Consider the following 66722-nt stretch of genomic DNA (forward strand, 5'->3'; position numbering starts at 1 on the left):
CTGATAATTAAAATAACATGACAAAAAAAAAAGGCATAACTCTAATAAGGTTTCAATGGTGGGTGTTCAATCTCCTACAAGGAATTGGGAGGACCCAGGGACCGTTGAGCTATCTAGAGATCTTAAACTGTGGAGCCCACTGTAATGTATTTGTTTTGTTTCCACGTCAACCTTGTTTGTTTTTGCAAATCATTTTACAGTACGAGTCCAAAATCAAAATATCTTAGGTCATCCACAATACACTATTAAAAACTTCCTGGGCCACAAAAGTAGCTGATATTGGAATGTAGGACCAAAATCGATATTGATTCAAATCTTGGTGGACCACAATACAACATTAAATACTTTCTAGGGCGATAGAAGTAACTGATGTCGGAGTTTTTCACTCATTCATGTCTGTGTGACTGGGGGTGGCTAACAGCGGAGTCGGGATCCTCTGTTATCAGGTGAACAGAGAATTCCTGTTACCCGAATGGTTTGGCATCCGAAGCTGTTTTTTATTTTTATTTTTATTTTTTGAGTGAGTGGTGACATAGACCAATGAGAATTTGGGTATCAGGAATTCTCTGTTGACCTGATAACAGAGGATCCGGACTCCTAACAGCGAAGTGTGAACTGACTATAGGGTGTACTAACAAGCTAACCAAAAATAATAATAGTCCGTGTGACCTTATAAATGCTATGGTGGACCGTAAGAAGTTTTTAATAGTGGGCATTAAATTGCCACTGCTTCCTGACATGTAGTCCACCTCAAATGCCTAATTTTTTGGATCATGCCCTATACGGGGCGGCAAAAACGGATAGATAGCGTGGATATAAAACACATACATCAATGGAGCCCCATAGTTCCGGATCCACCGAAGCCGTGTGGACTGGCACACTGGTACTAACATGGCATGTGACGCGGAAGGGAAAATCAGAAACTGGGCCTAGCTGGTGCCCGGTCGACATCTACTCCATACCGAGCAGAGATGCATCACGTGGCAACTCAGTAGGTTTGGTCAAGATGGGAGTAATGAGGTGGAGCATTGAATGATGCCGAGGGAAGTGCATTTATGTCACGCGTTTGGGCAGATGGCTAATTCCGAGGCATTTGATGCGACTTGAGAGGATGAAAATGCTTTTAACAGCTCCTTCCAATGGAGGGCGGACGCAAGTCAGCGATTAATATGGACGTGGGAACATCATACGGTGTTATTTACGGAAGTGGATTGGCTGGTGTGGTTACGTGTAATGTACGAACGGTTCAAAGGAGATCAAAGTTACACGGACAACACAATGATATATTTATTATATCCACTTAGTTCATCCAGTTGGAAAGATCATTTTAAGTTATTAGCCCAAAAATAAGTCATATCGAGAGATTATGTAGACCACACCACAAATAACAGTGAACATAATGATTGTCACCATTAAAGCGTTTGTAGGCCCAATTTTTATTTTTCATCCAATCTGTTCACAAGGTCACGCATACTTGGATAATAGAGGAAAAACAAATATCATATTGATCCAAAACTTCTGTGACCCAACATGGTTTCAATGGTAGGCTTTCAATCCCCTACTACGTTTTTCAGTGTGGTGCACTTGATATTTGGATCTGTATTATTTTTTGGCTCAAGCCTTACGACTAGCTCAACAAATGGACAGACGGTTTGGATATAACACATTTCTCATGGTGAGACCCAACTGACTTGGTGACGTCAACAGACCAGCCATATTGGTGGTGCGTGCGCTTCCGTAATTAAGCTTTCCGCGGCTAAGGATTGCATGTGGGGCCAGTCTCTGTGATCCAGACCGTTGATGCGATTGATCACTAAGGAGATTCCCTTGAAATATCACAAACTGAAAGACCCAAAACCGTCAGTGTGGATTTGATAATGATGGGTTGAACTAGAGCTGTTGATCTAGCGGGCCACTATGAGCTTATTAGTGAACTGTAAATGGATAGTTGAGAAAAAAAAAAATTGAGCATAAATGAGCGACGGTCCACATTCAATCGACAGAAATTGCGAAATCGGATTGCGGACTGAGTTACTCAGTACGCTCTTAACGTACTGAGTAAACTCTGTTTGGGCCACCGTGAATGAATGTACGTGGTTTACCCACGCTGTCCATCCGTTTTCCTCATTTAAGGGGTTGTGACAAAAATTGAAGCGTGCCAAAGCTTAAGTCGACCGTACAATGGAAAAAAAATGGGAATAATGATTTACAACCGTTGAAACGTTGTTAGGCCTCACAGCCATGTTTATTTGTCATCCATGGGATCACAAAAACAAGGATGAAAGGGAAAACACAAATATAACCTTGATTCAAAACTTATGTTACCCTTAAGAATTTTCCAACGGTAGGTAGATGTTCAATTCACATAGTTTCCTGTGGTGTGGTCCATTTGAGCTTTGGATATGCTTTATTTTTGGGCTCAGACCTTAAAATTCTATGGAAAAATGGATGGAAGGAGTGGATAAAATATAATCATGGTGGACCCCACTGAGTTACTCCGTACGCAATTGGCTTCCAAAAATTGCACCGTTTGATTGACGGTTGTTAAATCACTGAATCTTGGGTGGGTTATGGCCCATCCACATGATGGACCAGTGGACCAACGGTTTGGATACCAAGACATGAGATGGGCTTTATCTGGGCCTCGACTCTAAGCTATTAGATGATGGACTCTGGCAAACCTCCTTTCAGTTGGTAGCCTGCAAATGGCTACAGGAAACGGATTGGCTACTCCCCCTGACACCAGGCCCGTGGCTGATGGTCGGTGCTCTGTGATCCCCACAATGATGTAGGTGTATCATCCATTGCGTTCATCCATTTTAAAGATCATTTTAGATTTTTATCCCAAAAATGAGAGGGATATAAATCTCATTTGGACCACACCACAGGAAAACAATAGTGATTGGATATCCATCATTTAAATCCTCCTAAGGCTCACTGTACTGTTTATTTGACATCCAATATATTGATTAGGTCATAAAGACCCAGATTAAGGATAAAAACAAAGATCAGCTTGATCCAATAGTGTTATGGCCCCCAAAAAGTTTTTAATGGTCGACGTTCATTCAACACTGTTTCCTGTAATGTGGTCCACTTGAGATTGTTATATACCTCATTTTTTATTTAATACCATAAAATGATCTTGAAAAATTAGATGGACGGAATGGATGAAACACATACATCATGGTGGGTCCCACAGAGCACTGACCACCAGCCATTGGCTGGTGGCAGGGGGAATAGCCAATCCGTTTCCATGGCTACAGGCCACGAACATGTTCCACTGATCCAGACCGTTTTTGTGATGGACCCGTCATTGATCGGATCATCTAGCCACGTGGTTGATTGCTAGAAAATGGATGGGTCCATATTGATTGTAGAAAAATGAATCTAATAATCATCTGCAGCGTCAATCATGCAGGCCGTACTTTTAATTGAATGTATTTTGCAAGAATCGATTTGATCGGACCATCTTAACCATCTGATCGGAACATTTTTCTACCATCAAGAAATGACTTCTACCACAGTTAAATGTATTGGGTTTGGTCGAGCTCGGGCCTGATAACTTTTTAAGTATGTTGGATTTGTGATATATGATTGCGGGTCAGGTTCTGGCCATAACTCCTGGCCCATTTAGCAAAGGGACTAGGGTCGGGCTAACCCCGAACCTACCGAGACCGGACCCATCGCCTCCCCCACTTTTTAGTAATCCAAACAGCTGAATCTATCTCATTCGATTCTAGATAGACCATGCACAACTAATTACCTTTGGAACCAAGACAAATGGACGGCTGACAATGACAAAAAAGGAAACTTCACATGCAACCAAGACAAAGGCTGGGATCTTCCAATGTTGGGAATTTTTTGTGCAAATCGGAAGCGGATTTCGTCATGCACCGCACGATTCCATAAAGGGGCTCTGTGGCGCCCACCCAGATGTGTAAGTTTTATCCACGCTGTCCATTCTTATTTTTCTGAATCATTTTAGGGAATGAGCCAATAATGAGGTAGATCCAAGGTTCAAGTGGACCACACGGTGGGAATTGAACACCCTCCATCAAAGACTTCTTGAGAGCAGAAGAAGTTTTAATCAAGTTCAATAGTTGATGTTTGATTTTTTCCTTTCATCCGGCTCTATGAGACCTTATGAACAGGTTGTACAGCAAATAAACATCAGGGTGGGCCCAAGAAGGTTTTAATGATGGGCGCATTATCACCGCTGCTTCCTGTTGTGTGGTCTACTTGACCCTTGGATCTGCCTTATTGTTATTTTTTATATTCTAAAATAATCTTGGAAAAATGATGGACGGCATGGATGAAACACATACATCACGGTGAGCCCCACAGAGACAATGCCTGGACACAGTCCATCCAGGCAAGGGCGGGACCCAATCCGCTTCCGTGCCAATCACGTCCAATCGTCGAGATGACTGACTGCTGAGTCACTGAGGACTTAATTTCGGGCCAAGCATCACTAAAGTGGACCCCACCTGATAAACTCCCCCCGAATCACCGTCCAGATCTCTCATCAAGTACATAGCCTTTGTAGTTTTGTAATGGGAAGAGGCCCGGACAGAAGCCGGTGACTGATCTCGGGGCCCATCTGCACGAGGCCTTCGGCTCAGTCACTTCTTTGCGGGCCCGGTGTGTGGGCGAACCAGATTGCAGTGCGAGGTGCACCTCATGACTGAAATGATAAATGCGAATCAAGTCCCACATCGGATGAGAGAAAGAATCTCTACCTATCTAGCCCATACAAGAATCTCATGGAGACAAGAGGAATAACCACGCAGCCGTGTGGTGAGCACATAGCGAACTATTCTTTCGCCTTTTACTAAAGAATACCGTGTGCTCGCCACTCACAGCGGCATACGCCTATTTTTGGAGGATCTTTTTCTCTTTGAGAAAGGTCCCTACCAAATGATGAAGTAATGATTTATGTGTACCTATTTATCTGTTCCCTCAAATTATTCAAGTAGGCCTACCGTATTTGTTCTAGTGAGTATCAACTCTAGTTAAGAATGAAGTACGGTCCGAAGCTAGCAACAGCCCTTCCCGATGCTCACTTTGAGACGTTTAATGGGCTGGTTCTGTTAGCAGGCCCGGGTAGCTACCAATGTATTTTCAGTGCTCAGGCGAGGCAGTAACTGGCCCCGGTCTCTATTAAGCTCATTTATTCGGTTGTTGGGACTGAAATTCAACTTGCGAACAATCTTTATAAGAGCCCACCGTGGCTTATTTGAAAATCCAGTCCCTACATCAGATTGTGCCAATTCATGTTAGGACATGAACTTAAAATAAGGAAAGCAGATTGGGTGGTGACTGTAACACAGCTAGGTGGTGTTAGGCGTTGTGGGGCCCACAATGGTGTATAAAACGGCGTTGTGGGGCCCACAATGGTGTATGTGTTTTATATCAAATGAAGTGAATCTGCTAATAAGCTAATTTTAGGAGATGAGCCCAAGGTGTTGTGGGTAGGTGGTGTTAGGCGTTGTAGGGCCCACAATGGTGTATGTGTTTTATATCAAATTGTGTATGTGTTTTATATCAAATGAAGCGAATCTGCTAATAAGCTAATTTTAGGATATGAGCCCAAGGTGTTGTGGGGCCCACAATGGTGTATGTGTTTTATATGGTGTATGTGTTTTATATCAAATGAAGCAAACCTGCTATATGTGTTTTATATGGTGAATGTTTTTTTATATCAAATGAAGCAAACAAATGAAAAGTGGACCAAGTTTTAGAGAAGCAGATTGAAGCAAATTGACCAGAAAATAAGATATTGAAAAATCAAATGGACCATTCGGCAAAAGGCAGTGGAGGATTGAACATCTACCATTGAAGCCCTTTTGGATGTCATAGAAGTTTTAGATCAATATGATATTTGTTTTTCCTCTTCATCCATGTATGAGAGGAGGATTGGACGCCTACCATTGAAGCCCACTTTGGATGTCATGGAAGTTTTGGATTAATATGATATTTGTTTTTCTTCTTCATCTAGGTCTATGTGACATTGTGAACAAATTAGATGAAAAATAAACGTCATGGTGGGCCCTATGAATGTTTTAACGATGACAATCATTGTTCACACTTCTATTTTTGGTGTGGACAACTTGAGCTTTGGATATGACTCATTTTTGGGCTCATGATCTAAAATGATATCTCTAAATAGATGAATAGTGTGGATATAATTAATACATTGTGGGGCCAATGTAACTTTGATCTCATTTGAACCCGGAGCTTGAGGAGCGTCAAAGATAGTATTCTAGTGACATGTACCGACACTAGCCAGGTCGGTGGTGTGTGATACACCAGCCAAACCATTTCCAAATTTAGGGGATGACCCTAAACATTAAGCAAATCTCATAGCTAATTTTAAGGGATGAGTCCAAAAATGAATCAAATCCAAAGCTCAAGTGGACCAAACTGCACCATTGAAGCAATCCCAAAACTTTTGTGCCCTTAAAAAGTTTTTAATGATAGTTGTTCAATCTATTGTCTCCAGTGTCATGGTCCACATGAGCTTTTCATCTACTTCAGATTTGGGCACATGCCCTAAAATAAGATGACAAAAATAGATGAATGACATGTATAAAAACACATACATCACAATGAGGCCCACAACGGATGGTATTGGGATCACCACCAAATCTGTTTTTGAAAATAAAAGCTGACCTAAAAACTTAAGTTCACCACACCATAACAAAGCAAGGAAAAGTGTGGATGGGGGCTAAAATTACATGTAGATGGCTCATGAGCATTGCATGGAAGCTTGACAGAGTTAAGGAATGATGGTTATATTCTTAAGGATGGGTGATTAGGACCAAATAAAATTTTAGTCAATTAAATCATACAATTACTTAAAACTAATATACAATTAAATTAAGGCAATGTAATATTAAGGCTTTCAAACCAATAATGGGCCAATCACATAGACTATAAATGATACAACTAGTCTATAAATGATATTGTACATGTGTGTAGGATGTTGTCCTACTTAATAACTCATGGTATTCATCCAATCATGCATACATACAATCATCATATAGGCCTAATTAAACAAGTACTCAAAAAAAATCACAAACATAAATATGTATAATAGTTTGGTTTACGTACCTCACTCCCAGTAAATGCACTCAACCCATGATTGTACTAGATTTCACTGTCAGATGTTTTAAATCGGGTTCACCTCTAACCTTTATAATCCTACACAATAACCAGCTCTCTCAGAGACTTACATGGTTTTCTATAGGCTCGTTACAAACTTCCGTTCTACACAAGAACCTACCAAGTGCACACTCCCACTAGAGGCTTCCACAATATACTTTAATTGATTTTCTATTCGCTAACTAACAACTTCGGTTTTAGTCAAAGGATCTACATTTACTCTTGTCAAAGGCTCTCTCGGACACTAATGCATACACATCTGTGTTCGATGACCTAAACAAGGCCTTTGATTTAGGTCCTACATAAGAACTTAATCAAATTTGACAATTCAAACTCTACACTCAATCATATATAAGGAATGAGAGTACGTTGACTCTTACAAATGACAACTTACTTATCGTATTGAGCTCCTTTTATAACGCATTTTTTAGGTTGCTTGATTAATTCTCTCCCTTGCTTCAATCGATTCTCCGATCACAATGCCGATGCGTCAACAATGCTTCACCTCCAAAAGCAACCATCTTACTTGTGATGCTCCTTTCGGTGATTAAAGTGATGAGAGGTTGATGAATTTTACTACAATTAGTATAATAGTTGTAATCCTAGGAGATTCACCTAAATGAGTCTTCTAGAGGATTTAGATAATGATATATCCTATAGAGGTTAGGTCCAAACTCTAAAAAATAGTGGAGTTCAAGCACATATTAAAGGTGGAAGTTGTAATCCTTATTTGAATGTTAATTTTAAGGAAAATGACTTAAAACTTATTGATTTAGAAGTATACGATGAGAAATATGATAATGGAATTACTTAAGCTTTTATTACATAAAAAATCATTTAAATGCTCAAAAACTGAATGCTCTATATATAAAGTTCAAGCTTCAACAGTAAAAAATTGGGCAGAAAAAGGATCTGTCAATAGCATTGAGTAAGCCTTTGATGGCATCGAGAAAATCAAATTTTCAAATGAAATATTGCTGGACAATTTACACTCTTCTACTCGATGCCAATGAGTGGTCTTGGATGGCATCGAGATGACCCTTCGATGAGTCCTCGATGCCATCGAGGAATTCAGATAAAAAATCACTATCTACTGTACAAATCTGAGTTACCTACTTGATACCATTGAGGAGATCCTCGATGCCATCGAAGACCTCTCGAGGACTGTTCGATGAAATCGAGTACCACTCGAAAAATTATTGTTTCAGGCATATGGTTTCATAACAGCTTTGCATGTTTTCTAACCTAAATTTTTATATTCTAATTACGCTTATAAGACTAAGGAATACTCGATAAGGTTTACCTATAAGATTAAGGATCATCTAAAGGTTCAAAGGTAGTTTTGAGTTAAAAGTTAGGTTCATCAAGGTACTTCATTTGCATGTTCTTTGTTCCTTGATGCTTATATCATCATGTGTCTTCGGTCTTTAACTTATAAGGGCTCAACCAACTATATGACACATGAATTTACTTGATTGACAAACAAGATGCACAAATTAGTACACTAACAAGGATACCCACCCCTAAGATCTTATTGGGGCTACTAGGTTGATATCGAGTATTTCCATTTCATCCTGGTGGGACTCAACTTATGAATGGGTTGGATGGCATATAAACATCATGGTGTGCCCCTAAAAAGTTTCAGTGGTGGGCGTCCCATCCCATATTTTCCTTTTGTGTGGCTTACTTAGGTCTTCTGTCAGCACTTTTTTTTAGCTCAGTGCCTCAACATAAAGTTGTCACAAATGATGAATGGATTGGATGTGCGTGTACTAAATCAACATAGCATTTTGTTGTTAGAGTTGTCGATGGGTACCTACAAGTGCTCAATGGACCTAACCCAACTTTAATGGATCTTAGTCCCATTTATCACACCTGAAAAAAAAAAAAACAGAAGTTATAGCCAAGTTCAGGTTAGATCCAACTAAATCGGTCAGGTAGGATCTACTCAAGTCTAAGTTAGGTCCAATTAAGTAGAGAGAAGAATGCTCACCTGCGCACCCATTCTCATGAGATGTCGTGAGAACTTTTTTAGAACTCATGTCCCGTGATATGAGTGCAAAATATGAATCATCCATGTGATGTAGTACCCCATGAAACCCCACAGTTTTGAATCAGGGTAAAAGTTAGGCCTCGGGGTTTCATGGGGTGTTGCACCACGTTGACCGTTTAGATTATGGGCTCATATCACAGGAGATGAGTTCTCAAAAAGTTCTCACGAGTTCTCATGAGAATTGGTGTGCAAGTGAGCATTCCTCTCTCTCTCTCCCTCTCCCTATATATATATATATATATATATATATATATATATATATATATATATATATATATATATATATATGTTGGAGTCCTAGATTGGGTGTATTATATGCGTTAATCCCACATATTTAGGCATCTTCCGGCCTTTCTCCTTTTCTGTTATATTTCAAATTCAAAATTGAATTTGATTTATGATAGGAGATAGGGATAAGACCGGATGATATGGTCTCATCCAAACTCCCTTTCTTTCCTATAAAAAGCCATGCGCTCTCTCTCGCATAATGAGATATACAAAATACTGAGAGTATGCGGAGAGAGAAACATTGTGCACGAGAGTCTGTCCATCTTAGCTTGTCCTTGGGACGATCTGATCCATAGATCGCAATCCGGGACCACTATATACCGTAGGATCAGAGGTGTGAATAGTTCCATCTGCTCCAGTAGTAAATAGGTGGGCCGTTGGAGCACCGTTCTTCTGCTTTGTAAAGGTTCTAAACATCGTGTAAACCGTCAGATCTTGAGGGCTCTTGAGGTTCCAAACATCGTGTAGACCGTCAGCTCTGATACCACTGTTGGGAAGCGCGGAAGGTGAGCCCTCAAGATCTGACGGTCTACACGATGTTTGGAACCTTTACAAGCCATCAAACGTATATTCCACTATCTCAGAGGAACAAAAGACCTAATGTTGTGTTATGAAGGAACAAGCCTCGAGCTCAAAGGATATTCAGATGCTGCTTGGGGTAATGACGCCGACGAGGGAAAGTCTACTTCAGGATATGTATTTTTACTCGGAGGAGGAGCTATCTCATGGTCGAGTAAGAAACAGACATCCACAGCTCTTTCATCTATGGAGGCCGAGTACATTGCATGTTGTGCTGCAGTTCAGGAGTGTGTATGGGTTTGCAGATTTCTATTGAGTCTGGGTGTTGTACCGAGTGTTCGTCAGCCTATATCGCTGAAGATAGACAATATTTCTGCTATTGACTTGGCAAAGGACCCTAAACACCACCAGAAATCTAAGCACATAGAGATCAAGTATCATTACGTCCGTGATCAAGTGAGAGATAAGAAGGTCGCCCTCAGCTACATTCCTACTAAGGAAATGATGACTGATCCCATGACGAAACCTATAGCTAGAGATCTATTTCAGGTTCACGTCAAGCAGATGGGATTAAAGAAAACTTGACTGATGTACTTGTTTTGTAATACCTTTGATCTTTCATTAATGAATATTATATTCCTTTTTATTCAGTATTGAACACTAATATAACTAGGTATGAAGATTATTAGCATTTACCTTAAAATCATGTAGGATTTCTATTTTTTGTCAGCAGGCCGGTCACCCACTCGCACGGGTTAACCAACCTTAAATGTACAAGAGAGATACATTTAGGGCTATGTTTATACATTGAGGTATGAACCTCCCTTTATTGTGAATAATAAAGGATGAGGATATGAGTGAGTCGTATCCGCCTACAATCTTATAAAGATTAAAGATGAGACTGATAAAGTCGAATAACATAATCGCACCATTCCGTTACATGCGATCAATATTATGGCCTGAAATTAAAGCCAGGTTATGAGGTTATGAGATGAGTCGTACCTTATGTAGAATGACCTGCGTATTGTAGACCCAACATTCACCTAATATTGTCTACTTTACGACGTGGATTGTAGCCACGTGCTGGGACCTATTACCTACAGATTGCTTTGATTCGATCTAATCATTGCAACGTGCGAGTAGCCAGTCCCGTAGGTGACTCTTTGTCTCCTTAGCTACCCTCCTCTTATGTATATGAGGATGAGATTGAGTGTTGCTACTTTAGTGTACTATGACGAAAGGTCCTTGATTGGCCAGTCTCAGTTACGCTAGGAAAGCAGCTTGATTAATTCCAAATTACACATCTGCGTGGGGAAGATCCCGTGACAGCTACACCAAGTTTCTAGAACTATAAATCGCACTTGAAGACTTTTCCGCCGGCAGTATCGAGTTATTTTTATTAGACTTTTGCAAACAGTATTTTTCTTAAAAAGCATATATATATATAAGTATTGCTTTGAATTGGTTTTATTCGAAGTTTGTGAAAAATCAAGTTTTCATAATAACTCGATAAGTTGGATAAGTGCGTATGTTGGCCGATTACTCCAGGTCGGGAGTTAACTCCATCCGGTGTGGTCATGCAGACTAGGACAGGCATTGCAAAGCTTGAGTTATTGAGTACTAGTCAAGTGGTCACTTAGTACTTAAGCGCCTGTGAGAAGATTATGGTGATCCACCTGGTCCCACGCCTCTTATTCTTTTGATTGCGATCTTTGATCTTTGATTGTTATTAGGCGAGTTAAATGGACAAATTTATGTGCCTATCCCACAATGTGATTGAGTGGGAGATGTTGAATGTAGGCCGGTGGGGCCCACTGGTGAGCAATCACTAGTGGGTGGGTCCCACATATTTAGGCATCTTCCGGCCTTTCTCCTTTTCTGTTATATTTCAAATTCAAAATTGAATTTGATTTATGATAGGAGATAGGGATAAGACCGGATGATATGGTCTCATCCAAACTCCCTTCCTTTCCTATAAAAAGCCATGCGCTCTCTCTTGCATAATGAGATATACAAAATACTGAGAGTATACGGAGAGAGAAACATTGTGCACGAGAGTCTGTCCATCTTAGCTTGTCCTTGGGACGATCTGATCCATAGATCGCAATCCGGGACCACTATATACCGTAGGATCAGAGGTGTGAATAGTTCCATCTGCTCCAGTAGTAGATAGGCGGGCCGTTGGAGCACCGTTCTTCTGCTTTGTAAAGGTTCCAAACATCGTGTAGACCGTCAGATCTTGAGAGCTCACCTTCTGCGCTTCCCAACATATATATTCTAGAGAAAGAAATGAAATTTCTGAAACCATATACACATACAAGATAACTCGTTCATACACCATGAACATTTAAAAAATCTCAAATGTGTGTGAGATAACCTATCTATTGAGTGGGCCCAACTCTATAATACTTTTATTTGTTCAGGACCTAACTCGAAACCTCCACCCAGTGGGTATCTGAAACTGATTGCATCTTAGTCTAGGTATTTAAAATGTAGACTTGGACCTTGGAAGACCAAATACTATTAGCCTATTAAGTATGAATGACTTGACCCAAACAATAGCTATCTTATAGTTTTAATAACAATATTAGCAATAGGAGTTCCCATCAAGGGATTTTTTTTCCTTTTTATAAGGAAGAAAATGAATGTTTCTACGGGCATCATGTGCCAAGGTTTTCATAAGCGCTAGCAAGCGTGTGTGAAGCAAAGAGAGAGATGATATTCATCTATTTTACTAAGGGAGAAGAGAAAAGTTTAGTCCCACATTGGACAAATAATAGCATATGCATATCCACCCATCCCTTAGAAAATAAGATGAACATAGACAAAAAGATTCACGCAGCCGTGTGGTGAGCACAGAGCGAACTATTATTTCGCCTTTTACTAAAGAATACCGTGTGCTCGCCACTCATAGCGGCATACGCCTATTTTTGCAGGATCTTTCTCTCTTTGAGAAAGGTCCCTACCAAATCATAACTAAATAATTTCTATGGGCCCCACTTCTCATTTATCTCAACATCTTTATTTACACCATCGTAGATGGGCCCATCGTCTTATAAATAGTCCCATTGACAATCAAAAAATGCAAGTGGAGATTTCTAGCCATTTGATGGTACCCTAGAAATGTTGGTGAATATGCGAAATTACCATCCATTAGTTCATCTCTATCTCATTGTACCCCAAAGACCCCCATGCGCATTGAAAGCATAACATCATGTCATGTTTATGCAATATCTAAGCAGTTGAAATTGTATGCCCATGTTTACACAACATCCAAGCTGCTGAAATTGTAGGCCCACCATTGAAGATAATATGGTAGATATATTCATCAGGTGCATGGCATTGATGGCCAATGGATTATCCCGATGCAGAACTGTGGGCCTTTTTCTTTTTTTTTTTGAGCTCAATGATTTAGAAGGCATGATACAAAAATTCCAGCGGCTTAGATCTCATATCCTTGTGATGCATGGTCCATATCCACTGAGATCGCTGTGAACATTCCTCGTCCATGCACAAACATAAACCACTAGTCCTCCTTCCGTCTCGCCCGTTCAGGACTAAAAGTAAATTACACCTTGCGCGTGTGCCTCGTTTTCTGGCGATTCGCAGGACGTGTACCGAGTTTCAACACCTGTTGCAGATAGGCCCTATGCGGACGTTGGATATGAACCGTTGGTCATCTTTTCCACGAGGATCATTCTCATTGGCATCCGAGTGGCTATCCTTACGAGTGGGTGAACCCTCCTCATTAGGCGCTAGAGCTCGTTGATGGTGTGACATACCTGATCAATGGCCTGGATACTTGGCTCGCCCTCCACTTATGTACGTTTCCCGCGATTCTCACGTTCAATTTCTACTCGCGCGATTCGATTTGTAGTTTAGTTGCCTTAGAGCCGTTCCACCAATTACGGTCGTTGAAAGCGCATATGACGCAGAGACCGATCTGCCGGCTAAATTGCCGCATCGCCACCACGTCTTCCAAGAGTACATCTCCTTGGCCCCACATATCTCTGGGCACACAAAGATATCTATGTCACCGGGCAATTTGCTCTCATAGAGAGCTGATTAGGTGCTGCTTGACCATGAGGTTGAGCTGTGTGGGCCCACCATGATGTGCGTCGAACATCTATCCCATCAGTCAAATGCACCATTCCATGGTGGGCCACGGGCTTAAAAATGTAGTCAATTCATGACTTGGGTGGGCCACACCACGTACAACAGCTGAGAGGGGTTACCCTCCCATTAAAACATTTATAATCATCTATTGGGCCCACGGAGACGTAGTTCACAAATCCAGCCCATCCATTGTGTGTGTCCCACTTGGATGAGGCCAGACCAAGTTTCAGCTGCATTCAAAATTCAAGTGGACCCCACCAAGTGCTTTTATATATTGTAGGCTTGTCTTCACATGGTTTTAGATGGTATGACCCACCTAAGTTCCATGTACGGCTGATTTTTGGGATATCTTATAACCTAAGGGGGACCCATCAAGTGTAAAATGTAGATGTTCAACACACATCACGGTGGGACCAACACAGCTCAACTTAGTGAGAAGTTCGCATGAGGTGACCTCATCATACTCTGTATATATATATATATATATATATATATATATATATAATTTTTAAGGCCAATGTTAATATTTGATAATATTTATTTGCCATCCTACCCATTTATATGGTCAAATAAACCTAGATAAAAGGAAAAACAAATATCAGCTTATCCAAAAATTTAGTAGCACATTAACGGACGATCACAACTATTTCCAATGGTACAATACACTTGAGAATTGAAGTTACTTAAGCTCATACCGTATGAAAAAAATGGATGGACAATGTGGATATATGATACATGCATCAAGGTGGGCCTCACTGCAAGGGCTACAAATAATCCACTCCCACAAAATATTCATTTAATTCCGATAAATATACCGTGTAAATTCTGTGGAGTTTACTGTGGATGTACATGTCTTATTCACGCTGTCCATCCGTTTTTTCCATTCCAGAGTAAAAAAGCAAACCCAAAGCTAAAATGGATCACATTAAAGGATACAAACAGAACCTCATTTGTTTTCTCTTCATCCGTGTCCATCCATGTGATCATGTAAACAGGTTGGATGCCTTAAGAAGTTTTTAACGGTCGATGTCATTATCTACATTATTTAGTGGTGTGGTCCACTTAAACTTCGGATATCTTTCGAATTTAGGCTGATGCCATTAAATAATCTGGCAAAACGGGTGGACGGCGTGGATAAGACACATACATCCATGTTGAGCCCCAGAGAGTTTACTAAGTACGCTATAGCGTAGCGTACTGAGTAACTCGGTTCGTCATCCGCTTCCGGACCGGAGTCGACGGTCGTAAGAAACGCTCATGGCGCAAGTTAGCAGGCGTCCTAATCCGGGAGGAAAATTTCCAGGAGAGGAATAGTTGACGGAGTCTCCAAGGCGATGGAAGACATGTGATGCCATCACGAATAACCCGCTTCTTTCGGCGCTTCTTTTAGGGTCCCATTTTTCTAGGATTAGGATTAGGGTTAGGGTTAGGGTCGGCAGTTGACGAGCGCTGATGTCGACCATTTTCTTCGTTAGAAAATTCCACAAGGCAACAAAACACCAACCCCCCCACGCGTTTTTTAGCGATGAGTTCTTCAAACCCGTCCATCGACATGAAAATCGTTGATTTTACAAGATCCACCAAACGAGGAACACATGATTTTCAGATCTGAGATGCAGAACCAGTGTTGACAGAGATCGAGGTCGAGATCTGAAGAGCAGAGCTCCAGATCTGCCAACGGAAGTTAAGAACAGGAAATCGGTTGATCGACTGAGAAACGGAGAAAAAAGAGTGGAGAGATTTTGCTTCTGATTGGAGAAAAAATAGAGATTGGAGCGTCGTTGATTGACGATCTTGCAGATCGAGCAGTTGGATGGAGAATTTTGGTAATTAGAAGGAAAAGGTCTCAGAAGAGAGCGTTTTTCTGAGAAAAGGGTGAAGAAAAGGTGGAAAATCGAGCAGGATTTCTTAGATCCGGCCAAGGAAGGTAGATCGAAGCAGAGGATTGGAGGTCGAAGAAATCGAAGACCGGATCCTTGAAAAGTCTACTGGAGGACACGGATCGAAAGGGGAGAAGGAGATCTGACCATTGAAATGAGCGAGGGTGACGAACCTGTGAAGCTTGACGATGAGCAGATCGCCGAACTGCGCGACATCTTCCGCACGTTCGACCGGAACAACGATGGGAGCCTGACGCAGCTCGAGCTCGGGTCGCTCCTCCGGTCGCTCGGCCTGAAACCGAGCACGGACCAGCTTGACGCCCTGATCCAGAAGGCCGATAAGAACAGCAACGGCCTGGTTGAATTCTCTGAGTTCGTAGCCCTGGTCGCGCCGGAGCTGCTCCCGGCGAAATCTCCCTACACAGAAGAGCAGCTCAAGCAGCTTTTCCGGCTGTTTGACCGCGATGGGAACGGTTACATTACAGCCGCGGAGCTGGCGCACTCCATGGCCAAGCTTGGGCACGCCCTTACCGTGGAGGAGCTGACTGGGATGATCAAGGAGGCGGACACCGATGGTGATGGCCGGATCAGCTTCTCTGAATTCGCACAGGCGATCACGTCCGCAGCCTTTGACAATTCCTGGCTCTGAAGTTGGGTTCTCGTTTTGTTTTCTTCGGTGCGTACGCTTTCTTTGCTATTGTTTTCATTTCTGCATCTCTGTTTTTGTATTCGAATGATCAGGCGGATGGTGTTCGGAAATTCCGTGGAACTAGCTGAGGATTGATCGGTGGTAGCATGGAAAGCCGGCTGCATGATCATCGAGTGTTTGAGCTATGATGTTTGCTTTTGGGTTTTTGTGTATATATGTAGAGGAAAGTCTTGCTGTGAAATCCAAAACCAGACATTTTCAAGTTCAATCTGAAAAATTGCATGTCCTGTACATGGATTTTCTTTGGAAGGGGAAGAATCTAAGGGCATGTTTGTTTCTGTTGAAAACCTTTTTGTGGTATGGAAAAAGGGTTATAGAATCCACGGGAAATGGAAACATATTTCTTTTAGAATGAAATCCATCTAAGGGCATGTTTGTTTCTATTGAAAACCTTTTGTGGTGTGGAAAAAGGGACATAGAATCCACGGAAATGGAAACATGTTTCTTTTAGATTGAAATCCATCCATGTTTTTGGTTTGTGGTGCATTTTTTTCATGGATTCACGTGGAAATGTGAAAACCTCAATGGTTAGATTGTCTTGTCATTTTCTTTCCATAGATAATTTCATGTACCTTTTTTCTGGGGTGACATTGGTTCACCAATGTTTTTGTGGATTAGGTTGGAAATGAAAATTAGATTCTATGCTATTTGGCATCAAATAAGGATTTGATATTCGGTGTCATTTTGAAAGCATTGCACGAAAACAAATACATCCATATGGGTCTTTTTAGGTTGTGGAAAAAGAAAAGAAAGGTGTAATGACTTTCTGATAAGCACCATTCAAACAAGGATTTTCATGGATTCCATTTTTAGATTTAGATGTTTTGTCTGGATGACAAGTGAAAATCTCATACTCTCACATTTGACTCTGAAAAAAGTTAGGAATTGCTATTTTAAATATTATTATGTCTTTTCTCATCCAAACTATTTCTTTTTTTTCTTTTCCCCCAATCTGAAGGGCTACCCTAAGAACATAACTGAAAACTGACCAGCATAGTGTGAACATCTCCCTAATGGCTTGTTTGGATAGTGAGAAAAGAAAAGAAAACTCTAATGATTCTCTAATAATGATCTCTTAAGATATCACATGAGCATGGATTTTTTCATGAATTCGATTTTGGAGTCTTGTTTGGATAGCAAGTGGAGAGCTCTCGTAAAAGTCACCTCATATTTTTTTGCGAGGATTTGACTATGATGTTAAGTAATGATTGCATTTTCCCACCTAGTGTTTCCTTTACTGTCCAAACAAATGATGAAACATCTTATTATGAGAAAAGCTATCATCTTCTTTTCTTTTCCCACCAACCAAACAAGCCCTAAAAGTTCTGTTTTCTTTTCTTTTCCCACCATCCAAACAAGCTGGAAAAGTTTTATTTTCTTTTCATTTCTTTTCCCACCATCCAAACAAGCCTGAAAAGTCCTGTTTTCTTTCCTTTTCCTTTCCTACCATCCATACAAGCGCTTAAAAGTTCTTTCTCAAGCCCTCCCATGAGCTTTCCATATTCTACCTCATTTGTCGTGTGGTTTTGGATTAGGTTTGTGCCCGTACATTCCATTTGGTTCTGCAAGCATAGTTGTGTAGAATCCATATCTGTACTCCCAAGTCCCATGTGCATTGATGATCTCTTCTGAGAGGGAGCAGCTGCGAATTTCGTAGGACATCTTGCCCCATTTGCCAAAAGTTCTTGTGAAACTCCTACATTTGCTTCGTCTTGAAGATCTATTCCCTAGTTTTCATATTCCGTGAATAATCAGTGGCCAGTTGGCCCGCCCCACACCAAGTTTGCTCTAATGGTGTGACCTGCCATGATCTGCAAAACTGATATTGCTCAACTGACATAGGCTATTCTTCTCTTGATTATACTGAAAAATATAGCGAATGGGAAGCAGAAGCTGCCCAATTTGTTCCAATATTTCAAGAATGGTTTGTACATCACTTCTCTGCCGTCGATCACATCTGCCATGGCATATTTTATGCGGTGAAAATCTGTCTTATGGGATTTAAGATTCAGATGTTTCTTATTCTCCTATTCGAGTTAAACAATCTTAGTGGTCAATGGCCCACACAAAGATGAACAAGCGCCCAACAACGGGGCCATGTTGCATGTGGGGAATTGATCGACACCTGCAAGATTGGAAGAGAAGTAATGCTGTGGTGATGGTGCAAATTTACTTCCCCGCTGGGCACAGCATTGTTCATTGAAAAAGGACATAAATGATAATCATGACCTACTTCAGATGAGAAATGACCACCTACATGTGCATGTACCACTTTTGTGATACAGGCCATTTTCAGCTGTTGGATGGGTTTTGCTAATGTCCCCACCTTCATGGGTCGTTAGCAACATCCCCAAGGCTGGAATGGAATGCCCAATCATCAATCCGAATTTCCATTCTTTAATACTATTAGGGATAAGCCATGGTGCAAAAATCATGCAAATAGGATAATTGTAAGCATTTTCGTCAATAGCATGGAAAATGGACAGTCAAGATTGAGTGGAGAGACAAAATAGGTCCGATCATTCTCCTCTTGAGCCATCTATTTGATAGATCCCTGTTTGTATTGCTTATAATTCCAAGGCGTCACTTTGGTTTGATGATTCCAACCGTGCAATCTATGGCTCATAAAAAAACAAATGATTAGAATAAATTGGTTTCATTCATAGGGTTAAAATCATTCTATCAGTGTAATTCTTGCACCATGACTTTATCTCAATGGGACTGTTTAATGAACTGTCCCGGTTGATGGTTGAGCATCACACGGTTAAATTAAATGAACTGTCTGGGTTGATAGTTGAACATCCCACCTATAAATTGATGGTTGAGCATCCCACCTATAAATTAAAAGCTTTGGGATATTGCTAACTTCTCCGTGAAGGTAGTAACATTAGCAAAATCCTTTATTTATTATTCCGGACTGGTGCACATACCTCTATGTGATCAGTACATCCATTGCTAAAGACCCATCGCCGCCATTTATTGAAAATGTTCTTGTTAGGAAAGTGCAAAAATGAATGAAACAGAGAAATTCTGTAGAAGTGAATTCAAATTGGAAGTGTTCCCTATTTTAGAAAATAGTAGAGGGTAATAGCATTTTGCAGAGTGACATATATCACTAGATTTTGAAAGTATCGTGATATATGTCACTAGATTTTGAAAGTATCGTGATAAATACACTAAACGATGTTACCACGATATTATTGCAAGATCAGATAGATTTGTAAATATTAAATAGACTAAATGATATTACTGTGAGATCTTCAAAGTCTAGCTACCTCTTAAAATATCACATTTTTTATAGATAGTAAAAACATTATGGGATCATTATATACAAATTAAAATTTATTTATGTTGTGTTTGGTTGCACTAAATATCATGAGATTCCATCATCATTTGTCCAATAGGCAAAATATCATGATATTTGGTGCAACCAAATCACGCCCCTTGTGTAATAATAAATATCGAAAAACCTCAAATTTAAAAATCTCTCAGTAAATTTTCATAAGACTGAGAAATTAGCAAGGAATGAGAATTGTCATTATGCCATTCAGCTCAATGCAAATAAAATATATTAACACCAATGCATACACCTAAAATTGGCATGCCTGGGAATAAATTGGTATAACCTCAAGGCTCAATGTGACTTTGAAATGGTGCTGTAAGCTAAGCTGGCCGTGTGGTGGAAAGCGAGTGGATGGTTGAAATTAAAAATAGCCAATGGTCCAAATTCAACTAATCAACATCCCGGATTGTTCAACCAATTTGATTTTGGGGTCATGTCCTATCCACCTTTTGTCTCATGATTTAGACGTCAAACGGGTCCACTTGTTTAAATCGCATGGGCCCTCAACTTCAGCCAAGATATCAGTCTTAAGATCTCTTATGGCTGACAATGGCTCTGTTATACCAAGGGAAGCAGATTTCATTGTGCCTGAATCATAGGAATATTTCTTACTGACCCAACATCGCAGGATTTGATTTTACAAAATATGTTTGATAGTTGTTGATCTGAGTATATACTCAGATCTAATAGCCGCATATGACCCAATCAAATCCCATCAGTCACAAAGGGAGCCTTTAGACTAAATTACTTGAGATAAGCTACTTATGCTTTAAGTAGCTTATCTTGATTTCTATTTAGATTAAGTAACTTTAACAATCGTTCTTAAACCAAACTTACTTATCTCAAATAAGTGGTTTATATACTGTTGTAGGTAGAAAAAGTAACTTATTTGATTTGGACATCCTGCCTAACTTTTCTATGTCTACCTTAGTCATTAGATTGGCCTGATTTTTGGGCCAATGGCCAAGCATGGGAAGGCGTCCATATGGTCGGAGTCCCAGAATCAAATGTCATTCTCGGCAATCAAATCAAATCACAGGAGATATTAAGATTTTGACTTCTTTTTTTCTTTTTTTATTTTTTGCAATATTATCAGACAAATATTGCCGAAAATAACATGGTAAAAATAATTAATTACAAATTTTAAAATAGGGATAAGAATGAATTAATTTAAACTTTTGAATATTAATCCGTTAAAATTGTGATAGTTTCACAGTGAAATTGTGAAAAATGAAAACTGCCGAAAATATCATGATACTCTCGCCATAATATTATTTGATGAATTTTCAGGGAAGACAACGAGATTTTCAAGAACTGGGTGACATTCGTCACAGTGGTTGGAGTGGATAACAACACATCACATGGGTCCATTTTCAACCGCTCGTACCATAACTTTTATGAAAATCGTTTGCATTACAGATTTTTCCACACACACACAGAGAGAGAGAGAGAGAGAGAGAGAGAGAGAGAGAGAGAGTACTCAGCGCGAGGTTCCACCGGCCTTTATGTGCATCCACCTTCTATCATCTCACGCACAAGACTAAAGAACAGAAGAGAACCTTGTTACTCTGGAAAAGTGTGTTGTTGATAAGCAGATACTAAGAAACTGTTGTAAACAGATGTCCTCAATCTACTTTACATGGTTCGATGACATCGAACCAGCGAAGCCGGTTGATGCCATCGAATATTTTCGAAAATTTTCACCCTTGGTCGCTAGACAGTTTTGGTTGTTCTTCGATATCATTGAATGACCTTCAATGACATCTAAGGTTTACGCAAGATTCATTTGCGGAAACGCAGATTTTGTGATTTTTGTTTTCTATTCCAATTCTACTTTTTTCTAAACCTATATAAAGAGGTGTACATGGGATTGAGAGGTATTGCAAGGTGTTTTAAGAAGTTCTAAATATTTCTAAAAAAGGTATCAGGGTTTTTAAAAGGGTTATAGGGTTTTAAGAGGCGGAAAGAATGTGAGGTTTGAGGATTGCTCAAGCTAGATAAGTTCTCCATCTTTGTAATCCGTGCTTTCATAGTGGAATTTTCTGTCACTTTGTGTCGTGGTTTTCCCGCAAGGGTTTTCCACATTAAATCTCTGTTCTTTTGTGTTTGCTTGATGCTCTTGGATTGCTATCCTAGATCTATATCTATGTGATTCGGCAACACAAATCCCAACAAAAACTACATACGTGGCATGCATACAATTTAAATTAAGCTATTTAAATCATGGCCCTAATTCAGATGCCTTGTGATCCGAAAATTATACTGATTTCATTTCTTGGTGGACATTGAATGGAAGAACTGAAAGGCAATCAACGGTCCAATTTATATATATATTTTTTAAAGCCCATTAATCAAATGCTAGGATTAAGATATCAGCATGGCAGGATGGTAACCCATATACAGTGGTATACCTACAATTCTGGCAGTCAAATTTGAGTTAACCTATGCCCCATGCATAGTTTTTGAGTGTCAGTGTATCAACCATCATGCTCAGCCAGAGTATCCAATAACCCTCCTTGGATCCTCTTTTTGAAGAAATCAGGATTCTCTCAGCCCGGCTGTATTTTTAATGTTCTGAAATTCTTTATAGCCTTAGCCGACTTATTGATACTCTGGTACAGTACGATGCTTGACATGCAGTCCTCAGAAGTTGTACATGTGTCAAACATTAACTCAAACTAAATAAACTGTGGACCCCTGATGTAAATGCGCAGACAGCTTCAAGGATAAGATGGACCAGAAAAGGCCCGATGAGGAAGGACCATCAGAACTTAAAATGGACATATCTCACAGACTGGAATGAGTTACTTGACATACCATGTATGATTTGATTTTGGGCTTGGATTGTAACTCTTCATCCGTTGGGCTCTAGGAGTCGTGTCCAACATAACAAGTGTTTAGAAAACTTAGGAGAATAATGTGGTTAAGCCACAAAACACACTTAGTTGTAGTTTAATTCTGAAACTTATTTCAAGCTTTAGTGTCCCTATTTAAAGGGTTGTAGCCTCGTTTATTTCAATCATCAATTAATTTATGAATATTTATGAATATCATTTATATTTTCTTAATTTTTCCTTGCGGATTCAAGAAGAAGCTTCATGGATTCAAAGTAGTTATCCTTGAGGAAGATGGTGATTGACCTGATCACATTCATCCTTGCATCAACTCCACTACTGTTAAGTCAGAGGCCAGGCTCAGATTTGGTTTAATCAACCTTACCTCTGATTTGAAGACACTTGTTCGGTGAAATAGGACCATTGGATGGTTTCTTCCTTTTTAATTGTCTAATAAACGTCCACCAATCTTATGGTCAGATTATCAAATAAGAACAATTCATGATTCATCACATGTCCATGATTTAGACAGTTTAATCTGCATTTACATGCATGCCATGGATACAATTTCTGTGTAATTTCTAAGTTCCTGCATATCATTGACGAAGGGGAGGACGTGAGGTCGAGCACCGTCTTCCTCAAGAGGATAACTATTCCGGATCCACGGAACTTCTCTGGACTCCTCACAGAGACTTCTCGAATCCACGAGGAAAGAAAGCATAAATTAGAAATAAATTCCAATAAATTCGAAATTGATTAATGAATGCATAAAAACGAGTTCATAACCCTTTAAATAGGGGTACCAAGCAATGGGAAAGAAATCAGAATTAAACTACAACTCAAACTCCTAGAATCCACGACTTACTGTAAATAGTAAACTTACAATTTATAGACGGTCGTGATGTCTACTAGTGCACAAGGTTTTCGGCCAAAAATAGTAAGTGTCATATTTGGCTTCACCAAACCATTCTCCTAATTATTCTAAGCTCTTTTCACGTTGGGCACAACTTTTAAAGCCCGACGGATGAAGAGTTATAATCAAACTAAAACTTACTGTTTATAATAAAAATGAAATTAAAGCGGAGAAATGACCATCGATCAAGGGCTTTTTTGCAATTCCAGGCTGCGCAACCCGGCGTAGCGGGTTGGTTGGCTAAAGTAGCTCATTCTACCCCAAAATCATATATTTTACGTCAAATAACTCATTTCGGATTGCAGGATACACCCGATCTAAGGTCCGATGGTCTGGACAACTACCCTCTTCAGAGTATCACGGAGGAAAAATCATTAAATAGGCTGTTCTGTTAAGTGAAGGAAGGATCCACTCAGCAGCACGACAGTCGACTAGGAATAAGATAAAATAAAATAAAGCCACCCTCTATCCAATCCAATTATTTGATGAGAGGAAGGCTCTGTAGTCACAAACAGCTGTCTGATGTGTGATGCTGGCCTGGGCCACCAAGATCGAAAATTTTAACAGGGCTGGCCCGACAGGATCGCTAGAGGGGTTAGACCAAGCCAGACCCATTTACTCTCATTATATGCAGCAGTCATGTACCGTTATCTACACCATTCAAATAGTGGGACACATGGTAGGTGGACTTTACATTCTCAGATAGCCATTTGGACGGTATGGATTTCATCATACCTACTATATGTGTATAGTTGAAGAGTCACCACCATTCTAGGCTTTGTAGGAGGGCAGCGAGACGAAAAACGCTGTGAGGCGTTCATCCACACCGTCCATCATTTATGCCAGCACATGTTAGGACATGACCACAAAAATAAGGCCGATCCCAAATTCAAAGTGGGCCATACCACAGGCCCAGACGGATAAGTGGAGATGGAAATGGACGCCTACTAATCCAAACCTTCTTGAATCCAACCCCTTAATCCCCGTGAGAACCAATTTATAAACGGTTTGGATGGTAAATAAAAATCATGGTGGGCCCAGGAAAGATTCAATGATCAGAGTCCTATGCCCATGATTCAATATGGTCCAAAATCCAAACCTTTGTTCCGAGGTGTCCCGACATAGTAGATGAGCCATGTTCCACAAATCCCATATGTCGGAAATTCCTATCCATTTTTTCAATTGGATGTGGACTATTTCTGTATTTATCATTTAACCATCTATTGTTTGTGGACCTCAAATCAAAAGGTTGTGACTCTGCTGTAAGGAGACTTGTAGGGCATGGTCCATCCACGGTGGCCTGCAACAAACGCATGTTCTGGGTTACTTAATCATGGCTATGACTTTAGATTTATTCTAGAGTAAAAATCAAAACGTACACTACTCAGAGCTTCAAAGTGTCGGGACATAATCTAAAGGTTGCCCTGGATTTTCATCTTATGTAGGGGGCTTAGCCCGCCAGCCCACCAATCAAAGAGGCCGAGAGTGAGCGTAAGCTCACCTGAAAGCTCGAAGAGCTTTCTCTGCTGGAGAGAGTGGAGAAGGAGAGAATCGACTCGTTGTAGAAGCTTCGCTTTCAAGATGAAGCCAAGCCTAAAAGATCGAATTAGCACAGGAGGCCAAACATTATAGGGTGGAAGTAGGCAAGCAAATGAAGGGAGGCATTGCGTTACGGGCTGACTATCCTGATCAGACTTTATTGAAGGGTCATCATCAGCCAGTGTTATTTTTGGTCTGTGAAATGGGCCTGGGGCACTAAAATAGACCCGATGCCTGGGCCTAGGCTGGTGAAATGGGCCTCGGCGGTTCTGAGCCAAGGCAATCCTCTTGGCAGGTCTAATCATCAAGTAGGCCTTGTAATGGTCGATTTAAAGACACTCGTGAGCAGTTCCCATTCACCGCTACAAGTACAGTTTAAAGACAGTCGTTGGATGGGGGATACGCCGTATATTGGATTAATTTAAACCTTTCATCATTTAATTCTCTTCCCTACAAGGCCTGGCCTGGCCCATTCATGTACTGGACAGGGCCTTTTTGGCCTGATAAGAGCTATGGCCAGGTATCAAGGAAGTCCCATAGAACATCTCCGTGATGAAAGATGTCTATTTTAACTGACCATTTACTTTTAATGTTGTGGATCACTTGAAGAGTGAAATTGTCTAAGTACTATTTCTTTAGCTTGTGCCAATTCATTTTAGAGGCTACCTTACCTACTTGAATTTACTTCATATATCCGTCTACATGTTATTCTTAAAACCGTAACATTCTAATTCTTAGAGGTTGTTTGGATCATAGTAAATAGTAAATAGAAGGAATTGAGAATAAATGGAATAAGAAGTGCGTTTGGATGGGAGTAAATGGGTCTGATTTGAAATCTTGAAGAAGAAGAAAGATATGAGAATAAATTGGGTGAAATGCCTTTTTGGGGTCCCTTGGATAGTCACAATAGTAAACAAAAGTGTCACTACACAGGCGCGTCTGTCATACACTTCTCATGCTGATGATACTCCAAAACAAAGCAATCATCACTACATCACTAAAATGACATCAATTGAATGATCCAAACTGTCAAACCTAGGCCATCTAAATGAATGGTTAAAAAAGTTTGGCATGTTGTTTTTTTGTGATCCTTTAGTTTGTGGCCGACCCGAGGTTTAGAATTTCCTCATTAATTTTACTTAAAGTATATATTTCAATGGGCTTATTACAATCATTCTGTCAAATATCAAATATATAAATTAATTTGCGATATCACATATGTTCTTGTGAATATCCATTCCAACTCCTCCCATTTAGTCCTAAAATGTTTAAATTTCAATGCATTTCATTTACCCCTATCCAAACACAATTGACATTTACATTTGAATAGAAGTAAATGTGAAATTGATTTCATTTAGCTCTATTTACAAATGACCTCTTAAGTAAAGCATGCATCTTGTAAGGTTTCATTCCTTCAAATGTGTGTTTCTACTTATCAATGGATGGATTAGGAACATTTAAGTGAAAGTAATGATTATACCAATTTTTGCACTGGACCAAAGTGTGTAAGGAACAATCAATTTTTGGGGCTTGAGCTTGGACTCGGGCTTCATGTACTACATCATGCTTAGGCTTGAGTCAGACATGGGCCTCAGGTCTTTAATGTAGGGATGAGCCTAGCCTAGCATAAGCCAAACCCAAGCCTATTATCACCCCCTAGGAATCACTTTGGACGGCCCAAATGCAGTCTTGCAAGGAAAGGTTAAAATCATCATTTCACGCAGGGAAAGCGTGACTCTTTACATGAAATGACGATTTATCCTTTTCATTGTGGCCCACCCATTGACGCATGCATGTGGTGCATTTTTCTCAATGCCACACATCAATCAAATCCATATCCTCTCTGATTGGATGTCTACCTATCATAGCAGGTTATGACCTACTGTATCAATACCATATCATACATCAGTAATTAGGTATACCAACTGTATCATGATCATACGCAAGCACTAAAAAATGGCAAACCTGGCCAAGTCAGAACTAAATTGAACCATACATACTGATGAACCACATAAATAAGTCATTAGTTAAGATTGATTGAACAATCCCAACCACACGAATCATCAACAAGTAGAGTTTCAAAGTTCTCTTATCATATTCCTTAGTTTTATGCATTGGGTAAATATCACTGACATTGTACAATCTTATGGTATTATCAAGAAATTTTGATCAGATGGTATTATCAAATATTGGTAAGTAGTCACAATTTCAAAATTAACATAAAAAATTATCAAGAAATTTTGATCAGATGGTATTATAAAAAATTGTGACTATTCCAATAATATTGTGACAATTTCAAAATCTCCGTTGTTTATAACTTTTTACAATTTTATTATGAAATTATCATGATTTTAACATCTATATTTTTAAAATTTTAAAGCCAACCATTAATGATAATAAATAGTTTTTCAACATTTTATTTTCAAAGAGATTTTCCAATAAAAAGTCAGCACTGAGTTCATTTTGTATTATTATTGGGGATAACACATCTCTTAAAGTTAAAGGATGACTTTACTTTATAAGATTCTAATGTGTTGAATCGCGGGTCACGGACACTTTCTTGTCCAAGATGGACCAAAGAAGGCCTCATCGGAGGCGGAAGTAATCAGGACTATCATAACCCTAAAACGAGTATATCTTGCAAATCGGAAAGAGTCATTTGGCGTACCATATATGATTTTAGGTGGGAGAAGCTACTTTATCCAACCAATCCTAATGTGTTGGGTTGCCCATGCCAAATTTGCAAGATTCCATCATATTGACGGCTAAAATTTCTTTTTAATTTTTTTTACTATTTATAGTAAGTTTTCATTCAATTATTACTCTTGATCCTTTGAGCTTTAGGAGTTGTGCCCAACATGAAATGAGCTTAGAAAATTCATGAGAATAACGTGGTTAGGCCAATTTGGACACTTAGCTATTTTTGGCTGAAAAACATGAACTTTACTATTTTAGGACAAGTTTACTATTTATAGTAAGTCATGTTTTTAGGGAGTTTGAGTTCAAGTCTGATTCTAAAATTACTTCCTAAGTTTGAAATTATTATTTAAAGGGCTGTATAAAGGGTTAGTTATTATTTCATTTTTAACATTAATATATTTTTGAATTTATTAAAATTTATTTCTATTTTTATATTTTTCCTCATAGATTCAAAGAATCTCTAGGAGGAGTCTAGTTATCCTTAAGGAAGACGGTGATCAACGTCATATAAGAATATAAAATATCATTCTAATATCTTATATAAAATAAAGTCACGAAAATAATCATGCCAATAAAGTAACTATTATATCAAAGATGCAAGGTTTATTTGGTGATGAAAGATGTAAAATACTATCAAGAAATGATAAAATGATCATTGCTTATGGAAGGAAGTACTCAATATTATTTATAATTGCAATAGTTTGTCTTCTAAGAAAATTTTATTCAAAACTTTGGATTTGTGATATATGACATAAGGTCAACGTAACCTCCAGAGAATTAAAAACATGTTAGGAAAGAGATTCATCATGACATAGAAATTACATATGTGAGACATGTGAATTGTATGTGCCAATAGAGTTGCCTCATCATAAGGATCATCCTATTCAAAATTCATCCATATCCACTCATCAAGTGCAACACTTTTTATTATCAATCTCTAGACATTGTTTTCTATTGTGTGGTCCACTTGATGAGTAGGTAGAGTTGATTTTTTTAAAACCAGGTGATCACTATCATATGGCAGGGCTAACCTATTGAAAGGATTAGATGTGGCACAGGTTGTAACTTATCTTTTGGGTTGGCCTATCCTTGTCCAACTGATTTGATCTAAGACTTTTTCAAAACAAAAAATAAAATATCTTATTTGATTATACGATTGGGGTATGTTTGTTAGAATATTGTTAAAAATGAAAAATAGGTCCTTGTCCGGATGAATAATTTGAATAGACTTAACTATAGTGGCTACACAAAATAATCGGTTACACATGCCGCATGTACAATTCCTGGGTGCCTGCGTATGAAGCACGCCAGAATATCAAATTAAAGGTCTATGGCCCCTTAATAGAAATGGGTGAGTAGAAATGATCCAAGTACTTTTCAAATACAACCTCATCTATCCGGCCAATGTGTCATTTACGTAATACAGCTAAGGCGTCTAAAGGTGTGGATTACAAAATAAAAATTACCCAGGCCGAAAGTTAGTCTTGTCCGTTCATTTGATGGGCCTTTCTATTGGAATCAATGGATAGCCGATTATGTGAATCAATATACATGTGGCCCATATAATAAGTGGATCAGTCCAATTTTTACGGCGGATAGGATCCATGGTGTGTCCTATCTTTTGTACGACTCAGATGTCCTGCATGCTTGACGTCGTAGTAGGAAAGGCCGGGATGCATGTGAAGCTCAAATGCCGTGCTTGTATCAGTACGTGAAGGTTTGGACCGGAATCCTCTCCGGGTACAACAAAAGTGTTTTTATGTGAAATCTAACCCGTTTATCAGGTGGAAATCTTTATTTTCACCGAATATAAAAAATATCAGTTCGATGAAATATCAAATGGGCAAAGAAAAATAATATCAAAATACTCCTAAAATCTCTAAGTTCAGGTGGTGTGGCCTACCTGAGTTTCAGATCAGGCTGATTCGTATATCCTCCTTTCATCATGGTGAGACAAACTAGATGAACCGGTTTGATGAAAGATATACATGATAGTGGCCCCGCACACAATCCTATGGTATGGGTCCATTTCCATTGTTCGCCGTGGTGTTGCCTATCTGATTGGTGGACTTGCTGATTCTTGGAACTGAAGATAGCATGGAAGAGCGCAACTGATGGACGGAGTTGATGTCACACAGACAACATGATGGCCCACATGGCCTGTGGGCCACGCAAGCGCTGCGTAAAACAGGAATCGGATTAGGTGTGGGAGGGGAAATTGTGGGTGAGGGCTGGAGGCCTACCTCGACGTATGTGTTGTATATCCAGCTATCCATCCATTTTTCCATCTCATTTGATGGCGCACGCCAAAAACTTGAACAGATCCAAATCTCAAGTGAACCGCACACTAGGAATTGAATTCCTACCCTAAAAATCTTCCTTACGGCCATAAAAGTTTTGGATCAGGCTAAGACCTTATGATGACAAGGACGCGGATTGCGTCCTACCCCCGCCCGGCCGCAATCCATCTGGGCATCTGTGGAGCCCACCGTGATGTAATTATTCTATCCACGCCCTTTATCAATTTTATCAGATTATTTTAAATTATGTTCCTGAAAATGAAGTAGGTCCACAGCTCTAGTGGATGAATTGAAAAAACAAATATCAGCTCGATCTGAAATTTCTCCAGCAAGTTTTTAATGGTGGACATTCAATCCCCACTTTGTGGTCCACTTAAGCCATGTACCTGCCTCATTTTTTAATTCATATATTAAAATGATCTGATAAAAATTATTAACGGCATGGATAAAATAATTACATCACAGCGAGATCCACACAGCCGTGCCCGGACGGATTACTGTCCGAGCGGGGGTAGGACGCTGATGAGTGATGACAACAAACGCTACAGTGGCCAAAGGAAGTTTTTAATGGTTAGCGTTCAGTCACAGGAAGTAGATTGCGTGGTGTGCCATACACCATTGACATTGGTGGTGTGTTGAGGTCACCAAGTTCTATTGGGCGGTCATTGTATACGTCCATCCATCTTTTGAAATCATTTTAAAGCCTTTGAAAAAACTGAGAAGATCCAGAGCTCAAGTGAACCACACTACAGAAATTGATCCTGTTTATAAGGTCATGTAAACCTATTTATAAGGTCAGGTGGACATGAATGAAGGGCAACACCGATATCAAATTGATCCAAAACTTTCATAACTCTTGACAAGTTTTCAATGGTAAGTGTACGCTCTCCATTGCCTTTTGTGGTATGATTGAGTTGAGCTTAGGATGTCTTATTTTTAAGCTCATGCTTTAAAATAATCTCTCAAAATAGATGGACAGTGTGGATATAACACATATATCACGTTGGGGCCACAAAATTTGAGGACATCAATTCATCCTATCCATCCCATTTGTGATTTCAGTTTAGCGCATGAGGCAGAAAAATAAGACAGATACGATACTCTCGTGGGCCAAAAAAAAAACGTGAGAACTGAATGTGCACAGTTGAAATATTCACTGGGTGACATAAATTTTGAATCATGCTAATATTTGTGTTTTCAGTTCCTCAAAATAGGAATAACTTTATTAACGGTATGGATGGCATGCAAACATCTCGGTCCACACAGGAATTTTTCAACAGTAAAAATTTTCCTAACCAACTTTTCCTCAAGCATCACAATGGCCCCACCTAAGTTAACAGCGCAGGAACTTCCGGGTAAAGCCTTTCACAGTAAATCCGCGTCCTCAGTACGCAATCCGATTTCCACCTAATCTGCGCAGGTGCGGTGGAGATTCCGGTCGCTTGATTGGATCGCCAGGCTCGTATTTATTGCTCAGGGGACCCGCCACCTCACCATCGGTCATGATTGTTCCACTTCGTGTGAGGTGGTCTCTCCTTCAAACCTCGAGAAGCCCGTATCACATAATAGGGAGAATCAGAGAAACCTCGATAAGAAGAATACGGAAGCTTTATTTTATGTCATTTACACGAGGTTTGCCATTTCCATACGCACACGTGCTAATAAGGACCATGTGTGTAAGATTCCGGTTGGAAATAACGTTGAAATCTTCCGTCCCAAAAATCAAACAGTTTTGCAGCTTAGATTACCCATAATAATTTACAAAGCAAACTGACAGTTAAAAACTTTTACATCAGCAATCCAATTGCTCGGTATGATCTACACCACTCAATCTACGGAGAATGCTAGTTCAGTGCAGACATCGTCCATCGCTTCTAACCATCCATTTTGTTCATCACAACGATGATCAGGATCATCCAATCAGTTTAGCTTGCAGCCCTGAACAATCCATGGTAGGACTCGCCGGATGGACGGGTTGGATCACACTTCATATATCCGGATAAACGGATGACAAGGAGCGTATGTGCTTCCAAGTTCCCAATCACCTCCGCATAGAAAGAAAATAAATTACCATCCCAATCTACCGTACCCCCATAAATCGGACGCTGATTGCGTCCTACCCCCGCCCGTCTCTAGCTGGGAACGGGCAGGAGCTTTGAGTGGTCACCGTGATGTATGGGTCTTATCCACACCGTCCATCTATTTTTTCGTATCATTTTAGAGTATAATCCCAAAAATGAGGCAGACTGCACAATGGGGATTAAACTCTTACCGTTGAAAACTTCTTGGGGACCAAGGAAGTTTTGGATGGATCTGATATTAGGATTTTTTCTTCATCCAAATCCATGTAACTTTATGAATAGTTTGGATGGAAAATAAACATTATTGTGTGCCCTAGAAAAGTTTCAACGGTGAGAATCATTATCACCGCTGCTTCCTGTGGTGTGGTATACTGTAACCTTGCATTTGATTCAGTTTTAGTTTTATACCTAAAATGATACAAAAAATAGATGAACAGTGTTGATAATACTCATACGTCTCGGTGGCCACTCAAAGCTCCTGCCCGTTCCCAGCTGGAGACGGGTGGGGTAGGACGCAATCGGCGTCCCATAAATCACAGCTAAGCGTCCGTAGCGTTTTACTTTTTCACGTAAAAATAAATAAAATAAAAATAAAAATTACAAACGACTACTCACGGAACACCTTCTAGCTACCACGCGTTCAATATCCGGTCGTTCATCAGGTGGTCCCTACCATATATGTGCCTTTGGCCAGAAATCACTGGGCCGCACTTGCACGTTGAACGTCAATTGATGGGGCGCGGATTGGGTACTGCTCCCACCAGGAGCTAGATAGAGACGGACGGCTCTGTCAGGAGATCAGTGCGGCCAACCGTGATGTATATGTTATATCCACGCCGTCCATCCATTTTAAAAGATCATTTTAAGTTGCAAAAATAAAGGGAGGCAGATTGAAGGCTCAGTGGACCACACCACAGGAAGAAATGGGGATTGAATTCCTACCATTGGAAACGTCCTAAGGCCCACCTTGATGTTTATTTTCCATCCAACCTGTTCATAATGTCGCAGATATATGTACGAAGTGAAACATTAAACATCAGCTTGATCCAAAACTTCTGTGCCCCAATAAGTTTTCAACGGTATATTTTGAGTCCACACTGCTTCCCATGACGTGGTCTAATTAAGCCTTCAATCTGGCTCCTTTTTCGTCTAATGCCATAAAATGATCTATCAAAATAGATAAATAGCATGGATAAAACACATACATCAAGGTGAGCCCACAAAGGCCCCGGGGTAGTACCCAGTCCGCGTCCCAATTGATGGCCTATAGTTTTAACCATCCATGTTCGGACGCGGATTGCGTCCTACCTCCGCCCGGACAGTAATCCGTCCGGAGAGGTCGCTTGGGGACCATCGTGATGTAAGTATTTTATCCACGCAGTTAATCGTTTGTCTCGGATCATTTTAAGGTTTGAGACAAAAAATATAGGCAGGTGCAGGGCTTAAGTGGACCATAAAGTGGAGATTGAACATCCACCATTAAAAACTACTTGGGAGCCGGAGAAGTTTCGGATCAAGCTGATATTTGTTTTTTCACTTCATCCACATCTACATGGCCTTGTGAATAGGTTACATGGTAAAAAAAAAATATGACGGTGGCCCTTGGAAAGGTTTCAACGGTGGGTGTCATTATCAGTGCAGCTTCCTTTGGTGTGGTACACTGTAGCTGTGGACCTGCTTCATTTTTATAATAATACCTTAAAATGATTTCGAAAAGCGATTAAGGGCGTGGATAAAACAATTACATCACGGTGGGCCCCACAGATCAATCCGCGTCCTCCATTTTCTGCACGGATTTTTGGCCTACTTGATAATCGGATTAGCCTGTTCTTTTAACCAAGGCAAGAACATTTGAGGCCCACCTGATGAACATCAAGGATTTCCCACACGTGTGCCAGCGAGTATGATTCCAATCTCTGATCGCGCGAATTCCAAGTTCTGCTTCGTTCGTAAATATGGCTTTTAAAAAAACTGTAGACAGTTGGCTCTTAAAACCCCGCGTATCACCTTTCCCTTTTCATCTCTCTCTCTCTCTCTCTCTCTCTCAGAGAGAGACCTCGCCATGCAGCGGCAGTCGCTTGGATCGCCTGCTTCGAAGCTTCAAATCAATGGCGGAAAAGAAGAAAAACTCGAAAAGGAAGAGAATCGAAAGGATGTAGAAGAAGATGATGAAAAGAAGGTCGACAAGCACCTTAGATCGAGTTCTCGAACGCAGAAATCGGTTCATCTGATTCCGGTTCTCACAATCTTCTGCTTCCTCGTTCTCTACCTCGTCTCTCACGATCCGTCTCAAAACGGTAAGGAAATCGACGGCCGAGATCGATTCTCGCATTGATTGGATTTTCGTTCTCTTTTTCTTTTTTCACCTTTTCCCGCTCTCTTGTTGCAGATTTAGCGAATGCGGGAGGCTTCGAGAGGCATTTTCGTCCGAAAGGTAAAATGCCGCTCGAGAGATCGAGATTTTGATGGTTTTGGACGTTATTCAGCTCGATTTTTGCTGACTTTTATCGTCTCTGTTCTTTTGGCAGATTTGAAGGAGGTTAGTGACGTTCATCGATTTTTTGATCTGGAGAAGAACCAGTTGTTGGCGATTCGCAGCCATCGGAGCCTGCAGGAGGTTGGAAAGGGAGCTCGGAAATCTCGACCGTTGAATCGCCATAGGAAATTTGGGAGTTTCTAGACCGGATCTTCGGTTCCTTCCATCCACGCGTGTGAACCCACTTCCAGCACGTATAATGACCGCCACTCGTGCGGCGACGCACGTGATTCGGCCAGCCACCTGATTTCCTTTCCTGTATCGGACGATTGGCAAGCTTGCTTGGGGTTGCACTTTTGGGAATTGATAATTCCACCCCTTAAAATTGCCTATTCCACCCCATAGCGGTAGTTTGGTCATTACATAAGTACGTGAATTGTTAAAAGCACTTGATAGAAAGATTTATTACAGTGAAATTTCTTCGTAAAGGGTGGGAATATCAATTTTAGGGGGTGGAATTGAAAATCTGTTTTATTCTTTTTAACTTTTTTCTTGAAAATTCTCAATGAGGTCGAGGTATGAGAGTACAGTTGCGGGTTTCGTTTCGAGGCTTCGCTAACATGCTCCTCATGTGTGATTTTAGTAACCTGAGCCTTATATTGTGAGCCAGGGTCATTAGGACGACGCTGTTTACGAGTAACCGTTCGTTAATAGCTGGCCAAGAACCATAGACAAGCACCCAATGCATGCTACACTGCGGCGCTGGTTAGTAAAAGCGGCGTAGGATGTCCAAGAGGCAAATCCTCGGCGATTTGGGAGGGACCCGAATCCTGGCAACAATTACGACACCCAAGTTTAGTGGGATTTATTTTTTTTAAACACGCACTCACACCACACTCGGATTTCACCACAATGGTTACAGGAACCATGAACTCTTGTGACTCTACCACCGAGGCATGAGTAAGGACCTAAGCCCTGGGGATTTGGGAGAACGTTATATGGGTGAGATCCGAGCCGTTCATCAAGTGCGTTCACCGTAATCAATGCCTTGCCTAGTAATCTGATTCACTCCTGACGTGGGCCACATGTAAATTTGTAATCCAATAGTATTATATAGATCCTCATGTGGTTGTAGGTATGCAATCTGATGAGATGGTTCACGTAGGAATAAAATGGTATAAGCATGTTACAATTAAGGATAAAGGTAGGTCAGATGGCCCGGGCCCAATCTCGATTTAATATGAAATCAAAGGTCCAACTTACGGGGCCTTTGCTTGATGATCTAATGCAGTCTGTAAATAATTTCACATTATTGGGATGGACACATGGACGGGTTCTAATCAGTCTAAGCCTAGCTTGGCTGGTGGTGTGGGCTGGGCCCTAGCCTGGTTTTTATAGGCCTCTGGTATGGACTAACCAGGGTGCGAACTGAGTTAGCTGTCTAGGGTCCAACGATCCAAACCGTTATTATCGTTTAATGCACTAGATGGACGATGCATGGAAGACATCCCAGATTATAACATTGTCGAAGGCCTGAAGTTCAATGGATAGGATCTTTCTATCTGGGACTTTCTGATGCATGGGCTTACACCGTGTGGTCCATTTCAATGTTTTGCATCACTGAGTCATGGGTTTCACCTGTGATAGAATCATGTCTGGTCCGCAATTGGTGCTGTCAATCGGCACCCAATGGGCCCAGCCGGAATTTTATCCTATTCATTGAAACCATCAAGCAATCAGATTGTCTTTGGCATCACTTTTTGGAACGATTAAAAATCGGGTCTGATACTCGTGATGGACCCGGTTAAAGTGCGGTTGAGTCCAATTAGTTATATATATATATATATATATATATATATATATATATACACACACACACACACACACACACACACACACACACACACACACACTTCATTTGGCCACACATGTAACAGAACCCATTTATACATATGCGTGTCTCAAAGTGGTATATATGTATGACATCTAATCCATCCATAAGGTGGGCCCAACGATTTAAATGCTCGTATTTCTTCAACCCCAACTCACCTCTATCCAAAGACTTGGTGGGTACCCAATGGGCATCTAGAACCGATTGGATACTGGTCCCGGTCACCATATCTAGACGCGCAGCTGAAAAGACCCGGACCTTGCAAGACCCGAACGTAGTTTAGCCCTTAATTGGTACTTTAGGACACGACCCGAACGTGACCTATAGACAGCCCAATCGGCAGTCTAGTAGTGGTTTGTGTTTCCGAGTTCTTCTAACAAAATGCCGAAGAGCTGGGCTTATCAAACTGACAGGTGGCAAAGCTAGATTCCCTTCACTAGGTGAATGGTACACATGTCATGGCCATGACGTGGCCTCACCAAATTAAACCGTACTCGCACGGAATGAAAGAAAAAGCTTTGATGGATTCACCGACATGTAATAATTGAGACCGTGAGTGGGCCAGGCCGACCTGAATTATTTCATTTTTACCTTTATTATATGAAAGTGGGCCATTTGTCTGATTACGGTCCCCGGTCATGGCCCACCAGCTATTCTGAGAAGCTCAGCTACAAATAAAATAATCTCTAGTAGGCTGAAAGTCTAAGTCCAGGGATTATAGTTATCAATTGCTTCAATGATGAGAAAAACTTTATTACTCTGGTAATGTGAGGGGGTGATACACCGGCACTTACAAATTACTTCGAAACTGCAGGTGTGGCAAGCAATTTAAATAAATCCACCCCTATGATGGTCTTAATTTCAGTGCCAAAAATTTACATTTGTTATATTATCTGACTATCGGATTTTTAAACATTTATTGGACGGTTAAAATGAAAAGTACCCAATGGTCTTATTTCAACCAAGCAGTGTCCGGAAATCAGAGGTTAGGATTCTTCAATCAAATTGAATTTGGGATTGTGACTTGACGACGGTTGGTTCAAATATTTACTTGGTCTGATTTGAGTTAAAATATGGCCGTTGTACAATTTCGAGTGCCTGCGTATCAAGCATCATAATCTGTCAGAGTATCAAATTAAATATGTTTATCTATTAATTAATGAATTAATTTATGGTTTTATTAATTGAAATAATTTTTTGGTTACTTAGAGATTTGATTGGATGAGGTCCTTTTTAGTCACTTTCACTAATTGCTGAGGTGGGTGGCGTAATCACCACCGTACACGTCAAAGTCCCTCCATCGTCGGCCACCATGCGGATGGACAGCTAGCCAATCAATCTACCATTCAGACTAGTTTATCATCCAGCAGGGTCAGCGGAGTGCCGAAAATGAGACTGGTCAATATTACAATTGTGCAGCCACTTGTAAGCGGTCCAGATTCAGCAAGGAAAGGGTTGGCCGCAAGGTAAGAAGATGGATGGTCCACAATAGTCTGACCATGCAGCTCGTTGGACTCATCTCAGTGGTGCAGCTGGCGGGATATAACTTACTTTTATTTGTGTAGGCTCTCATTTTAGTTTAGCACCAAATCGAGAATGGTGGTGATTCATCCTCACATTTATCACTGATGCACAACTATCCAGACCATCCAAATTGTCGGGCTCATTGTGGATGGATCATATCTCCAAAATCGCACTGATCAAGCTATCCTAACCATTCAATTAATGGCTTTAGATGAATGGCCAAGGGAAAATTAGTGAGTGGTCCAAATTCCAAGGGAAATACCAGATTATCATCTTATTATTGAAAGAATTCATTTATGCTGGGACTGCCTACATCGCCATTCAGCCATTCCATGTGTATCGTTCCAGAGTCACCACCATTTCTTGAAATGGTGCAAAACTAACACATGCTTATTTAGCTTGCAGCTTACACAAACTTCTGGCAACCTTAAATATGAGGTGCACGCAATCATGAATCGGGACCGTTCATTCAGTACTAGCATAGGGAGCAAGATGGTGGGAGAATCGTGGTGATCAAATGATCCTGAACCTTTAAATGGTGCCAGTTTGTTACAACCGTCCGTTGTTGACGAGACATATATTACACGGTCAGAACCATCTACCCAAAGTGCTCCTTTAGAATCATAGGTAATACAAAGTGAGACTTATAAAACAGACGTTTCAAGATGATGATTAGACCTATTATGTTTCTCCATTCAACCACGGTTGTCCATTTTTCTTGCTATTGATCAGATGTTTACGATAATCTGATTGACGTCAGTTTTGTAATGTGGCTTGTCCTAGTAGTATGAATGAATGAACGGTTGAGATCAACGATTGGGCGTCTCACATGTCATTTAAAGGCTTGGTCCCCTTGGACCTCCAGACCACTGACCTGATGGCACGTGGCCCATCAGTTGGACACTCTAGATGCCTGCTTACATGGCCCATCAGTTGAACACTCTAGATGCCTGCTTACATGGCCATGTATGAGCATCAAGCGTGGATACTGCTCAGGATATCTCAATTTAAAAATTCATGATGGATATCCACATTAATATAGGGGTTTTGTTTTAAGGGAACGGTTTAATAACAATCTTTATGAGCAATAATCTAAATTGAAATGCTCCAGTGCTCTCAGAGCATTATAAAATATAGCGCTCCTGCTTGCATTGATTCACTTGGACAGTACAATTGATTGATCTGAACTGTCCATTAAGTCAACAACACATTTATGGGCTACCATGCAAAAAATGGCACTGATCAGATGGTCCACTCCATCCTCCATCTTGATTTATTTTTATAGCCATGCTTTTTCCAAGCCATGGATGAGATGGTTACACTTGCCCAATAAAAGTGATTCTTTAGAATCATAATCAATTTATCAAATTAATAATAATAATAAGCAATCCATGATGGGCCCTAACACACGCACGCGTATGTATAGACAATATATAGGCTGTTTGGCTCTACGTCTGCTCTTAGGTTGGCACAGGTACCACCAAAGCACGCCCTTTCTGTAAAGGGTCATGACCTTCCATTGATCAAACGCCAACTATTTGTCGAATAGGTGAGACGTCTGCATGGTACCACACGAAATCTGAGTTGGAGCTAATGAACAATCTAGATCAGTACTAGCCTTCCGGGGATGCATCACCATCAAAGTTATACCGACCTTGGCCCACTATTTATCTTCTTTTTTTTTCTTTCTTGCAGTGGCTAACCGTGCAGCATTATCAGTCCAATATTTGTTTTATTTAATTTCTTTTTTTTTTAATCTTTTCTTTTCAGTAACCACCGACAGCATTGATGGACCGATACAGCTTCTGCCTGACTGATCCCGTGGGGACCTGGGGTCCAATGGATAAGCTCCAATCACCTCAACTGTACGTATGAACAATGGTGATTGGAAAAGACATTTTTGAAAGAGAGGCATTTTCGCATTGAGTCGTGCAGTGAGCAGCCACCCCGTCAAGGTGCGGAACATATGTGAGAAGTGTATCCGTGAAGACGAGATCCAGGCAAATCATCAAGTAGGCTACATTCAGGGCATGCCATGCACCAAAATCAACGATGGTCTGCTACTCAAGTAGGTCCAACTTGAATGACAAAAAATGTGAAGTTATAGTAGGAAGTAAAAGAAAAAAAATATAAGAAGAAGAAGAAGAAAAAGAAGATGGTTCAGTAAAAATTCAAGATCAACTTGAAAGTTAGTTACCGATGCTGAACAGAAATACTAAGGCAATCAAAAACCTTATTATTCCCACTTCGATAGGCTAACAAATGCAATTCAGTTTTCCTACTGCATCCAAATAAATGCTGAAAGTTGCATTGCATGACATGAGCTTGTATCACAACATACGAATTTGGATTTGGATTCGGAAAAGCATATGATTTTAACTCGGGTGAATCTTAATAAATCCATGAGACAGACGGGCATAAATCAAGCGGACATGCATACACTTGCTAATGTTCAGCTGATAATCAAGTAACGAGAGTCAAGTGAGCAATAACCATTTTATCCAACCAGTAGGGAGGGCAGGCCTGTTTCACAGTATCCCTTCCAAACTAAAAGAATAAAGCAGATAAAAAGCGGCACAACGAATCCATGACAGGCCTGTATGTAAATATTAACAAAAACTTACCTGGTCAGAGGATCAGGCCTTGTGCAGGTGGGGGCTTGGACGAATGCTCGCCTGATGCAACTCTGGGAGACTCAGTTGAGTGAAGAGACTCAGTTGCATGAAGAGGCATGTAATCATCTGGTGTGTCTCTCTTATGCTCTTCCTCGGCCATGACAACCTTCTCCTTCGTCTTTGATCCCACATCGTTGGCTGCCTTGGCAACCTTGCTGAAGGCTCCCGCGACCCATGAGGCCCCCGTGAATACGTACCTGTTTTTAAGGATGGCGGACCCTGCACTACTGACCTTCTCCTCAGCAGCCGCAAAGGCTGATTTAGTCTTCTCAGAGACCTGGAACTTGTTATCCATTTCCCGGACCTTATCATTGACAACCGACGTGCCGATGCTTATCTTCTCAGAGAGCCCTATCTTCTTGTCCAGGGAGGCAACCTTAGCAGTGGCAGTGGATGTGAACTGGTGCTTCTCGTCGAAAGCTTTGGCTTTGTTCACAGCATCTTTGCCGAGGATAAAGCCCTTGGCAAGCATGCTGCTGACAACATCCTCAGCCTTCTGGACAGCAGACTCGGCTCCGCCTGCAGCCTTGCTTTCCATTGCCTGAGGTGATTGAGAAACAGTCGTGTTAAAATGATTTTGAAGCTAAAGAGGAGAAGAATGGAAAGGGATGAGATTAAATATGCTTTGGGATCTACAGCGGGTGGAGCTGAAGCAGCAGGCGGCAACTGGTAATCTCGAGCTGGTGCTATGGTCACAGACAGATCAACTATTGTTGCGCCCTGCACCACCAAAAAATATCAATTGTCAGAAATAAAGAAATTGGAAAAAGAAAAATAAGACAATGAATCAGTAGTTTGTGAATAGCCAGATGGGAAACCCTGCTCTTCAGCGATCTAAAAGGCGTTTTATTGGCATTCAACAACGAAAACTCTGCCCTCACTTGCCACAAACAAAGACACAATATGGCAAAATCTTCAGAAAAGGACCATGGTACAGAACGGGTTAAGACAAGAACCAGTGGTGCATTTGAAAATATGGGACAATGCCCAATTTGATATTATGTCCAAGAAATGGTTAGATGAGGCCAATTTTTTCATCCCCCAATACTAACCATATGATGTGATTGGAATAATTCCTTAAAGAGTTGCAATTAAGGGGGTGTTTGATTTTTCAAATTCCCTGTAAATACAAGGAAATAAGTCATTATTACCTTCTATGTGTGTTTGCCAAGATCCAGAGATCACTGAGGATTTCTGCCTCGAAAGTCAGTCCGAAAAGGGGCGACTTAAATTTGTAGGCCCCACCGTGATGTATGCGACTTATCCACGCTGTCCATCCGTTTTACGAGAACATTTTGGGGCATGAGCAAAAAATGAGGCAGATCTGAAGTTCAAGTGGACCACACCACAGGAAACAGTGATCCAAAAGACATCCGCCGTTGAAAGTTGTTTCCTTCTTAGGGCACACATTGATGTTTGTTCATCATCTAACCTGGTCATAAGGTCAGGGAGACATGGATAAAGGGAAAACACCAATATCAGCTTGATCCAAAACTTCTGGAGCCCCCAACAAGTTTTCAACAGTAGGCGTTCAAATTACACTGTTTCCACCGGTGTGGTCCATTTAAGCTTTGAATCTGCCTCATTTTTCAGTTCATGTTCTAAAATGAGCTTGCGGAAGGGATGGACGAAGTGGATTAGTCACATACATCACGGTGGGCCCCACAGATTTTTTTGTGTTCCACCATGGGTTCAGAGACGGAATAGGTGCTGTCAATGTCACGTTGGGAACACCGCCTGGAATTACAAAAGTAAATAATCATTATCTATTTCCGAGTAAATTTTACCCTTTTCTTATTGAGGGAGAACCCCAACCTTTTCAGATTGTTTATGCAATAGGGAGTTGAAGCCAAAAAAGTAACTGTTTGGCTTCTCTCATAAATGTCCTGGACGGGAACTGGAGGGGTGTTAAAGGGTGGGGTGCAGTTATGAAACAAACAGGACAGAAGGCTATCTAATTCGATCGGGGATTGGAGCCACCCCATCCAACAGGCCCTTAAAGCAACTCTCATTACCTAACCATAACCAGAGCTATGCATTGTATTCTTATTATAATGGTTACAATCGCCAGTTTTGGGTATAAATTGACTGAAACCAACATGACTCATTCAGACTTGATTGGAAGTTGTTACTCCCTTTGGTTACAGAGCACTCATACGGTGCCTCATTTCATTCCCAACAGACACTAAGTTGACTTCTGGTATAACATATGTTAGACTCAAAAGGTATGCTGGTCAGACAAATGCCCCACATTTAGATCATTCCTGAAAAATAAACCAATGGAGTCTAGACATATCATAATTCATAAGAAAACAGAAAAATGCAGTAATTGCATATAACTCAGTCAAATTAAAACTAGTCTTGAGAAATTGAGTGCACCGAGAGAAGTAGCGCAGTCTCTGCCCCTTGTGAATCCTTGAAGGTCACGTATGCAATTTGAGACCGCTCATTCCCACTGCAACAAGTGAATCTTGAGCTTGAGTTCATAAAAGCTACAAATTTTAGAAATCAAAGAAAGGGAATCACCAGATATAACTGACCTTTGCATTTCGACACATTCAATGTCGCCAGAAAAAGAAAAGAACTCCTTGATGTCTTGCTCAGTTGCACCTAATGAAACATTGCTGACCTTCACGGTTCTAATCTGCATTGAAATAGAAATAAGATGAGGTGTGGACGGAGTATGTTGTGTTGAGTGACTAGGAAACAAGGGATTCATTTTAATCATTTTTCAAATTGAATAATGAGCATGAGAAATAAGTTGGAAATCTGTCAAGAGTAATCATGATTCAACTTTGTTAATTCTGTGTCAGCACACAGTTGTTTCAGGAGTGAAGAAATATAATTTCTGATCTGAAACTTCTATCCTTAGTAGAATTTCCAAAAATCACAAAATGGAGCTTTTTTTTGTGCCATTATAGGAAAGACAGCTCTTTCGTATCCACATTAGTATCGCTTCAAGATTTTTGGAAATCCTAGAAAGAGTGGAATCCCACAAATCCTGCATTAATCTTGCTGTGACGCCAGACTCAGCATAAATTAAGAAACAATGATCACATAGTAATCCTCATAAGATACTGGAGTCCATGGTGACAAACAATAGGATCCCAAAGTTTCTAAGAGCCTGCTTGGATTCATCCTTCAAAAGAAAAGGGAAAGAAAAGAATTTATAAAATAAAAAATAAAAACCTGTTTGTATTCATGAAAAGCATATGAAAGGAAATAGTGTTTCTTAGGAGTTGGGAAATCTTATTTCCAGGAAACTGTGGGAAACAAAACATTTTTCCCTTGTTCATCTCTCAACAAGATTTTCCTAGAAATTTAGGATTTATTTTCAAATTTGTTGCTTGGCAAAATAAACAAACAAACAAAAATTCTAGGTACTCACTATGCACCAAATTAGCATGTGGCACATGTGGGATGCTTGAAAATGGATAATGGAACATATGGCATGCGCGACTTATGTGGGTGCTTGCAGTTGAATTGTGGCACACATGGTCCACGTGAGGTGCTTGAAGCTGTATGGTAGTACAAGTGGCACAAGACATGCATTGGCACATTTGACACATGGGCACCTGAAGCTTGTTGGCAGCACTTGATGAACATTGGCACATGGCATATTTGGAGCGATTGAAGATGGATGATGGCACATGCGGGGCGCAAGAGAAGAAGAATGGTGGTAGATGTGGCCCATTAGCATGTGAGGGGTGCAAGAGAAGATGGATGGTGTCACATGTGGCACATTGACATGTGAGAGGCTTTACACGTGGGGCACAAGAGAAGATGGATGGTGACACATGTGGCACATTCACACATGTGGCATAGTGGCACGTGGGGCATAACGGAACATGGACAATGGCTCATTTGGCACATTCACACTAGTGTTTTAAATAGCTACGCTATGTAGCATGTAGCCTACGCTACGTAACACTATATAGCTTATGAAAATAGCTTAAGTCACATGTAGCCTACGTTATGTAACACTACGTAGCTTATGAAAATAGCTTAAGTCACATGTAGCCTACGCTAAATGCTGATTTGCACACGCTACACACAATGTAGCTCATATTACAAGTTAATTTCATTACATTAATAGCGATTAATGTTTTCAATGATTTGTTATAATTTTCTATTATCAATAAAAATTTGTTAGTCTTTCCAATCATTGCTCTTTCATATTGCTTTAAGTTGTATTTGGTTGCACCAAATATCATGAAATTTTGTTAAATTCCATTATTAATCAGTCTAATTTGGTATAAAATATCAAGAAATTGGTGCTACTAAGTGCAAGCTTGATTAAAAATATAGGAATAGCGTGTAGCATGAGCTACACACTATGTAGCTTATGCCTCATGCTTCGAAGGGGTGAACGCTATGCTACATGCTACTCGCTATCAAGGTGTTCCATAATGGTAATGGTGGCTGTAACAGCCACTGTCATTACTGTTATGATACGGGCTATTATGATACGGGCCATTACGGGCATTTTACTTTTTTGAAAAAACCTATTTCAGGACCATTACGTGGCTGCTACAGGAAGTTTTTCTGTAATAGCCATTATAGCCGTTACGTAACCGTTTTTTGTATTTTTGTATACCATGTTGGCCATATAAAACATTGATTGACACATGTGGCACATGTGAGGCAATTGAAGATAGATGGTAGCACATGTGGGCTTAATACTTGAGAAATCCACTTTCCTTCCATAGGAAAATGCCTTTCTCAGGGGGAGAGGTGGGAAAATAAATTCATTTATTTTCCAATAAAGAAATGGGAAATGGTGTTTCCCACAAATTCCCATAAAGAAAGTCTTGACAAACAACGGAAAGTGATTTTCATGGGAAATAATGTTTCCTTTCCTCTCCATGAATCCGAACAGGCCCTAAAAGTACAAGTGTGTGTATGCATGCCTTGCTGAAGCTATTTCAGACAGTTATTTGTAAATGAAACAACCTCTACACTTGATTGACAGTTCCATGACTAATAATACCAATCCCGTTAAACAAGGTTTTCTTTTCTATGAACAGCAATAATTTTATTAAGAGGCCAAAGCCTAAAGAAATACAAAAAGAAAAGCGCAAATTTACAGATCCATCCAGCTATCAAGGAAATGGCTAATCACTTTTGAAGCAATCGCCCAAACCATAACATGCAATTTGGCCCCTACTGAAAACAGGTTGCCCCCGCATCATGCATCCATTCCAGTAGTCCATGCTTGGCATCACCATTCTAGGTAAGCATATCTAGGAAGTTGACTAACCATAACTGATATAGTAAAGCATAAGATTCAAAAACATCTTGATATGGCATCATAGCTCTGGACTCTCATTTTTTACCCAGGATAACTTGTGAAATTGTTAGTTTCACAGGTGAAAGTACAAAGCAATTCAATCCTAGAAAGCTCAAGGTCCCTGACAGTGGTAGATTCCTGAGTGAATGGAAGTGAACCCCAGAATAAAAGATCCATCTTCCATACCTTGGCATAAGCTTGTTTTTCTCTCTATTCCCACTTGTCTCTCAGGAATCATGTAAAGGAGCTTTCTGACCAATTTTGCACACAGTTGATCAATATGCATGCATTGAGTATAATTGATTGAAAATGCTTGTGAATGGGCATCTTATTTTATATACGTGATGAAATAACATAAGATAATGAAATGATGCTGGATTGTTTGCTCGGGTAAATGCCCATTCTCTCTTTACAGAAGACAATCTTCCAGATCCATAGTTTCGAAGAGAAGAGTGGGTCACAGATGTCCTCATCCATGCCTTGCACTTTGAGTTCCATCATTTCTTCCGAGTGATAAAAAAAGCAATAATAAGATGATGATGAAACAGATGAATGGTCTCATAGATCATTTATGCACATTCTCTGTAGGACATTTTTACCCAAGAGAATAATAACAAAGGGACTATGAATAAACCCAAGCAGAAAGAATTGGATTGATCTTATAGACAAAGACAAGATGGACAACTGGAGCAAGTTGAATTAAGCCTGGCAATGGCTGGGCGGCCCACCCAGCCCAGCCTTGAGCCAAGCTTAGACCTGCTATTCAGGTCCGTGGGCTGGCTTGAGATAGGCATGTGAGTTGTAATGAGTTGTTGGCCCAGGCATGGTAACATAACAGGATGTGAAAGAATAAAAGGAGATGAAAGTGATCTTTTGCACAAATCACAATTCAAAGAGGTTGATTTTCAGGGTTTATTCCCTCTGCAAGAGAGTATTTTCTCCAAATTCACACTTCGTTTTATTTCAAATATATCATTCATCAACATTCTTCATGCATATGGCCTCAGAGGTCTTTATATAGGCCAAATACAAAAGATAATAGATCTTTGGAAACTAGACTTTGCTAATTTACATCTAAATCATATCCTAAAGGGAATGACTACTACTAAAAATATTCTAAATCTTATCTTCCCAGAAGAACCAAATATCCTAAAGATTGACATTTTTTTAAAGTAACGATACTTCTATTAAAGGCAAGCACCAAAATGACGCACAAAACTACAGCCTAAATAAAAGGGAACAATTAAAATCCTTTAGAGAATTAATAAAAGAGGCCAATTCCACTACAAAGAGCATCACCCAAGCCCTCCACCACAGACCAACCTCCAAATAATTCTTTCTTGCTTCCTAAGCCCAACTTCATGCCTAGCCATAAATAAATCGCCTATTGATTCTGGCATCACCCACGGCACATTGAACATTCTGAAGAGACTACTAAATGGCTTGTGAGCAAACAGGCAATGCAAATATATACAAAACTCGGCGTTAACCATGCACATCATGCTCACGTTGGGAATCACCATTGCCCTTTTTTCAAGGTTATCGATAGCCTGTATGTGTTAATGCCACACGTGTGACATAGGTTCCCTTCTTCCTCCCCCTACAGGGGATTGAAGCATGTCATAAAAGGACTTGACTGAGAAGCAGCCCAACTTCTCTTTCAACCATATTCACCTATCATGGTCCCCCACAAATGAAGAGCAATATTGGAGATAACGTTAGAGCTCCACAAACTCTTCCACTTCCTCATCATACAAATTCCTATGGCAGGGGGGTGTCCGTACCACCACAACTTCAGAAAAGGAGAAGCATCTAGATACCATATTACGGCCATCTAAAGAGAAGTGAGCTAACCTTGGTGGCAGGTCTCACATACCCACACTTCCTCCCAAAATCATTTTTTCCCCATCGCCGAGGGAGAAGCCGATCCCCTCAAGTTTTGACTTTAAGCTCAAAACCCCTTCCAAATCACTGACACCCTATGAAGAAAGGAATCCCTAACCTACCCATCCTCCATCCTCACATCCATACTTTTCTATAATCTCTCTCCACAAAGAGTCATCTTCTGTCCCAAATTAAGTATACACCCCCAAAAAAAAAAAAAAAAAAAAATTGGACCCAGGAGGTGGAATTTTTCCTTGCCCTCCGAACCCTGCCACAACAAATCCCATCTCAACTTATCTAACCTGACCAAAACCGATTTTGGACACCTAAAAAGAGACATGAAATACAGAAGCATATTTGATAACGTCACTTCAATGAAAGTTAGTAGGTCGCCCATTGATAAGTACCAGATCTTCCATCTTAATAATTCCTTTCGAACATTTCCACAACTATCTCAAAGATGTTTTACAAGTTTACTGATGTGGAGGGGAAGACCGAGGTAAGTGGAGGGAAAAGAACCTGCACTATTCCCAAAGATTTCTACCATCCACACGACCTCATCCTTCGGCTTTTGAATCCCCAACATTTCACTCTTGCCTATGTTAACCTTCAAGCTCAACACCACTTCAAAGCATCTTACTATCATTCTCAACTTATCCACCAGATATGTATTAGCCTAAACAATTTGGATGGTATCTTACTCATATATGGACTGAAGATGGGATATCAGATGGCTAGTCCTCCCAACCCCAAGCCCTTGAATAAGACTTTTCCAGCATTCTACCCCAGGCTTCAACCACCACTACCAATAGAAATAGGAAGGGGGAGAGCGAATCACCCTAACAAATGCCCCTCGAGCTTTTGGAAAAGCCTGTAGGGGAATCATATACCAAAACCAAGAACCCGGCCGAATATAAAAAAATTCCCTCATCCACCCTCTCCATTGCAAACTGCAACATAAACGCCTCAACGAGTAATTGAGGAAGTTCCATTCAAATTGGTCGTAAGCCTTTTCTATATCCAACTTGCACATGATGCCTTCCCATCTTTCCTTAAATCGAGAATCAACACACTCATGAGTTATAAGTGCACTGCTTAAAATTAGTTTTCCCACGATAAACACACCCTGGCTTTTGGAAATGACACTGCCAACACTACTTGGAAGCAGGTTGCTAAAGTTTCGACCAAGATTTTATAAGGCCTCCCAATTAGGATAATTGGTCTAAAATCCTTTAAACGCTATGCGCCCATCACCTTCGAAATGATAGCAATAAAGGGCACCCCTAACTTAGCCAAAAGCCTACCTCCTTCAAAGAATTCCGCCATAAATCTCATCATGTTGCCTTTCACTACCTCCAAAAAACACTTGGAAGAACACCAAAGGGAAGTCGTCAGGGCCTAACTTGATATGTGGATAGTACAAAGAAGAAAGAAGACTTCCTGTGATTTATGGTGTCATCCAATGCAAGTGGTGTTGATTTGAAATGTAAGCCTTCATTATCAATTGTTGTTGAGGTTGAGGACGAGATATAAAGTCGGATTGATTCAACAAATTGCTATCGACTATCAACTCGAGGATAAGTTCTTTCAAAGCTGGGTGAAGTATTGACGCATCTGCACCACTCTTCACCATCAAATGGACCCCCTTTCATTGTGGGGTTGGATGTAAAACAACAATACTCCAGATATTTTGGTTCTTTTGGGAAGATATGATTTAGGGCATGTATGGATTGCGAATTACATTAGCAATGTATGTAAAAACGGCATCATTATGATTCTACATTGATTGTTTAAACATGCAATTCAGTGGTCAAACACAGTGTAATAGGATAGGGGAATTGTAATTTGTAATCATTCTTATATTGCATTGCAGTGGAAATCTCATATCCGAACACGTACATCAGTGTATTTTTCTCTTTGACTTGACATTGAAGTAATGTAACAGTATCGTCATTATGATTTTACCATGATAAACCAATCACGGGAATTTCTTCTTTGTACTCTCCACATATTGGGTCTTTCTTCTTTGTACTCTCCACATATCTATCAAAGACGTAGCATTTCCCTTATCTTATATTGGATTGTTGTTGGCATGGGACCAACATGTCCATCTCAATTTTCACATACACTGTAGAATGCACTAGTTCGACCAATGAGTAAGTCATCTCTTCCTTCGCCACGCCATTCGCCCATTGTCAATTCCATCAACTATCATGGGATCCTTGTGTGTATCTTCTTGGATTATGGCGCTTTTGCAAGGCGTGTGATCCATTGAATCTTCAAATACTTCCAAAATCCCTTTGCTCAGATGTCATTTCTCATTCCAAGCGGAAATACCTTTCTCCAGTGCTCTCATTCAGCTTTTAAGGCAATTGAAACATTGTTTGTTAAAAGGTAATTAGATTTTCTTCCCATGCCCTTTTCAGATGTTTTTTTGCAGCTCTAATCAATGTTACTTTAGGGTTTGACAAAGGCATTTTGTTGGTTAAGGATTTTGATATTTCTGGAAAGGGCACACTAATTTTTTGGAAGAGAAGGGGAAGAAGAGCATTGGAAGGAGACATCATCAGCTTCAGATAGCTTCTATTGCGTCGGCACTGCTTTTAAAAAAATGGTTGGACAGGCTGAGTTGGGTGTGGGCCAAACCATTTTTTTGGCTCGGCCTCAGACCTACTATGCTGGATCCATGACGCCCTTGGGCCTTGGGCCTAGCCTGACCAAGCCAAAACCTTGCCCACTGCCACCCCTACGTTGATTAGAAAATTTATGTCTCTTTTAATGAATAAGATAAGTATCCTACCAGAGCAACCCGAACGATAAAATGACATGTCAAATGATATTTAAAACCATGGTAGTGACTCCCTAGTCTCCATAATCCATAGTCTAATACTCTATACATGAACAGATGAAGATGATAGTTAATATATCATAATCATTCAATTTTAGGGGGTTCAACTTAGCTACACAGCTTTCAACAAGTTAGCCCGACGTACAATATTCTTACCAAAGAATGGTCTAAAACACCATTAAGTAAATTTCCAAAGGGCAATAAAAAGGTATAAATTCTTGTGTTTCCCACTTTTCACTTATTTTTCTGATATTTTTTTTCTATCATCATCGCCAAAAACAAGTGTGCCACAAAACCCTTTTATGAAACCTTGAGTTAGGACAAGAATGAGCAAAGGAATACATATCCCCATGGATGAATTTAGAAAATATAAGCAGGAGATGCTTGCAACAAGCGAATCTTGTTTGATTCGTAAGGTAGACGACCAACGTTTCCTAAAGCTTAAGAATTGAGTATGCATATACAACTTTCACTGAAAACTTCTTTAACTATGTTCAAGTGCTTGCAAACAAAGACAATCAGAAACTCGAAACAAAACATGCATGCACACGCACATAGAGTCAAGTACAAGCAAGAGATTGAAATAGGAGTAAGAATTTGAATTTACAAGGAACCTTGAGAAGAACATGGGATAATTTGTCAGCTTACAATAACCTATACTCCTTAACGCAAAGTAGTAGAGAAGAAACCGGACATTGATGAACATGATACCATTATGTTTCTCTCCGTTTTCCATCAAATGGAGAAGCTTTGACAACAGCTTTCAGTGTGGATAAATTCAGAGCTTCGTTCCTTATGAATCCATGGATCCAGAATTGCAGAGGCAGTTTCTTAATTGAGACATGACTGTAGAGTCATATTTCCAGTATTATCTATATATTAGATGGATGTCAAACATGATGTCTTGAACATGGACCTAAATCAAAATATTTAGCTGATTTCTTCTCCTCTTTTTTTTATTAGATGAATAACCAGCTTTATTAAAAAGGAAATCGGAATACATCAATGGAGCAACAAAAACAGCCTAACCCAGCCCAACAAACAAAACTAGAATCATAACCAAAAACGAGCAAGCAAAATGACACCCCTAAGTTGAGGAACAGGCATCCACAACAACAAAAAAGCTGAGCCATGGCATCATTTTTAGCCAAAAATATCCACTTCCCCATTAGCATCCTTAGGGACATGAGAAGAGGATAATTGGAGCGGCTTCTAATCTAGTTAGTTTCCTATTTTTCAGATCTTTTGATGCAAGACATGAAAATTAAATATGATATGCGAGATTTCAGGCTTAAGATCACGTTAGTTCAGAAACAATTACACAAATTCCATATCCCACATGAAAGTCCAAACATTCAATTAAGGGGAATCTATGCAGGTCCAGGCCTACACATGATAGGGCTGGATCAATAAAAATTATGAAGCAAACGATACTCAAAGATAAGAAATAATCATCCACACATGCATAGTAATCAGTCCCTAATCCAAGTGATTCACCAATTTCAAATCAAGGAACCCTAGGGTAAGAAAAGGGGCATAAATTTGGGGATTTGAGTAATTTAGGGTTAAGTTTAGGAATTTTGGGTGAAAACAGAGTGAAAGAGAGGAGAGAGACGAACCAGAGAAGTATCGCACGCGTGGACAACAACAATGGCCCAGACGCACGTGCGTGTGATCACGGCCGCACGCCCACTATTCAGAAAAAGGCCACCTTGGCCCTGGTTGGCTAGGGATGGACTCCAAAACCTCCAAATCTCAGCTCGATCCGATGTACGGTTTGTGCGTGGTGCTCCGTCGAAGTTTCAGCCCTCTTGAAGGGCCAGATTCTGAAATTCTGATGTGGAGAGGAGAATTGCTGCAATAGATGATTGATTCGAAGTGTAGATGATGGGGTGAGATGAGAAAAAGGGATGGTAGAAGATGGGTAGTAGAGATGGCGATAGTTGGGGGCGAATTGGGATAGATGTGGCTTCGCACCACAGTAGTTAACCATTCGATGAAGGGAGGGCTTCGCACCCAATTAAGCTTCACAACTCAGAGAGTAGGAAAACGTAGAATTTTTATTAATCTTTAATGAATGAAAAGAACTACAAAGGGGTGCCTATTTATAGGGAGAACCCTATACCCAAAAACTCGCACCATGTGCGACACCTATTACTTGGCGATGAAGAAACTAAAATAAAAACCAAACAAGGAAATTTAAAGCGTTCACGATATTCTAAATAATAAAAATAAGCAAAACCTAAAATATAAAATCAATCCAACGAGTGGGCCACGATCATGAGATCCCATGGTGGGCTTTTCTTGACTATCGGGCCACTTTTCTGAATCAAAACTTGACTTCTAGTTAGGAGGCCCTCCCTGGACGTCGTCATCGAGCCAGATCGATGGTGGGGTCCTCCTTCTACGTACGTACGTGCGTAGGAGAGGCGGCGTGAGTGCGCGTGTGCGCGTGATGTCCCCATCAATTCTCCCCGGCTGCAAAGATTTCGCCACTGGCGAAATAAAACTCCTGAACTGCTCCAGGATGTAAGGATCAAGTCTCTGAAGCTCCTCCTCAATGAGCCACGTGCTGTCTGAAGCTGGGCGTGACTTCCATTTAACCACGTACTTCTGAGACCCGCCGTTCGACGTTGAAACTATCTGATGGTCCAGGATATCCTCTATTTCCTTTTTGGGTGTGTGAAGGTTGGGCATGAGAGATAGAGGCTGGGAAAATGAGTCGGGAAGGATAGGTATAGGAGGTAAAGGCTGGAAAGATGGGTTGAGACGGGTAAGTATGGGAGGTAGAGGCTGGGAACATGGGTAAGGACGGGTAGGTATGGGACGTAGAGGCTGGAAAAATGGGTTGGGAAGGGCAGATATGGGAGGTAAAGGCTGAAAAAATGGGTCGGGAAGGGTAGATATGGGACGTAGAGGCTGGAAAAATAGGTCAGGAAGGGTAGGTATGAGAGGTAGAGGCTGGGAAGAAAGGTTAGAAAAAATAAATATAGAAGGTAGAGGCTGGAAAAATGGGTTGGGAAGGGGCCATGGTTCAAGGGATAAATATGGAGAATCAGGATGGGTGGGCGAAGGGCCGGACAAAGTATCAGTGGTCCCCTGAAAAGTAACTAAATCTTCCACATCGGATGTGAAACTAATTCCCATGGAAGGTGGAAGATCTACCTCATACACATTGAGACCGTTTCGTTTTATAATTTTGACGGGTCCAGCGCTACATGCGTGTAACTTACGAACGGCTCTCGAAGGATACCGCTCGAGCCTGATGCAGACCATCACAGAGTCCCCAATATTGAATCCTTTGAAACATTTATACTAGTCTATAGAAAATGTGCAATGTTCATTATTAGTCATAATCTTCTGCCTGATTTCTTGATGCCATGAATGAATGTGATGCGCAAAGGACTTTGCAGACTCTGACGGCCTATGGGACAGTGACATAGGGACAGGATCAATAAGTTTCCTAGGTTTATAATCAGTAACGACTTCACGAGGACTTAGACCTGTTGACCTATCGACAAAATTATTCAACGTAAACTCGGTTGTAGGTATTACGATGTCCCATGTTCTGGTATGCTCTATATCCCTCCTAGGAGACTCATCCGGTAGATCATCAGGACAAACATCACAAAACTCATCCACTACCAAAATAACCTCAGTGGGTAACTCTACACTAACATCTGGTGCACTCTCTCCAGTCACAAGGCTGCACATGTTGTACCCCTCAAAATAGTGGTCTTGATGTCCCTCATGGGGTGGGTACACGGGTGCACGCCCATAACTGATTCCTTGGCCAACTTCATTCATTGGTCTATCCTTCAGGCCACCTGCCTGAGATTGAACATCTACCCCAATGGTGGGGTTTGTCCTGGCGATGGTCTTTAGTCGGGCAATGCGTTCATCAAGCTGCTCAAAGCATTGGTCCATTTCCAAGCGCTTAATCATAAACTCCAACTTCTGGGACAACTTGTTTAGTGACTCTTGCAATTGTTCCATGTTTAGTGTGGGGTGCAAACCGAAGCCGCGACCCGTACGTGTGGGCATACACTGACTTGCTCAACCTAAGGACCTGCTATGACAACTATATGCGTCTAAAAACTAAATGACCCTACGAGACTATATGAAGGAGACTACACACTGTTACTAAAATTCAGCTATATATGATGGACTGAATGCATGAAGGACTCAAACAAACTAAACCCTAAATATGTGGTGAATTCCCCTATAAGAACCCTAGCTCTGATACCAAATTTGATGCAGGACATGAAAATTAAATATGATATGCGAGATTTCAGGCTTAAGATCACGTTAGTTCAGAAACAATTACACAAATTCCATATCCCACATGAAAGTCCAAACATTCAATTAAGGGGAATCTATGCAGGTCCAGGCCTACACATGATAGGGCTGGATCAATAAAAATTATGAAGCAAACAATACTCAAAGATAAGAAATAATCATCCACACATGCATAGTAATCAGTCCCTAATCCAAGTGATTCACCAATTTCAAATCAAGGAACCCTAGGGTAAGAAAAGGGGCATAAATTTGGGGATTTGAGTAATTTAGGGTTAAGTTTAGGGATTTTGGGTGAAAACAGAGTGAAAGAGAGGAGAGAGACGAACCAGAGAAGTATCGCACGCGTGGACAACAACAATGGCCCAGACGCACGTGCGTGTGATCACGGCCGCACGCCCACTATTCAGAAAAAGGCCACCTTGGCCCTGGTTGGCTAGGGATGGACTCCAAAACCTCCAAATCTCAGCTCGATCCGATGTACGGTTTGTGCGTGGTGCTCCGTCGAAGTTTCAGCCCTCTTGTAGGGCCAGATTCTGAAATTCTGATGTGGAGAGGAGAATTGCTGCAATAGATGATTGATTCGAAGTGCAGATGATGGGGTGAGATGAGAAGAAGGGATGGTAGAAGATGGGTAGTAGAGATGGCGATAGTTGGGGGCGAATTGGGATAGATGTGGCTTCGCATCACGATAGTTAACCCTTCGATGAAGGGAGGGCTTCGCACCCAATTAAGCTTCACAACTCAGAGAGTAGGAAAACGTAGAATTTTATTAATCTTTAATGAATGAAAAGAACTACAAGGGGGTGCCTATTTATAGGGAGAACCCTATACCCAAAAACTCGCACCATGTGCGACACCTATTACTTGGCGATGAAGTAAACTAAAATAAAAACCAAACAAGGAAATCTAAAGCGTTCACGATGTTCTAAATAATAAAAATAAGCAAAACCTAAAATATAAAACCAATCCGACGAGTGGGCTACGATCATGAGATCCCATGGTGGGCTTTTCTTGACTATCGGGCCACTTTTCTGAACCAAAACTTGACTTCTAGTTAGGAGGCCCTCCCTGGACGTCGTCATCGAGCCAAATCGATGGTGGGGTCCTCCTTCTACGTACGTACGTGCGTAGGAGAGGCGGCGTAAGTGCGCGTGTGCGCGTGATGTCCCCATCATCTTTGCTAGCTAGGAATTCTATTTCTAGATTCCATAGATTTTATTGCAGATTGCAAGGACTGATTATAAATAAAAGCTTAGGGGGTCGTTTGGATGCATGTAAAGTCCTTAAGTAGGAATTTGTTTACAGGTAATCAAAGTAGAGGGGTTGTTTGGATGGGTATATTTGGCTGTAATCAAATTGCAGGATGTAATCTGAAACATGAGAAAAAGTTGTATTTCATATTACAGGTAAAGGGATTTCAAGCAACATCTATAATTTTTGATAATTTTCAAAGCAAAGAGAGTTGCGAATCATCTTCCAACGGATACAAGGACCCAAAACGAAAGAGGAAAGAAGAATATGAAGAAGAAGAAGAAAAAAAAGAAGAACCTCTCTCTCTCTCTCTCTCTCTCTCTCTCTCTCTCTCTCTCTCTCTCTCTCTCTGTTACTGCTGCTAGGGTTGAAACTTATCATACGTTGGGATGTTATCAAACCTTAGTGTCGTGTTTGAATTAGTGGGCCCACTTCTGTGGCCCACTAAATGATTTTTTTACCGTAAAAATTGGCCACAGGCTTTATTGAGTTGGGCTTTTCCCAATGATCTATCTTAAATAAAAACTTTACATGTCATTTGATTATTTTTAAAGGATTTACCACTCCAAGCTCTGTTGTGAGTGAGTACCTAATTACAGGCTGTAAATAGATTTCAAGTTATTCAAACATAGGCAAATGTTTCCCTGTAATCATATTACAACTTAAAGCCAAATAGGACCGCACGTAAACACTTTACACTTGTAATCAGATTACCTGTAATCGGATTACAACATAGTGACTTTACAGGTATCCAAACGACCACTAAGCCTATGGAATAAGACAGTTGAATGATATTCTCCTTTTTTTGTGAAAATCCTCTTATTTTCTCTACGGTAGTTGTTGAAGTGGGGGAAGTGATCTCTGGTTTAAGAATAGAGGACTGTTGAGCTTGCTCAGAGTCTTGCATTCGCACTCCAGCATTTGATTAGAGGATTGTTGGGTCCTTTCCCACAATCTCTTTCTTCTTTTCTATGATTTATTTGTTTCCCCTTTCAGGGTTTGCATTAATTGGTATCAAAGCAAGTTTTGCTCTTGGAAAACTTAAAGAAGGCAATTTTTTCATCTCAATCATACCCTTTCATCTTTCCCCTTCCTCAATCTTTCATCTTCCATTTTCTTTTATTTCCCTTTCCAAAATCACCAATCCCTAGACTATATCTTTTCCTTTCTTTTTCCCGCATACCCTTTGAACCCTTACTATACCCAGAAAAAAAAAAAAAAAAAAAAAAAAAAAAAAAAAAAAAAAAAAAATATGCCAATCCTATTCCAACCCATCAATTCCTTGTCCTTTCTCTTCCCCCCCCCCCAAAAATAAAAAATAAAAAATAAAAATTGCAAACCCCATAACCTTCATAACTTGAAATCTGGCATCCAAGCCTATAGTTCAACCCATGTTTTTGTTTGGAGATGTCGTGGATAGGGATGTGTTCATACACCTCGTACAATTATCCCCATCCAAACTTTCCCACCCGTCCATATCTATCACATTACTCCTATCGGACTCATTCTGACTATCATGATCATCACCCCTATTGTCCTGAGTCTCACCCATCTTCATATGGGTCTTCTAGAAATTTTTTCAATGGCCTTCCAGATGTTATGTGCAACGACAACCGCATATTGGCTACTCAAAAGCATCCCATTGCATGGAAATGTCAATGATGCCCAAGAATATTAAGAGACATAGGAAGAAAATTTGCAGGAAGTTATGAAGGAGATTTGAGCATTCAGGGAAGATATTGCAAAAGAATTCAAGGAACTCAAGTAGGTGGTGAGAGCTTGCTTTGAGCCCTTAATTGAATAGGGAAAATGCTTTGGGTTTCAATCTATTTTATTTGGACTTCGAAGAGATGACGTGGTTGTAGATAGTGTGGTGACCCAAGAGGATTCCTCCTTTGGATTGCTTGATTTATCCATGGATGGGGATGGATCAATGGCCAGATTGAAGGAAGTTCAAGTCAAGCCAAAAGATCAGCTAATATATGACCCAATTGAAGAGATTGAAGGTTTAACAGATATGCACGATCTGATGGTCGAATAGATGGATACTTTCACGATCACCATAATGCCATCTCAATTTCAATCAAGGCTCATAGATCGAAAGCTAACTGTGACAAAGGGGATAGTCAACATTTAGAACATAAATGACCAACAAGAACCAAAGAAAAGAAGGCGCATGTTTCGACATCGTATTATGAACAAGCCACACATCAGGCGTGTAGTTCTCCACCATCAACTGCCAACGAAGCCAAAGAAGATGCACCACAAGCAAGGATCTTCGCAGGAGATTATGAGTCTATGACTATTAATTTAAACTCAATGACGAGTTTTTTTCGAAGCCACGTGGAATTGATGAATAAACGCCCTACATCTAACACGAGCACGCTCCACATGCGTGCACAAGAAAAGGCCAAGTTTCCATTTTTAGGCAAATCTCTACATTAGAGAATATCTTTACTTTCCATTTCTTTTAAATCTCCACATTATGTAATTTCCTTTGATGTCTTTATATTAAGACAGGGGTAATCTTAAAATTTTCATATGAGTAGTTTCTTATTTAAATGGTTGCTTATCTAGGTAGTTTCCTATTTTTCATATCTTTGCTAGCTAGGAATTCTATTTTTAGATTCCATAAATTTTATTGTAGATTGTAAGGACTGATTATAAATAAGGCTTAAGTCTATGGAATAAGATTGTTGAATGATATTCTCTTTTTATGAAAATTCTCTTGTTTTCTCTACAGTAATTGTTGAAGGGGGGAAGTGATGTCTAGTTTAAGACTAGAGGACTATTGAGCTTGCTTAGTCTTGCATTCACAGTATCTAGCATTTGGTTAAATGACTGTTGGGTCCTTTCCCAAAATCTCGTCCTTCTTTTCTTTGATATATTTGCTTCTCCTTTCGGGGTTTGCATTACTAGTAGAGGTGCAACTCAGGTGAGTTGGGTTGAGGGTACGCCCGAGTTTGACCCGACCTCAATGGGACCCAACCGACCCAAATTCCAACTTGAGGTGTTCAATCTGAACCCAACCCAAATTCCCATATATTGACCCAACCTGACTGCAATACATGTGCCCGACCCATATTTGCTCAACCCGAACCAAACCCAATTGCAAATCAGGTTAGCAGTTTCCAACCCTAACCTGACCCGAGGACCCTGACAACCTGACCAAACCTGGTCCAAAATCAAGTTGGGTCATTCGGATTGACCCGGACCCAAGTTGCAGCCCAAGAGCCTGGTTCTTAGGAACCTCCTCCATAAAATCAGGTAGTCTCCACAAATATTTAGCTGATTTCATTTTGATGGCTTGGATTAGAATGCTGTCATCCGAACGTGGATTAGGTGCAGAAAGGTGAGCTGAGTTAGCCACTACCTTTTATATATTAAAATCGCATCAATTGATTGGTTCTCCACTCTGGAAAAAAAAAAAACAGGCGACAAAATCTTTGACATGAAAGGCACAGATAACTCGCCCTATGTAATTAAAAACAGATAATTTGTAATAAAGCATGCAACTTGCATGTTTCGCAGTAAAAAAAAAAACAAAAAAAAAAAAAACAAAACAAAGCAAAAGGATTCAACGACTGCGACAGATCTACGCATTTCTTCATACAATCCATAACAAAATCCCCTCAATTTCGTTCCAATAACAATAGTACTTAATCATTCTCCCTCATACAAAACCAAGCATCGCTCCAGATACAGGTTCGGAGTCTGTAACCATCGAAATGTCAAAAAAAAAAAAAAAGGATTTTTTTTCCTCAAGCGATTCTATGATAGGCAGGCAATCTACTTCAAATCATCGGAAAAAACACATTCCAAAACCCTGAAACCTCTAATTTCGGGTAAAAGATTGGGGGGTCGGAGCCGATAATCCATACTAACCGACATCGAAGATCCTTTTGCAGAAATCGCAGATCGACAGTAGGATAGGCAGATAAGACGCTGCTGCGACCGAAAATCGACCGGAAAATCGACGGAACCCTAAGGGCTATTGTCGGCAAAGGCCGTTTTTTTTATTATTCTTATTCTGGAGATGAGAGAAGTCGTTGCTAGACGTGAAGAAAATTGAGTTCAGATATTTCTTTTCAAGAGGGCCGGTGTTCCGTTCGGGACTCGGATTGCGTAGTGTAAACACACCACCTACTACGTCTGTACTGTGTAAACGTGGAAAAGCTTCGTGGGTACGTCTGTACTGCGTAAACGTGGAAAAGCTTTGCGGGCCCACCATGTATTTGTTTTATCGTCGCCGTCTATTCATTTTTCCATGTCCTTTTACGACATGAGCCAAGGCAGATCAAGAGATCAGGTGGGCCACACCACACGAAGAGGTGGGCATCCACCGTTGATCAGTATTAAAAAGTATTAGATGGAATTAACATCATTATTGTATAATGATTACATGTTTGGAAATACCATAAAACTGTAGCCGTCTAATCCCATGTTTGGATAAAAATTTTGCTACAAGAAAATACCGAATTAAGCAAAATTATATTTGGTGGACCCTAGAATTGTAATTAACGAACCAAAATTACAATAAATAGCTTAGATGAAGTGAAACACAAATATCAGCTTAATCCAGTTGCCCCAGGCAGTACGCGTTTAACTCCTGGTGGTTCCTATCGCGTGGGTTCATTTTGTGGCTCATGGCTTAAGATAATTTTGGAAAAATATATAAACAAAGTGGACAAAATACATGAGTATAGAGGTATCAGAGAGTTATATAAAGTATCTACTTACGAGCGGTGTTCTATGATACGCAGTCCGAATCTGTTCGTTCGGTGGTTCGGACAGGAATTATGAGGCGCATAAACATCCACTTTTTATGGGCCCATCATGTTATCTATGTGAAATCAGCTCCGTCGATCAGGTTCTTTACTTAATGTTAGGCACAGAAGATACGCATGAACAACATCTATAAAATTACAACTCATATGCACCATAGCACAAGCAACAATGGATGGAAAGGCAATTAGTGTAGGGTCATCATGGTGTATTTCTTTCATCATACCTGTTAATCAGGTTCATCTTAAAAGGATAAAGGGAGCATACGAACATCATCCCGATCCAAAAATCAGGTGGAATACACCCGTCAACTCAAAGTATAGGCACATTTTTTCATTTTTCCGGTTCGCTGTGGCACGTATCAGCCTTTTTCAGGATGTTTTTTATTTGTACGGTGAAAATAAGTATTCACACCTGATGGACGGAGTGGATTACACGTATACAACACGTTGGTCCCATTAGCGATTGAGCATTATGAGAGAGCGGAAATCCTCTACAAATTTACCACACCTTTATTTTTCCCTCAAGGGCCCCTAAAATAGCCAATCTCTTTGGGGGCCACGATGTCGTACATATTGTATATATGAAATCCTATCCGTTCATTAGGGGCCTCCTCCATTCTAGGCCGTGGGATGGAAACGATTTAGCCAGTGAACCAAACACCATCAAACTAGCTCGTGTCAAGACTCTGTGGGCCCACCATGATGCATGCATGCATTTTATCCCACTTCACCATTTTTCCATCTTATCTCAGGGATGATCTACAAAATGAGGCAGATTCATTTCTTGGTTGGACCACACCATAATTCCGAAACGGTGTTAATTAAGTGTCTATTATTTGAAACTACAGAGGGTGTTTGGAGCATGGGATTAGATGGGTTTAAGTGGGATGGAATTACCAAAATGTAATAATTACATTATGTAAGAGATTGTCTCGTAATCACATGGATTGAGGCCATCGTACTTCATGTTTAGGAAATAGATTGGCATCTCATCTTGCTAATACCGGTTGGTGCTCTGTAAGCCCCACCATGATGTATGTGTTTCATCTGTACTGTTTATCCATTCTTCCATGTCATTTTACAGTATGACCTCAAAAATAAGTTTGATCCAAATCTCAAGTGGACCGCACAGCCTTATAAGGTTTTTAATGGTGTAATTCAATCACTACTGTTTTCCTATGATGTGTTCCACTTTAGATTTATATCTACCTCATTTTTGAGATGAAGCCCAAAAATTATATTTCAAAATATATTGACAATTTAGATAAAACACATATTATGGAGGGGTCCACATAGCACTAACTACTAGCTACACAAAATCCAAAGTGTGGTGTTGAAAACTCTTGTTCCAGCGTCATTCCATGAAAGGCTTCACAATCCATGTCCTTTGTGATTCCCAAACACACCTTGCAATGATTCATTGAATATTAAAATCCACTTCCACCAAATCCCACTTAAACCAATGCCCCAAACGCCCTCTCATAAAACCCAGGGTCATGTTTATTAAGCAAATATAAGCTTCACCCAAAGGGTTTTTAAGGGAAATCATTCAATCACCACTTTTTCCTGTGGTGTGGTCCACCTGAGGCTTGGATCTGCGTTGTTTTGGGCTGGTGTCATGAAATAAGCTGGAAAACTGTATGAACGGCTAAGATAAAACACGTGCATTATGGTGGGCTCAGAGAGCTTTGACACCAGCTGGCCGGCCGGCGGTTTTCATATAAAACAAAAGCCAAATATGTTTGTTGCTTTTAGCCAACAAATGCCGCTGAGGAATTCGGTTCAGGTTGGATTCATCCTACGCGGGGAAAATGTCAGACGCGTCATTTCCAGATGCTATCTCGAGTGGCGAGCTGGTTGCGTCCAATCACGGCGAGCTGCGTTTAATGACATGAAATGGATTGACTGGTGAACGATTCATCGATATCCCAACTCAACCCACGTGGCCTGATTTAATTGGGCCGTATCCAGCCAACACAGATCCTGGAAGCGGATTGCGTGTTACCATATGCGTACTGGGTAAACTCTGTGGGGTCCACCGGGATTTATATATTTTATCCCGTCTGTCCATCCATTTTACAAGATAATTTTACGGCCTTCGATAAAACGGAAGGATATTGAATGCTAAAATAGACCACACCATAGGAAACAGTGCGAATTGAAGTTACACCTTTGAAAATTTCTCGGGGGCTAAAGAAGTTTTGGATCAAGATTATATTTATTTTTTCCTTTCACCCATGTTTGTTTGATCGTATGAACAGCTTGGATAACAAATAAACATCACCGTGGGGCATAGAAAGGTTTCAGCGGTGGAAATCATTATTTCCACTGTTTCCTATAATATGGTCCACTTGAGATTTGTATAAGCTTTAATTTTGGGCTCAACGCCTAAAATGAGATGGAAAAACGGATGAAAAGTGTGGATAAATTACATAAATTCACAGTGGGCCCAACTGAGTTTACTCAGTATGATAAAAGCATACTGAGTAACTAAGTACATGATCCGTTTTCGAACCTGGGGGCGCAATTAGGTACTACCCTCACCTCCTTTTTCGAGCTCGGCTGAGGATCTGAGGCCCACTCAGGGGCCACCGTGATTTATGAGTTTTATTCACACCACCGTTCATATTTTGATATCATTTTAAATTGTTGAACCAAAAATAAGGCAGATCTAAGTCTCAAGTAGACCAGACCACATGAAGCAAAGGTAATGAGGACACCCACCATTGAAACCTTCAATGGTCCACTGTGTTGATTATTTTCCATCCAACCTGTTGATATGGTCATAGAAAGTTAGAAGAAGCAAAAAAACAAATATAGTCTTGATCCAAAACTTATGTGGTTCCTAAGAAATTTTCAACAGTAGGAATTTAATTCCCACTGTGTGGTCCATTTGGGAATTGGACATTTGCTATTTTTGACTTCATTATCTAAAATGATATTTGAAAATGAATGAATGTGTGGATAACACTCATAAATCACAGTGGCACCTCAGTGACCCTCAGAGCCTCTGCCTGTCCCGAGCTCGGAACAGTTGGGGGTAGTACCTAATTTGGCCTAAACCTGGGGCAGACGCGGTTTGACAATGTCAATGCTATGTGGGCTCACCAAATGTCTTTTATTCATGTCGTTCATTCATTTATGAGACATGGTAGGGGTTGATACCAAAGGCCAGGCAAGTCCAAATCCCAGGTGAATAATGTTATTGCACTTATCTATAGATCTATTTGTTCATCACATGGCTAATGTGTTAGTAAGTTTGATGAGTTTTAAAAGCTAAAGATCAAATACATAAGAAGACAATAAGACACATGGAGACCAAAGATACATGCAGACATAAAATCCTCTAATGGCTTTAATCTTACACCAAAAATAACTTAATATATAAATGATTCATTTCTTAAATAAATAAACCTTTAGCCGATCATCATATAGCATTAGGAGCTCAATTGAAATATAATAAATTTTGCTAAAAGATAATAAAAACTGCAGTAAATCAAAAGCCCAAGATAGCAGAATCTCGATCAAAACTCAATTGATCATGATCGATCGACGTTGATCAATCGAAAGTTTAGTTCGATCCATCGATTGTGGCCAGAAAAATATAGTGAGTTTCCTGCCTTCAATTGAATTAGTTCGATCGATTGAACTAGCCATTGCAAAATTTCTCTTTATAAAGGGCATCAATTTCTATGCATTTTGATGGATTTTTGGTACCATTAGAGCGTATGTGATTATCTACTCTTAGTACTACTTCCAATGCTCTAAACCTAAGAGATTTTAGTCATCCACTCATTAGGATTGCAACCTTCATTATGAAGATGCATTTATCTCCACCATTTTCTAGAGAATAGACTCAATTTCATTGGAAAATCCTTAGTCCATTGTCCTCTATAACACCCATCTAGGTGAATGTTCATTGGAAAACAACTATCCATTTAGTTGTAGAAGATTTCGCCCTCTCCTATCATCTTGGTTACCTCATGGGCACATCACATGTAAGGTGTTTAATTGTGGAGTTGAACCATCTGCATCAACGATCATGGGAGAAATTGAAAAGTTGATTGAAACATATAAGAACATCGATCAAGCATCACAAGCAAGGTGCAACTAGAGGTGGGCATCGGACCGAGTCGGATCGGATTCGACCCAACCCGACCAGATTCGAAATTTGTAGAACCTGATCCGAACTCGTTCCGATCCGGGACCGAGTCTGGATCATCTAATTCGAACAGATTTGAACGTCTGTTGACCTGAATCGATCCGGGTTCGACCCGGTCAAGAAAACCGAGTCGGATCAGATTGGGGAAAGCTTGAATTGTTCGTTTTTTCCAACGACATGAAAATCATTATATCAGTGTTTCATATGGTGCGATTTATTTGATTATTGAATTCACTTAAAATTTAGTATCAACTCCTTAAATGATCTGAAAAAACTGATGGACGGTGTAGATAAACCAAAAAAATTCACGATGGGCCCACATAATTTACTCAGTTGAATAAAAACTACTAGTATGTAGCTTCTTGAAGAAGCTTTACACCGGTGATATAGCTTCTCAGAGAAGCTTTATAATTGCTATTTGTAGCTAGCACCAGCTAGCTTATGAAATTGGTTCGTGTAGTATGCTCTTATAGTGCCAAGTAAACTTAGTTGGGCCCACTGCAAATGCACGTGGTTTATCCACGCCGTCCATTCGTTTTTCTAGAACATTTTATGGGTTTAATCCAAAATTGATGTATACACAAAGTTTAAGTGGGCCATACCACTGGAAAAAAGTGGAACTATTGATTTCAACCGTTGAAAATTTTTTAAGGCCCCTAATATGTTTATTTGTCATCCAACCTGTTCATAAGATGAGAAGGACATGAATGAATGGAAAACACAAATATCAGCTTGATCTAAAACCTTTGTTGTCCCCAAGAATTTTTCAACGGTAGATGTTCAATTCACACAGTTTTCGGTGGTGTGGTCCATTTGAGGTTTGGATATAATCCATTTTTGGAATAGAGACAAAAAATTATGTGTTAAAAGAAATGGATGGAGTGGATACAATGCACGAGTGACACAGTGGCCCACGGAGTTTACTCAGTACGCTTACCGTACTGAGTTACTCAGTACGCAGTCCGCTTCCCTAGCCTATAGGCTACGTGTTGTGCGAAGACTGCACTGACGCTCCTCGATCTCCGAGTTGTGAGAACGGTTCAAAGGAGATCAATGTTACATCTTACGTGGGCCCCACAGTGATGTATTTATTATATCTACATCGTTCATCTATTTTTAGAGATGATTTCAGAGCATTATCCAAAAAAATGAATCATATCCAAAGATCATATGAACCACACCATAAATAGCAATAG

At 40.3% G+C, this 66722-nt stretch overlaps 3 protein-coding genes and 2 non-coding genes across 7 annotated transcripts; 4 read left to right on the forward strand and 1 right to left on the reverse strand.

The window, feature by feature from the left end:
- The first annotated feature begins 4788 nt into the window (after window positions 1–4788).
- LOC131234255 (U5 spliceosomal RNA) lies at window positions 4789–4908 on the forward strand. Its single transcript, XR_009165658.1, has one exon. It is a non-coding gene; the product is annotated as a U5 spliceosomal RNA (small nuclear RNA).
- Window positions 4909–12864: 7956 nt separating this feature from the next.
- On the forward strand, window positions 12865–12984 carry LOC131234076 (U5 spliceosomal RNA). Its single transcript, XR_009165489.1, has one exon. It is a non-coding gene; the product is annotated as a U5 spliceosomal RNA (small nuclear RNA).
- Window positions 12985–15275: 2291 nt separating this feature from the next.
- On the forward strand, window positions 15276–17088 carry LOC131233089 (probable calcium-binding protein CML18). The gene has a single exon (XM_058229694.1). It carries the CDS (start codon window positions 16175–16177, stop codon window positions 16667–16669), a length of 495 nt encoding a protein of 164 aa, XP_058085677.1. The 5' UTR covers window positions 15276–16174; the 3' UTR covers window positions 16670–17088.
- Window positions 17089–34459: 17371 nt separating this feature from the next.
- On the forward strand, window positions 34460–35459 carry LOC131233741 (uncharacterized). The gene is made up of 3 exons (XM_058230524.1): window positions 34460–34736; window positions 34829–34873; window positions 34968–35459. The coding sequence occupies exons 1-3, from the start codon at window positions 34502–34504 to the stop codon at window positions 35117–35119; spliced, it is 432 nt and encodes a 143-aa protein (XP_058086507.1). The 5' UTR covers window positions 34460–34501; the 3' UTR covers window positions 35120–35459.
- A 5291-nt stretch (window positions 35460–40750) lies between these two features.
- LOC131233934 (binding partner of ACD11 1) lies at window positions 40751–60651 on the reverse strand. 3 transcript variants are annotated; one of them, XM_058230804.1, is made up of 5 exons: window positions 60463–60651; window positions 43546–43649; window positions 43385–43460; window positions 41642–41725; window positions 40751–41546 (listed from the first exon to the last, which is right to left on the reverse strand). In XM_058230804.1, exons 1-5 carry the CDS (start codon window positions 60466–60468, stop codon window positions 40959–40961), a joined length of 858 nt encoding a protein of 285 aa, XP_058086787.1. In that variant the 5' UTR covers window positions 60469–60651; the 3' UTR covers window positions 40751–40958. The 3 variants fall into 3 exon arrangements, with proteins under 3 accessions (XP_058086787.1, XP_058086789.1, XP_058086788.1); XM_058230806.1 differs by lacking the exon at window positions 60463–60651 and adding an exon at window positions 46482–46505; XM_058230805.1 differs by lacking the exon at window positions 60463–60651 and having other exon boundaries at window positions 43546–43655.
- Window positions 60652–66722: the final 6071 nt, after the last annotated feature.

This window comes from Magnolia sinica, chromosome 18, assembly GCF_029962835.1.
Source record: "Magnolia sinica isolate HGM2019 chromosome 18, MsV1, whole genome shotgun sequence".
NCBI lineage: Eukaryota > Viridiplantae > Streptophyta > Magnoliopsida > Magnoliales > Magnoliaceae > Magnolia > Magnolia sinica.

Excerpts from the sequence above, each read along its gene's own strand:
- LOC131233089 (XM_058229694.1), top strand. The coding sequence starts at position 16,175 with ATGAGCGAGGGTGACGAACCTGTGAAGCTTGACGATGAGCAGATCGCC.
- LOC131233741 (XM_058230524.1), top strand. The coding sequence starts at position 34,502 with ATGCAGCGGCAGTCGCTTGGATCGCCTGCTTCGAAGCTTCAAATCAAT. Across the intron at positions 34,737-34,828 it reads TCACGATCCGTCTCAAAACG|ATTTAGCGAATGCGGGAGGC; the intron begins GTAAGGAAATCG and ends CTCTTGTTGCAG. Across the intron at positions 34,874-34,967 it reads GAGGCATTTTCGTCCGAAAG|ATTTGAAGGAGGTTAGTGAC; the intron begins GTAAAATGCCGC and ends TTCTTTTGGCAG.
- LOC131233934 (XM_058230804.1), bottom strand. Across the intron at positions 43,461-43,545 it reads GAATGTGTCGAAATGCAAAG|TGGGAATGAGCGGTCTCAAA; the intron begins GTCAGTTATATC and ends CACTTGTTGCAG. Across the intron at positions 41,547-41,641 it reads CTGCTTCAGCTCCACCCGCT|GCAATGGAAAGCAAGGCTGC; the intron begins GTAGATCCCAAA and ends CAATCACCTCAG.